We start from the raw sequence: 72089 nt of genomic DNA, 5'->3' as shown, positions 1-72089 counted from the left end.
TACAGGCCCAGAGGCAATTTCAGTTCCATCGACTGTGGTGATGACATCCGAAGTGGTCTTTTTGCAGAGAGATAGATTCATCCTAGAAGCCAACTCGTGGTCCACATAGTTTCCTATGGCCCTGCTATCAATGTATGCCCTCACTGCATGCATACGTGATGGCTGCCTTAGATCTATAAGGACCATTGGTATGATGAAGTGTGAGGTCTGAGTATCCTTCTTCAAGCTCGGCAAGCGGACCTCTACGCTTGTCGGGCGTGGTTGTTTCCCGAATCAGGCTCTATTTCATTTTTATCAGCAACTCTTTTTTAGATGTTTTTATAGGGCAATCCCGTAGAAAATGTCCTGAGGCCCCACAGTACAGACACAATTGCATCTGCCATCTTCTTTCTCTTTCCTTTTGAGTTAAGTGTCCCTTGAGCCCCCCGATCTGCATCGGTTCTGATACATCGGTTACTTTGAGGGTAATATTGGGTTTAACCAATACCTGATTCTCAAACTTAGCTCGATCAGCCTTTCTATTCTGAAGTCGGTGGTCTAACTGGACCACTAAGTCTATATATTCTGCACAATCCTGAGGTGGGTTCACAACTTGGGCCAAAACGTCTTTGAGTTCACCCCGAAGTCCACGATGAAATAATGTAATTCGTTTTACCTCTGGCCATCCGGTTTCCACCACTAACCTATTGAAAGTGGCGATATAGGTTACTAGATCCTGGTTACATTGTCGTAATGAACTTTTTTGGGTCCCCAGCATAACGTTCGGGTGGAGCTAAAGGAATGCTCCCTGGTAGAACCACTTGCACAGGATTGCTCGATGAAACAGGAGTTGGATTCCCCCCGAGTCCTGGTAATGGTGTTTGCCCAGCTTGGTTTTGCAGTAATTGTCTAGCAAGATCATCAGTGCGCTCCTTTGACACAATCAGTTCTCTCCTGAGGGCATTAGTCTCTTGGCGTGCGGAATGCACTTCTGCCCTAAGTTCCCCTAACAATAGGGCTAGTTGGTCAGTTTCTGAGGTTTCCATAATGCCCGGGTGGGGATTTGTAGATAGGCTTCGCGTTCTGTTATGCTCACCTGGCTCCCACAGGGGCGTCGGTCGGACCCGGACAGCTGCGGTCTCCACCCACGTGATGCATAGTGCAGCGATGACTGACTGGATCTGCCCTCCTAATCCTATCTGCTTAACCCATAGAAATATTCTCCTGCAAGTGGAGAGATGGATTTAGCCACTTGTGGATTCAAGTGATGGCACCCCAACAGTCTTCCCCAACTAATCACCTCCGAAATGCCCTCACAGCAATCTCACCTTATATTCTTGAAAGATAAGCTCTCCATCCTGCGTGGATTTGCAGGGGCGCGTCGATTCCAGTTACTTCACTGGTTTGAAGGCTCGGGAGAGTTCCGGAGAGTATTGACTCTGAGGTTCCTGGTAAGGACCAGTAAGTATTAAGTTCATAGAGTTCAATTTGTCCGATGTTCACTCTTGATCCCCCCTTCCTTTCTTGTCTTGCAACTGGATCATGAAAAGATGCTCTTGTGGCAGCTGGTGGCGCTCAGGTAAGAGTCTGTATTACCCGGCGCTGTCCGGTAAATGTTGCACGAGGAAAACGTGTTGTTTTGTCTCTCTTTACAGATGCGGCACGTGAAAATATGGAGAGTCACAAAAGGATGCCTCCGGTGGTAAATCAGGTAAGTCTATGGTGGTAAGAATTATATTTGTTGGTTCCCTCGGCTCACCTTGTGGTTTTCTTTTATCTCCTAGATGCCGAAGTTCGGCGAAGAAATGATGGAGGCAGCGCCGACCCGAAGGATGCTCTGAAGACTGGTGAGTATGGCGCGGTGCTGCAGCTGGAGGTGCGGCGCATGCAGAAATGATGTTCTTTACAGGTCCGGAGACAAGATGGATCCAGAATCAGGTGTGGAATGGAAATAAGTTTGTTTTCTAACCTTGTCCCCTTCTTTCCTCTTTGTTTTAGGAGCTCCGGATTCAAGGCGGGCGTGACAGAAGACTGGATGCAGGCTGCAGGCACAGTGAGTGTTACGCTGCTGGATGCAGAATAACGCGAAGCGTATGTTGCTGGTCGGGTGTGGTTTAAATAGCCTCAAAAGTAGTCCCAGGTAAGAAGTCCCTAGAACCACACCCGAGTAAAAAATTGTCCCTGTAGAAAAATAGTCCCTTTCAGGCTTCATGTTGGATTGGAGTCATTTGCAGCATGGTCTGCCTGAGGTAAGTAATGACTATGAGCCTGGCGCCTTAGGCGCCAGGACTGATTCCTACTATGAGCTTGGCGCCTAAGGCGCCAGGACTGAACCCAGATAGCTCCTAGCCGGGGCTGCTGAGGTTTTACTAAATGTCTAGATGCCTGCTCCCAGGGCTGATGGGCTTGGTCCGGATGCCTGGGGGTAGGCATCATGACAGTATGGTCCACAGCCGAGGCTGGAGCACCTAATAACCTCCTCTGGAGATGGTGCCTGGATAAGCCAGTCATCTGTGTAGAGGTAGATTTAGATTCCTTCTACCTGATAAAGCTCCTGCCATGTACATTACTGTGGTAACATTTCTGGGCATTCAGCCCAAAAGAAAGAACATTGTATTAATGCTGAAAATCCCCCAGCAAAAACCTTAGGTATTCATGTGTGGAGCACATAAAAGAATGTTATGATTGGTATCCTTGAGATCCATAACATAGAGACAGCCTCTAGGTGAGAGGGAAGATCAAATCTGAGGGATCATACTGAACTTCCCTTCAGAGAGGTTGAAGAGAGAAGGATTGAGGCTTCTCTGTAGACCCACTTGATCCTTCTTCGCCAAAATAAACTGGAGAAGTAGCCTTCAGATCTCTCCTGCGAGGCGTCCTCCTTGATGGCCTGTAACTGGAGAACGTTGGACACTTCTCCCAGGAGAGATGTAGCCATCCTCTGATAGATGGGAGGGAAAAGAGTGGAAGCAGATATCTTCTCGCCCCTACAGGATCCACAGATCTTTTGTAATGGATTTAAATGTTGCCAGATGGAGAACAATCCATCATACAGCAGGAGAAGAGCAAGCTACTACTGTGACAACCGCAAACCTTTAGTTTGGGATCTGAGGAAGAAAACGGACAAAAGCAAGAATTGCAAGTCATTTGCTGTTTCTTGCAAGGGCTGCTAGCAGAATGTATTCGTCTCTTGCATCTTATCTGGAAGCGTTGAAGCCTTGGAAGGAACATGAGCTGTCGTACCTCTGGGGCACTGAGAGTGATGAGGCTTGGTTGCTTGTTTTCTGATAGACATCAAATGATATTACCGTCTTGAGTGCTTCTTTTGATCTTGGCCAGCTTGCCATAAGTGGAGGGGTGGAAAGGTGACTTCTCTCAAAGAGAGGTCCAAGACCTTGCCCTTCAATGTGCAACAATAGCTTAGTAGGCCTGCCTTTTCAGATCTAACCACACTCATATACCCGAGAGGCGCTCAACATGCTGCATTCTGCTACCTTCTCCCACCCTCCCGGACATGTTGGAAAGGGTGGAGCTGTGAGGTACCTTATCAATAAGGCTGTCAACACTGCCTCTCTACCCCTGCCTAACATTACCTCTTCCACTTTTGAATATGTCACTATTCAACACCTCCATCCTACTCCTCCCACTGTTCTGGCTTTCTGTTGACCCCATGGTCCTCTCAACTCCTTCTCCAAAGGTCTAACTCTTCCCCTTGAATCACTTCCTACCGACATATGCATTATGATGCTGTGGAGCTTTAACCTCCCCAAGCACTCTGCAGCCACCTGCCTTGAATGTCACTCCCTTCTATCTGACTATTTCCTCTCCTCCCTCCACAAATAACCTACCAACTCTGCTGGCCACTCCCTTGACTTGACATTCTCTCTAATTCACTCTCTTGCTCTGACCACTCCATGCTCTTTTCTCACTTTAAAGGCTATAGTGAGAACCGTATAGTCTGTCCACAACCTTTCCCCACCTCTTCTACTCTCGACTAATTAATTCCTAAATTATTTGGTTCACGTCGGAAGCGGCTGTGTGTTTTGCTTTCAGTGTGGCTTGACGTGTCTTTGGAATTCTCTTCTGTAACCGAGAAGGAGGAAGTGGTGGAGCTCCGCTAAAGCTGTGGGCTGTGGAGAAGGCTGGTGCGGTGGATGAGCAGTGAGCGGAGAGCCATAACCACATGACAAACAAGGCCACGGGTGCCACTGAGTTGCCAGACACCGTCCGTTTTGGCTTTGGAGGCAGGTGGCGAGGAGGCTCCACACGGTGGTTAAGCGGTGCCATAAGCGCCACAAGCTCGTAAGAGCAGCTAGAGGCAGCGTTTCCATTGCGAGGGCCCTTTCCAGTGTTATTAGGATGGGGGCCTGGTGATTATTGCGGTCTTATCTTGCTCTTATACTGCAAAGCTATAACATAGCTTCAGCACAGCCTTAATCATGCCCCCATATTTGCAGAGTCTGCCAAACCCCTGCGGTGTTTCCTGTGTCTGCCCCGAGTGGTGAGTGCAAACGGGACGCCATTCGGAAAGAGGACTTGAGGGGGCACGGCAGTGTCAGAAAGTTGGCGGCAGTGACCTGAGCTACTCTCAGAGCTTTTTGAAGCAGTTGCCGACACACAAGCTATTAAATTTGTGCCATTCATTAACTTCCTAAATCCAGCATTACAGGGCATACAATCTTGGCAGAGTGAGCAAGGAGTGTGTGACCGTGTTTCTGTGGGCTGCAGGCAGTGACACAGACTTACAAAAGATCAGAGTTTAAGTCCTAGGTGAGTGACTTTGCCAAAGCACATACTCTGGAGTCGGGAGGACGGTAGTGCAGACGCTCTGCCCATACTACTTGAAAATCACTGGTCGGCAATCATGTCGGTAATGACAATTTAAAATCTAGGCTACAAAAACACTGCAAACGTAATTCGTCGGCCAAGAACCCACCCATGCGTGGGGCAAACAAGCAAGGGCACCCGGATGAACTCGGAACAGTTCGAGAACGATGATGATGAGGTCTGAAATTATGTTTTTGTGATTTTTGTGATATATTTTTTGTAAAGGTTCTTTATGAATCAAAATAAATAAAATATATGTAAATGTTCATTCCTACCTCTCATATTGAATTAGCACCCATTCTTCTCAGTGCCCCCCTTCTTGAACTCTTATTGAATCTTTTGCTCGCCAAATTGTCAAAAACGTACTCAGCCACTTGCCTTTATCTCTCTGAGCTCTTTAACTTCTCTCTCTATCTCTGTTGTACTCTTCCTAGCCTCCTTCAAATCTGCAACTGTCTTACCACTATTGATGAAATCTGCTGACCCAAATGTCCCTGCACACTATGACCCACTTTCCCTCCTTCCCCATTATTAAAAGGAACTCGAGTGTGTGATTTTCAACCGCATCACTAAGTACTTTGAGGATAATGGTCGTGGTGATCTACTTCAATCTGACTTCCGAAGTAAACAATCCATCTCTCTAATGTTCACCACTCCAAACTCTCTTCTATACTCATCCTTTTGGACATCTCTGACGCTGTCGACCACTCCTAACTCCTCCTCACTCTCCAGAAACTTGGGTTTCGCAAATCTGTTGTTGCCTGAATCAGCTTCTGCTTGAAAGGTCAATCCTTTAAAGTCTTCCTTAACTCACAAACCTCTGAGTCCACCCCTCTCAGCGTCCTACAAGAACCAGTTCTTTGACTGCTGCTCTTTGCCCTCTATACCTCTTCCCTAGGAAAATGTATCTTGTTGTTTGGCTTACTGTCTCACTGCAGTTCATCACTGGATGACTGCTTCAGGATAAATTCTTAAAAAATTGAACAGAAGTCATCTTTCTCCTGGCTTCAATGCCATCCCCTCCCTTCTCTTTCCTTTCCACTTGATCTTGATGCTACCTCCCCTCTGCTGAACTGTTGTCAGTCAAACTGGCTATCTCGCCTAACCATAGAGCCTCTATGCACCTTACTTACAGGCCTCCAGGACCTATCTCCTCCTTCACAGAGGATATATCCACGATCCTTGCTACCAACACAAAGCCAAACTCACAAATTATTTTACTCAGTGACTGTTACGCTCACCTTGTATCCACAGGGACGCCACCCAGAAAGGTTACTAGCTGGTATGCTTCTCAGCTTTGCCCTGATGTGGTCTGCGGGGAAGGTTCTGCCTTGTGGTAGAATTAGGCGTGCTCTCCGTCCTGCCTTCTTTGCAGGAGTGCGTTGTCTTTCTTGGGTGAGTGCGGTCCAGGTACTTCACTGACGCCGGCCCGTTTAATATTGTTCAGGTAGGTCTTATTGCTGTTCTTTAGTTTTGTTGCTATCCTGCATGCCTTTCTTTGTTTAAGATGTCACTTTTTCCTCCCTTAGGTATGCGGAGCTTCAGTGCGGCGAACTGGCTTGGTTGAGCCCCGCTGGTAAATGATGGCGCATTAAGAGCGCTATGATGCGGTAAGTAAGCGGTATGCGGAGCTCTGCAAAGTCTTGCCTTTGCTAACCTGTGTTTTCCTTCCTTGTAGGTCGCGGTGTTCTTCAGCGCGAGTGGAATGTCCAGAGTGGTGCCAGCCGAGTGGCGACCAGCCAGAAGTCTTTTGAGCAGTTTGTAATTTGTAAATGTCTCTACTGGTTTCTTTAATGTTGCCTCTATAGTCCTCTTTCAGGTCGTTCTGACCGGGAGACGTGCAGATTCGAGGAAGCTGTTCTCAGTAGCTGCGAGTGTTTAAAGATGAAGACTGAAGGTAAGATGCTGCTGCTAATGATGTTCTTTTTGTCTCCTTGCAGGTTCTGCTTCTCCGGGGTTCGAGGGAATAGCTGGACATGGAGAGCGTCACGTTGCAAGCTGAAAAGTAACGCGAAGCGTGTTGTCTTGCTCGGTAGTGGTTTCAATAGCCCCAACAATATTGTCCAGGTAAAGTAGTCCCTAGGCTACCACACCCAAAACACTAGACCGCATAGCTTGGTTCTTATGAACCAAGCTATGTGGATGCCTCCATGTTGGCTGACAATACAATAAAGTAGTTCCCAAGCACATTGTTTTTCATGGTGTATGAGCCTGGCGCCATAGGCGCCAGAACTGGCCCCATGAGGGCTTTTGAAGAGGATGCCAGGCTCTAGAGGCCCGAGTCCTGACTCCACCTGGCCAATAGGTTTGCCAGAGGGGGTTTTGGGCGAGGGTCGTGACAGCACTCCCCCCCCTAAAGCCCCTCCCATGATGTTCTTTCTGTCTGGCCCAGGTTTGGTTGGGAAGTTCCAATGGAATTTCCTGATTAGACGTGGTGCATGGATATTCTCACTGGGCTCACAGGATCTATCTTGTGGTCCAAATCCTTTCCAATCGACGAGATAATATAGCTTGGTCCTAGAGTATTTAGAGTCCAAGATATCTTTGACTTCAAATTCTGGTTCTCCGTCAACAAGTATGGGCTTAGGTGGTGTCCCAATCCATGTGCCGGGTTGCATTGGTTTCAGGAGGGACACATGGAATACCGGGTGGATGTGTAGATTAGGTGGTAAATCCAGTTTCACGGCTTCTGAGTTGATAATTGCCTTAATGGTATAGGATCCTAAGAATCTGGGATGAAAGATCCGGGTTGCCTTAATGGGTATGAATTTAGCGGCTAACTGAACTTTGTCTCCTACTTGATAATCAGGGGCCTTTTTCCGGTGTTGGTCGGCGAGTCTCTTTTGTTTTTCTTTGGCATGAATAAGATGTTGCTTTGCCCTTTTGAAAGCCTGAGTAATAGTTGTGTGTAGAGTCTTTTCCGCTGGCATTTCCAAGCTGGCTGGAAGGTCTAGTTCAGAGGTACGCAGATGTCTGCCATAAAGGGTATAGAAGGGCGTTTGTCCCGTGCTTGAATGCAAAGAATTGTTATATGCATATTCGGCTATCCATAGTAGGTCTTTCCAATTCCTTTGTTCGTGGTGCAGCATGCACCGTAAATATTGCTCGAGTGTCTGATTGGTTCGCTGGGTTTGGCCGTCCGTTTGGGATTGGTGACTGGTAGATAGCCGAACGTCGATCTGCGCCATTGCACAACATTTTTTCCAGAAGTTTGAAACAAACTGGCTGCCTCGATCAGAGACCAGAACCGAAGAAAAGCCATGTAGCTTAACCACGCCCTCCAGGAACACTTTTGCTAAAGTGGCTGCGTCTGGGAGGCCTTTGAGAGGAATAAAATAGGCCATCTTCGAGAATAAGTCCACAACTACAAGGATGATGTTGAACCCTTGGCTTGGAGGTAGATCAGTGATGAAGTCAAGGGAAAGAGTGTGCCATGGAACTGGAGGAATGTCCAATGGTTGTAGGAGACCAGATGGTTTTTGTTTCTGTGATTTATTTTGTGCGCAAACACCGCAGGACTGAATATACTGAATGATGTCCTTACACCAGGTAGGCCACCAAAAGTTCTCTTTCACCTTAGCTAGGGTTTTAGCGATCCCAGGATGACCTTCGATCAGTGAATCATGATAGTTTGAAATAATATGCTGTTTTAATACCTTCTTCGGTACAAATAGGCGATCCCTAAAAAAGTGTAGATGGTCCTTGTTGGTATATTGTTCTCCTTGAGTTTGCCATGCGAGGTAGGCATCAGGATTCATTGTCCGTTGGATTTCTTTTCGCAGTTCTGCTTGTGTTAAGGCTGTCGTGATACCCAAGAGTTTGTCTTCAGGTATAATAGGTACTGGGTCTGGAGTTGTATATACTATTTCATCTATGCCCATGCAAGATAAGGCATCCGCCTTTCCGTTTCTGACTCCTGGTCGAAATGTGATTACATAATCATATTTGGCGAAGAAAAGGGCCCAATGAGATTTGGCTGTTTTGAGATATTGCAGGTTTCGGTGGTCTGTGATGACTGTAATGGTGTGTCTGGCCCCCAGAAGGTATTGCCTCCAGGCTTTAAAGGCGGATTTGATAGCCAGGAGTTCCTTGTCCGTGATGGCATAATTAATCTCTGGAAGTGAGAACTTTTTCGACCAGAAGGCCACAGGATGTAGCTGGCCGGTTTCCGGGTCTCTCTGTGAAAGGACAACCCCCATTGCGAGACTGGACGCATGAGTTTCAACGACATAAGGGAGGTCTGGACGAGGATGTCGCAGGATTGGAGCGGAGGTAAACCTTTGTTTAAGTTCCTGAAAGGCTTCTTCTGCTTCTTTGGTCCAAGCAAACTTTTTATTGTTTTTTCGTAATAGTACTGTGATTGGGTGCACAACCTGAGAGACGTCTGAGATGAACCGGCGGTAGAAGTTCGCAAAGCCCAGCATGCTTTGTACCCCTTTCAGAGACGTCGGTGAAGGCCATTTCAGAATGGCATCTACCTTGTGCATGTCCCTTCTGATGCCTCCTGCAGTAAGGATAAAACCAAGAAATTCTACTTCGATGACGTGAAAAAAGCATTTTTCAAGCTTTTCAAACAAGCGATGTTGACGGAGCTTGGTGAGGACTGAACGAACGTGCCTGACATGATCTTGTTCCGAGGCTGAGTATACTAAGATGTCATCTATGTACACTAAGGCGCACACATCAATTAACTCCCTTAAGACGTCATTCATGAAATATTGGAATGCAGCAGGAGCGTTGCATAACCCGAAGGGCATGACTTGATATTCAAACAAGCCGTATTTAGTACGGAAGGCGGTTTTCCATTCATCTCCTTTTCTGACTCGGACCAGGTGGTACGCTCCTCGAAGATCCAATTTGGTATAAATCTGGGCATCTTTAATTTGGTCTAGCATCTCAGGGATAAGTGGCAAGGGGTAGCGGTTCTTCACGTGATCTGGTTTGATACGCGGAAGTCAATACAGGTTCTCAAGTCTCCTTCCTTTTTCGGTACGAAGAACAAAGGACTGGCTGCGGGGGACTTCGAAGGACGGATAAATCCGTTTGCAAGGTACTGGTCTAAATAGGATTTCAAATGAAGATTTTCTGGTTCTCTGAGAGCGTAGATCCTGCCGCAAGGGATTTGTGCACCAGGAACAAGGTCGATCTGACAGTAATAGGGCCTGTGCGGTGGAAATTTATTGGAAACATCCTGGAAACATCCTGAAAATCATGGTATTCACTTGGCAAGGTATTAGTTGCTCCCAAGGTTGATACTGTCGCTCTGGGAGTCATGGGGATACAGACGTCGGGTTTCTCCTCTTGGTAACAGCAGGCAGGGGAGCAGTCATCGGGGTAGGTTAATTTTCATGCCCGCCAGTCTATCAAAGGGTTGTGAGCAACCAACCATGGCATCCCTAGTATTAGCCTGAACTGAAGTGCCTTGATGAGATCGAATGAAATAGACTACCGATGCCCATCCTGGCACAGCAAGGTTACCCTGGCTGTGCACTGGGTTACTGGCCTGGAAGCGATTTCTGTCCCATCCATGGTGGTTACCTTGTCCATAGTTGGCTTAGAACACAAAGGTAGCCCCATCTCTGCTGCCAGTTCTTGATCAATATAATTTCCAACTGCTCCGCTATCGATGTATGCTTCAACGGCATGCATTCTTGACGACTGTTGGTGGTTAATTAAGATCACTGGTATTGCAAAGTGCGAGGTCAGCAACTCTTTCTTCTCACTCGACAAACTGACCTCTACGTTTGTCGAGATTTGTAGTTTTCCGATTTCTTAGCTTCATCCTTCTCTGTGGCCCCGACTGTTCTTCTTGGGGGTTTTACTGGACATTCGTTCAGGAAATGTCCTGGTTTCCCACAATACAAACAAAGCTGTTGTTGTCTTCTTTTGTCCTGCTCTTGTTTTGTTAATGGAGGCCGTATCCCTCCAATCTGCATGGGTTCTACAGCATTTTCAGGTACACGGGGTGTGTTTTCCCTTGGTCGAACTTACACGGTCCAAGGGTCCTTCTTAAACTGGTCTGCCTTTCGGTCCTGCAACCCGTGGTCTAGCTGCACGACCAGATATATGAATTCTGCACAGTCTCTGGGTGGATCAACGACCTGGGCTAAGACGTCCTTTAATTCGCCTCGTAAGCCTCGATGGAATAACGTGGTTCTTTTGTTTTCTGGCCACCTAGCTTCGGCAACCAGTCTGTTGAAGGTAGCAATGTATGTTTACAAGTCCTGATTCCTCTGTCGGAGGGACAAGAGTTCATTGTCTGCTGCTTGTTCCTGGGTATGGCGAGCAAAACATTTTTCCATTTCTCTCTGGAACCCCCCAAAGTCATGTAATAGAGGATCGTCATGGGTTACCAACGGCACCGACCAATCTGCTGCACTACCACTCAGGTATGATAAGACAAAAGCTACCCGAGCTTGGTCGTTTGGAAATGCTGCATACTTCCGTGGGTCGCCTGAGAACCTTTCTGGTGGCGCCAAGGGAACTGTTCCAGGTAACGTGATCTGTACCGGAGTGGAGGTAGTGGATGGTATGGCGGGGTTTTGCATCGTTGGATTGCTTCCACTGTCCTGCCTGTGATTGCAAGTATTGCCTGCTAATCTCTTTAGTGTGTTCTTTGGTCACTATTAGGTCTCTCCGGAGGGCATTAGTCTCTTGTCGGGCAGAATGAACCTCAGCACGAAGCTCTCCTAGTAATTGGGCCAATTCGTCCATTTCTGATGTCTCCATGGCGCCCAGGTGGATTTGTTATGGTAGGCTTCACGTTCTGTTACGCTCACCTGGTATCCACAGGGACGCCACCCAGCCGGGTTACTCGCTGGTATGCTTCTCAGCTTTGCCCTGATGTGGTCTGCGGGGAAAGTTCTGCCTTTTGGTAGAATTAGGCGTGCTCTTCGTCCTGCCTTCTTTGCAGGGGCGCGTTGTATTTCATGGGCGAGTGCGGTCCAGTTACGTCACTGACGCCGGCCCGTTTGATATTGTTCAGGTAGGTCTTATTGCTGTTCTTTAGTTTTGTTGCTATCTTGCATGCCTTTCTTTGTTTAAAATGTCTCTTTTTTTCTCCCTTAGGTATGCGGAGCTTCAGCGCGGCGAACTGGCTTGGTTGAGCCCCGCTGGTAAATGATGGCACATTAAGAGCGCTATGATGCGATAGGTAAGCGCTATGTGCAGCGCTGCAAAGTCTTGCCTTTGCTAACCTGTGTTTTCCTTCCTTATAGGTCGTGGTGTTCTTCAGCGCGAGTGGAATGTCCGGAGTGGTGCCAGCCGAGAGACAACCAACCAGGTAAGCCTTTTGAGCAGTTCGTAATTTGTAAATGTCACGACTGCTGTCTTTAATGTTGCCTCTATCTTCCTCTTTCAGGTCGTTCTGTCCGGGAGGCGTGCAGATTCGAGGAAGCTGTTCTCAGTAGCTGCGAGTGTTTAAAGATGAAGACTGCAGGTAAGATGCTGCTGCCAATGATGTTCTTTTTGTCTCCTTGCAGGTTCTGCTTCTCCGAGGTTCGAGGGAATAGCTGGACATGGTGAGCGTCACGTTGCAAGCTGCAAAGTAACGCGAAGCGTTTTGTCTTGCTCGGGTGTGGTTTAAATAGCCCCAATAAAATAGTCCAAGTAAAGTAGTCCCTAGGCTACAACACCCAAAACACTAGACCGCATATGATATGATATGATATGATATGATATGATATGATATGGCATTTGTAACGCACCTATACACAAGTGTTTCGAGGCGCAACGAGGCAGGGAGGGGGGAACAAGGGGAAGACAGACAGCGATCCTACTAGGCCAGGTAACATTCAGACCGTGCAAGTGCAGGGGTAGGGGGAAGGGAAAAGTGCAAGGGGAAGGGGAGGGAGACGTGCAGTACAAAGTAAGAATAAAATATAAATAACTAGGGCCAGCTGGTGGCAAGTGCAAGGTAAGTGCAGACAAGTGCTGGGAAGGGGGGGCTGTAGGGATACAGAGACAGTGCCGCAGTGCAGGGGTTGCCAGGGAGGCAGTGCAAGTGGAGAGTGGCTGGGCCCAGGACCGAGGTCGGTGAGAGTGGCCCAGTAGCAGATTCAGTGCAGTTTCAGTGAAGAATTTAGCAGGGGAGAGGGACAGAGAAAGCGGAAGCAAAGAGGAAGGTTTTGAGGTGCTTCCGGAACCGGAGATGGTTCTCCTCAAGTTTCAGGGAGGCGGGAAGGCTGTTCCAGAGGGAGGCCCCTGCCACGGAGAGAGATCTACCCCCAGCTTGTTGCTTCGAGAAGCGGCTGACCCTGAGGGAGTTGGAGACGGATGAGCGAAGGGCTCGGGAAGGAAGATATTTAGGAAGAAAGAGTTGAAGGTATTTAGGCCCCAGGCCCCAGAAGGCCTTGTGGACAATGCAGAGGGTTTTGAACTTAATCCTCGCAGCCACTTGGAGCCAGTGTAGAGATTTCAGTCCTGGAGAGATACGGTCCCTGGGCTTGAGGCCAAGTACAAGTCTTGCAGTTCTGTTCTGGATGAGTTGCAGAGGGCGGAGAGTGGAGGCAGGCAGATTGAGATAGAGGCTGTTACAGTAGTCCAGCTTCGAGAGAACCAGGGCTCGGGAGACAGTGAGCTTCTGGGGGAAGGAGAGGAAGGGAAGAATACCTCTGAGGAGGTGCAGCTGGTAGTGTGACTTCTTAGAGACGTCAGATATGTGAGGAGAGAAGGAGAGTGTGGAGTCGAAGATGACCCCGAGGTTTTTTGCCTTGCAGGTAGGAGCAGGAAGAGGGCCAAGAGAGGCCGGCCAGAGAGCTGCAGGGAAGGAAGGAGTGGGTGTGCCGATGAGTAGAATCTCAGTCTTACTGGCAAGCTTGGTTCTTAGGAACCCAGGTATGTGGTTGCCTCCATGTTGGCTGACAATACAATAAAGTAGTTCCCAAGCACATTGTTTTTCATGGTGTATGAGCTTGGTGCCATAGGCGCCAGGACTGGCCCTATAAGGGCTTTTGAAAAGAATGCCAGGCTCTAGAGGCCCGAGTCCTGACTCCACCTGGCCAATGGGTTTGTCAGAGGGGGTTTTGGGCGAGGGTCTTGACAGCGACTTCAACCTCGGTTTCCAAGACCCAAATGACAACTCCGCCCTTGACCTAGCCAACTCTCTAATGGATCTTGGCTACACCCTCCACATCCAGGAACCTACTCAAATCAAGGGTAGAACCCTTGACTGGTTAACAGGCATAAACTGTACAATTAACCTATTGTCTGTAACACCATGCTTATGGTCGGATCACCACAAAATAATCTTCACCATCAAAGCCTCCCCATTAAGCACCAAAACAAACACAGCACCTGCCATCCCCACTCGCAACAAGAAGGACATTTCTAAGGAGAAACTGCTCCCTTTAATCACCCCCCTTCTTAACAAGATGTCATCATCCAACTCCGATCCCACAGTCCTTGTCGAGACATATAACCGTACTATCCTAAATCTAAATACCTTAAACACTAATGTACCACTAAAACTGCACAAACCAAAACCACATCCTCACCTGAACACCTCAGCTCAGAGTTCTCCACAAAGCAAAAAGAAACGCAGAGGCACAGTGGAAAAGTATGATCCGACACTAATAAATACTACCTGATCACTGCTTCATCAATCTACAAAGAAGCTGTATTCATCACCAAAAAGGATGCTTGCAATAATCGTATCTTGCTGGCCGAATCTAATGCTGAACAACTCTTTAAGATCCTTAAAGAACTTGAGTCACTCATAGCTCCATTAGACCAGTGCAACACAGATTCCTCCTAATGCAACTAACATGCAGAAAGCGCTCCTTGATAAAGTTGCATTTCTACAAACGAAAATCAATTTTAAAAAATGCAGTATCACCCCAGATCCTGCGCTGAACTCAGCATTTAATACCACAACTTCAACACATCCTGCCAAACCATTCAGCTTCTCACCACTCTCCACATGGGAAGTAAAGCATATCATTAAAAAGCTCAAACCTTCCAATTGTCAAGGTGACTCCTGCCCAGCACCCTTTCATTAAAGGTGCAGCCCACTCATTTCCCCCTTTATCACTACTCTCATAAACACTTCCTTTAAATCTGGGATTGTTCCAGACAACCTCAAGGATGCCTGGGTTATCTCCTTAATTAAAAAACCTACCCTCGATCCTAGCAAACCGGCCAACTACAGACCTATTAACACGGTACCCTGCCTCCTAAAAATGTCGGACAGGGCAGCCTACTTACAGATTCAGGCTTACCTTGAATTGAACAAACTTCTTGGCCTCTGGCAATCGGGCTTCCATCCTAGACATGGAACAGAAACCGCCCTTTATTGACTTAAAAACACAAATAGAGGATCTAAAAGATTGGGCAAATTGGCGCCACTTCTACTGCTTGACGTGTCGGCAGCTTTTCATTTGGTCAACCACCAAATTCTATGCCAACATCTTAAAACTGCTGCCCACTTCTCAGATGAAGCCACATCATGGATCAGTTTGTTTTTAGAAATCTGAACTATGCGTGTCTTTTCACCGACCGCTTCTGCCAAACTATCTCCAGTCTTATGTGAAGTCCCACAAGGCTCTTGTGTCTCTCCAACACTTTACAGTGTATTTACAAAGCCCCTTTTTGATATTCTCGACTATCTGGGTGTCACCTATACCAACTATGTGGATGACACCCAGATACTCATCCCCATCACGGGCAACCATGCTATTGACTCTAGAGCACTTAATGATGTTTACTCGGTCATCCAGGCCTGAATGGCACATCATGGATTGTGCTTAAATGATGAGAAAACAGAGTTACTTATCCTAGGTTCTCACACCAGACTCAGTAAATTGGATCCCACCTTCAATTCCTTTACCACTGATGGGAATACTATCAACATCTCCAAGGACACAAAAACATTAGGTATTTACCTTGACTCCACTCTGTCACTCACAAGACAAACAAATGCCATTGTATCGGCATCAGCCAAAACCTGCAAGCTTATAACAGCATGTAGACCATTTTTAACTGCTCCTAAATGCATCATCCTCGCCAGAACCCGCGTTATGGCCAAAATGGATTACTGTAATGCCTTATATCTAGGTACCAGCCAAATAAACATCAATCAGCTCCAAGTCGCTCAGAACAATGCGGTAAGGTCGGCCCTCAACATCCCCAGGAAATCACGCATCTCTGACACACGACGTAGTCTACACTGGCTCCCTATTGCCTCCAGAATATCACTCAAAACTCTTGCACTCACAAATCCAAAGCTAACCTGGCACCCATCTATCTTGCCAACGGCTTCACTACCCACATTCCCAACAGACCACGAAGACCTGCACAAAACCACTCACTGGTAATACCTAGATTCAAGCGCCAGAAAGCAGGTGGATCCAGCTTCCCAGTCCTCGCCGCTAAACATTGGTGTGCAATACAAATATAATATATACTAATAAATACTAAATACTAATAAATACTAAATACCTTGCCCAAGGCTTTCCCAATCTTGAGATCCTCCATTATAGCGACCTCCGGCTGCAACAATTAATCAGTAGCACTCCCTCTGCTGCTCCTATTAAGCTCTTCGAAATGTGGAAAATGTGTCCTCTTCTTGCTAACCACTCTACGAGAATTCTAATCTCCACCATTGTGCTCAGCAGACTTTACTGCTGCTCATGCCTGCTCCTTGGGCTTCCTCTCTACTCCTTCCTCCCTCTAGACAAAGTCCTAAGCTTTGATCCCTGCACTCTCTAAAACCTATCCAGATCCTCACCCACCTCTACCTTCCGACAAACTGCTGGTTGGCTCTCCATGAATAACAACTCTGAAGTTCCTGCTCCGAATCTACAAAGCTATCAGTAGTCTTCCTCCTCTGTACTTGTGTGGTTGTATCCCCCTTTACTCACCCTCTGGTTCCCTCCAATACTCCTCTGCACTCAAACTCACTGTCCCATGTCCTTGCTGTGCCTTCTCTCACTTCTGCTCTTTCTGTCTATTTGCCCACTCCACTGGAACCTGCTGCTCATGACAATCAAAGTCAGCCCAACTGTGTATCTCTTCAAAGCTTGGCTTAAACTTCACTTACTTTCTAAAGAGGTAACTCCCTCTGCCCTCTCCCTCATCCTCCCTGTCTGATCCCACCACTCTCTCCAGTAACCATTAATAATGTAATTTTGTAATTTTTATAGTACTCCTCTTTAATTTGAAGCACTTGTACCCTTAGGTCAATGTTACCTTTGTAAGTGTCAGGCTAATGTTTTGTCTTGACGTCCTGAGGAGCTGCTGAACCGCACAGTCCCTCCAAGGTGTTTCGCACTCAACCTGATTTTAAACAGCTGAGCCCAGAACACCCCCAAGGGAAAGGGGAAGTGGAAAAAATAACAAAAGATGCTTGGCTTTCACTCTGGAGGATATCTGCATGAGGGCGAGAAAGAATTTCATGTTAGTTTGACATTCCCAAGTTAACTAATCCACTCTAGTAATTCCTAATATTTACTCTTTTTACCTGAATTCCCACTGCTACTGCCTAGAGGGATCTTGCATTAAAGTCTTCTTGGTAGAAAGAAGTTCCTTACTCTAGTCTTCAGAAAGTTCTTGGGCCTCATTACACGGATGGCGGTAAGGGATTACCGGCACCGGTAAGGGCACCGGTGCCGGTAATTCCTTACCGCCCTACTACGAGGTCCCTTTGCTGGTCCCTACCTTAACGGCTGGTTTTACCAGCCATTAAGGACGGGACCCGCGAAGGGACCTTGGAGACAATTACGATACCGCAATTTGCGGTAACATAATTGCCGTCTTCCCCATTCCCATTGAGCCCTGTGGGGGCTCAAATGGGAATGGGGAAGGGCCAATGGTGAATGGGGAATTACGGCCCCGCCAACCTTGGAATGGGGCGGTAATTCCGCCATTCACCATGGCGGGATCGGTAAATTACCGGCGGCAACCATGGCGCTAATAGCGCCATGGTTACCGCCTTCCGTCTAATGAGGCCCCTTATCTCAAACTGGGAAAAGACTCCCCGTACTGGCATGAAGGTCCAGCATCTGCCTTCAGACTCTCTTGAATGATGCCCATGACACGTCTGCATTAGCTCAGCTCAATGAAACAGCAGGTCCTGCTATGGGGCCTTTTCCTTATGTCATGTGCTTTCTGTCAATAGCCCCACAGTTGGTCTCTGTATCAAAGCTGAAGTATAGCGTCCAAAAGGCTCCAGAAAAGGGGCTTGTTGAAATTGCTATTAACTCAATCCTTATGACATAAACTGTTAAGAAAACCTTCCACGCAACCACGCATAAGAAAATGATAAATGTTGTCAACATTTTGAATTTAGCTGCTGCACGCGTGCAATATCGCGGATGCCCACCAGAGGGACCCCAAAACCCGAAAATGTCATTGAAAGCAATGGGTCTCTGGGGAGTGAAAGTAAACGAAACTGCCTTCAGCTTCTGTTTTTAGCTCTGCTTTGGTTCAGTCTTCACTCTCAAAAAAACAGATCGCAGCTGTGAGAACACTAAACCCGCGTGCTGTCTGAGTTCTGTGGTATTAATTAACTCATAAAACGTGTTAACGTTATTGCTCTAAATGTCTTACACTTATATTTTCAGTTTGTACCCCACAAGCCAAAAGTGAGGTTTGTTGAAACAACAGAACTTAGATGTCAGCAGTTGCTGAAACTGCCTTGGTCTTCCTTCTTCCCTGCTTCAGCTCCTCAGACTGATTCTTTCCGATTCTTCCTGATCTTCTTCAAGAATTCTTGGGCCTAACCTTGGGAAATAAACATACACATGACCTGCCTCGAGACTAATGAAAGGCAGTTTAAGTGTCTTTATTGTTTCAAGGGCCAATTAGGATGTAGTGTCTCTTCCTCCCTCTTGGCTTGGGGAAACTTCCCTACTCTGAACACATGAGTTAAGGCCAAAACAAAAGTTAGAATGGAAGTTCAGAAAAAGGTTTAAATTGACCCCAAGCTCCACAGGAAAGTCTTAAGCCCTTCTGCCACTGGACCTGACAGTAAGTCACCTGTTTAATGTTTGTTTTGTCCCTGGTGTATGTCTCACTACACCCTCACAACCTTGCTCACCCCTTGTTCTCCTTTATGCTATTGTACCCTATTGTGCCCTCCTGGACCAGGCGCACTTCCCTTTGCCCTTCCCTCGCACTTCCTGTATGGCACTTACACAATCTGTATGCACCTTACCCAGTAAGCCGTTGTCTGTCTGTTCCTTGGTCTCCCTTGCCCGCTCCCGAGCACGGTGTACCTGAATCACTTGGGGTAGTGGCACATTATACATGCGCAATAAACTGCTCATATCCCCTCCTAACCTCACTTCTTGTCACGCACTTGCATTATTGTCAGTTTGTCATGCCTGTACCCCCCTCTCCTTCCACCTTCCTCGCTCCCCTAACTACCTGTTATGCACTTGAATCAGCAGACATGTTGTCAGGCCTAGTATGCTTATTATTGCTGCATATCATTCTGACATTTCCAAGACCCTATGAATGATTGTATCCCATGTACCCCTCCCGTCTTGGAGCGCTTTGAAGCACTCGTTTTGGTCACAAGCGCTTTTCAAATAAACAATACAATGCAATTGTACACGCACCCTTTGTGGGAATCCCTCCACCACCTGTAAGAGGGTTATCACAAGTCATTTCTTATTGAAATTGGCATCCCTGTTCTTCAAATAAATACAAAATACAAATGATGTGTTCTCGTTCGTCAGGTGAGAGAGTCAAACTCTGCCATTGGCAATGGTTGCATTCTGCTACATTATCCAGTTTATAATGTAGCAAAGAACATTGATACATTCCCTTGCACATAGAATCCTAGAATGTCTTTTCCTTGCCCAGGGTCAGGTAGGAGGCTAGGGGAAGGTTGTTGTTCCTTACTTTACCCTAAGAATATATATATGACTGAGGATTGTGTGGAAGGATGCAAACCCACAGATACTTTATCTATTCTTAGTGAATGGTGCCTATTTCAGGGTTCTGTGTTGAAAGGGTGGCTACATTGGGGAGTAGCCCAGATGCATTCTGTCTCTTTCAGGATATCAGCCTGAATTGGGATTTGTGTGAGCTGACCTGACCTTCCTGAAAGAATGGGGGCCAGTATTTCAGTCTTGAAAGGATATGGGTCTGGAAAAGGGAGCCCCAAAAGCTCTATGACTGCACCTCCAGGTGATCATGAGAGGATGGAGTGTCGCCCTCGGCATCTGCACTCATGTCTGCATTATTAGTGGATGAGGAAGGGATGGATGGAGCCATATCGCCGTTGGCGGCTGGCTTGGAAATGTCTGCATTATTAGTGGATGAGGAAGGGATGGATGGAGCCATATCGCCGTTGGCGGCTGGCTTGGAAAAGCGGTCTGGTAGGAGGTTCTACTGGGAGACCAACAGGCTCCAGTAGAGCTGTCTGTGAAGTTGCGCCAGAACCACTGCAGGAGTGAGGAGCAGCTGTTGTCACCAGTGATGGGGGCTGCAAAGGAAGAATCGAGGGAGGAGGCAGCAGTGAAGAGTCCCTGGGAGTGCCTGCATGCCCCGGAAGGGATCTGTGCATGTCCTGCGGGACACTTCTGCAGATACGTGTTTTCCTGCGTTTGGTTTTGGAATGGCAGGTCATTTTTGTTTGCCCCTGTGCCTCCCCGACCCTAGTCTTGCGTGCGACCGGTAGACGGGTGGGTTGGAGTGTGGAAGGATTGGGGCCTAGAAGGAGAGCCTGAACTCTCCCCTTTGTTATGCGGGGCACGTCTCTGCATCTCCCAATCTCGCGCCAAGCACTGCTCCTTCCCCACCCCATCGCCCTCCTCCATGCCCTTGTTCCATCCCCCATACGAACGCTAACGCTACCTTCCATCCTTACCTGCCAGGCATACGCAAAAGGCATTTGCAGCAATTTCATAGCAGACTGTGGTACGAACAAAGCGGCCTGTCTGGAAATGTCCTATGGCGAAAGTGGGCAGCCCCCACCCAACTGGTCCTGTAAGGAATCCTACATTATTTCAGAGGTTATGAAGCACGGAAGGTTTCCAAAAAGGTGATTTCCTGATGGTGGCTAGTAGCCAGCTACTGGTGAAGGGATTTGATGTGACCGTAGTGGATGCACTTCCTATGCTGGCTGTGTTATTTGGTATCTGGGGGGATTGGAATAAGCGTCAATCCTAAGAGACGACTTGGGGTGCAGTGTAGGGCCCATCAAACAGCCTGATGCTTAGGGGCCAGAAACACATACAGGCCGATTCATGGAAATACAGTTAAAAGTATCGCACGCGGCTGGCGCAGAGTGTTCCCGTGCAAATGTCTGCGGCAGCCGCGTGCGATAAAATCCATTTCAGCGCACATCGTATTCATGGATTAATCCTCCAAAACAAGCCGTGGCGCAGAGTATCGCAGCGACCCTGCAGCAGCGCCAGTTACGCCCCCAAGAACGCCCTCGCGCAAGGAAAAGCCATCAAGATCGCAAAACCATCGCAAAGGGCTGCGCCAACCCTGTACCAGAGCGAGAAGCAACACACGCGACCTGGGGGAGCGTGTGCGTGTAATTCAGGGGTGCGCGAGAAGTTCCACACGCGATTGGCCTGGGCGCGTGTATTTCAGGGGCTCGCGGGTGCTTCCACACGCGATCGGGCCTGGGGGGAGCGTGTGCGTGTAATTCAGGGGTGCGCGAGAAGTTCCACATGCGATTGGCCTGGGCGCGAGTATTTCAGGGGCTCGCGGGTGCTTCCACATGCGATCGGGCCTGGGGGGAGCATGTGCGTGTATTCCAGGGGTGCGCGAGGATTTTTACACGCGTTAGGGATGGGTGCGTGTATTGCAGGGGTGCGCAAGAAGTGTTACACGCGTTAGGGCTGGGTGCGTGTATTACAGGGGATCGCGAGTAATACTACACACGAATGGGCTGGGTGCGTGTATTACAGGGGAGCGCGAGAAGTCCTACACGCGATTGGCCTGGGCGCGTGTATTCCAGGGGCTCGCGGGTGGATTCACACGCGATTGGGCTGCGTGCGTGTATTTCAGGGGTGCGCGGGAAGTTCCACACGCGATTGGCCTGGGCGCGTGTATTCCAGGGGCTCGCGGGTGGTTTCACACGCGATTGGCCTGGGCGCGTGTATTCCAGGGGCTCGCGGGTGGATTCACACGCGATTGGGCTGCGTGCGTGTATTTGAGGGGTGCGCGGGAGGTTCCACACGCGATTGGCCTGGGCGCGTGTATTCCAGGGGCTCGCGGGTGGATTCACACGCGATTGGGCTGCTTGCGTGTATTTCAGGGGTGCGCGGGTGGTTTCACACGCGATTGGCCTGGGCGCGTGTATTCCAGGGGCACGCGGGTGGATTCACACGCGATTGGGCTGCGTGCGTGTATTTCAGGGGTGCGCGGGTGGTTTCACACGCGATTGGCCTGGGCGCGTGTATTCCAGGGGCTCGCGGGTGGATTCACACGCGATTGGGCTGCGTGCGTGTATTTCAGGGGTGCGCGGGAAGTTCCACACACGATTGGCCTGGGCGCGTGTATTCCAGGGGCTCGCGGGTGGATTCACACGCGATTGGGCTGCGTGCGTGTAATTCAGGGGTGCGCGGGAAGTTCCACACGCGATTGGCCTGGGCGCGTGTATTCCAGGGGCTTGCGGGTGGATTCACACGCAATTGGGCTGCGTGCGTGTATTTCAGGGGTGCGCGGGAAGTTCCACACGCGATTGGCCTCGGCCGTGTATTCCAGGGGCTCGCGGGTGGATTCACACGCGATTGGGCTGCGTGCGTGTAATTCACGGGTGCGCGGGAAGTTCCACACGCGATTGGCCTGGGCGCGTGTATTCCAGGGGCTCGCGGGTGGTTTCACACGCGATTGGCCTGGGCGCGTGTATTCCAGGGGCTCGCGGGTGGATTCACACGCGATTGGGCTGCGTGCGTGTATTCCAGGGGCTCGCGGGTGGTTACACACGCGATTGGGCTGCGTGCGTGTAATTCAGGGGTGCACAGAAAATTCTACACGCGATTTCAGCAGGGTAAGTGTATTGCAGGGGTGCCGGGGAGTCCTACATGTGATTTGCCAGTGTGGGTCCTCCCAGGTGTTCCCTGTACACCCTCCACGGCCCCTGCAGGCAGCCCACACCACATGGGACTACCCTGCATCCCTGGTCATGTCCCGCAGGCAGCCCACCCAACATGGGCATGCCCCCCAGCAAAGGCACATGTCTCCTTGCACAAATAATCACCAACTCATGTTCCCCACCACCCCCACCCCCCAGCAATGCAGGGGCACCCACCACCAGGCCCCCACCCATGTTCCCCACCACCCCCACCCCCCAGCACTGTGGGGCACCTGCCAGCAGGCCCCCAACCATGTCCCCCTGCCCCCAGGTCCTGACGATACACAATCATGGCAGTAATGGGCAGCATACCCAGCACAAACACCCAGCCAAGGATTGCATCCACCCACATAGTGAATGCAATTACATGATACAACCCCAATGGCAAGTATGTAAATGAACACATGTCCGTCACACACACATACACAATGGGTGCAAGTGAATGTCAAAACCCATATCATGACATGCATTAAACCAATGAGAAAATACCACAAAAGAAAGTTATAAAACATGTATTCTCGAAGAAAATGAAGTAAACTAATCAAACATACAACAATGGGGATAACAAAATAAATTGTCCATGTCCGATAAGTAATGTAAAAATCCAAAAAACAAAGGAATCCAAAAACTAATGTTGTCCAAAGCAAAATCATGGTGAAAAAAAATAAGGAAAACCATTGCCTCATGGTGAACACAAATATAAATCAAAAAAATGTATTTTAAAAAATCCAACTATACACAAGAATATTCCAGGGTCCATGAGCCCAACACTATAAATGAAACCTACTACTACCTAATGAAAAAAATATCTACAAAAAAGTGGCCATTGTCCGAGCGGTCCAAAAAAATCTCTATAAGACAGGGCACAGGTTCAGGGACAGCGACATGCACAGGCCCCTCCACGGTGACCTGTGCTGCCTCCTGCCCCTGCCCCTGGACTGCACCACTTGCACCAGCAGGGATGCCCCCACCAGGCCCCATGTGCGCCTCAGTGGCGGCCTCCTCCTCCTCTGTGGAAACCACCAACCTGGATGGCTCCTCGCCGTCTACTGCCGTAGCAGACCCCTGTGGGGGCTCACCCACCCCTTCCACTGCAGCCGTGGGGGCATCCCCGCCGCCTTGCTCCACAGCGCCGTCTCCGCCCTCTCCTTCACTTGCCGCTGCGTAGAGGGAGACATAGAACACAAGCATCAGGGTACTGTACAATGGTCCCCTAGACAGGAAGCAATAGCAGATGAGTGCCACTGTCAAAGTACAATTCCATCATGTCACGCCACAACACATGTGTCAGTCCAGGCAAAACACACACAGTGACAGTCATGGTGCGTGCCATGGACATTTAAATACATGTCCAATGGACTCTCGGATCATACAATGTAATGGGACTCACATGCATCATGGGTCATGCCTATCACATGCACACACTTCACCTCAGTCACATCCATCTGGCCCCGTACACCCCAATCACAGTGCATACAAGGATGACTAGGCTGCATCAGTGAATCTGTACATTGTCACAGACATGTGTCATGCATCCATGGCACTCACAAGTCACAGACACGCAGGTCAGGCACACAGACATGGATACCACATATGTATCTGGCATCGGCACCCATCCCTCGCCCCCACCCATGTCCAGGAACAGAGACTGCCATGCTCTCATGTGTGCAATCTGCACAGGGCTCCCCATGTCGCATTCAAACACATGCAACAACCGTGCGGTTCACACATTACAGGTCGCACATGCATTCCCATGATGTCCCTGCACACATACATGCGTACATGGCCTATGTCACACATGCAGGCAAGTATCAGACTACCAGCACACTGCAACATGCCCTGTCTCACACAGCAATGCTTGGCCACTTACCGCTCAACTCCAGACGGGTCTCCCTCTCAAGAACCTGGGCGTGGAGCGCTGGGTGTACGCGTTCCAGGACCCTCAAATGGATGGAACTCATGCGGCCCCGGCTCCCCTCCACGAGGTGCCGGGCCTTCATGAGGGTCCTGGACCTCAAGTCCTCCCAGCGCTTCTTGACCTTCTGGATGGTGCGGGTTGCCACCCCCTCCGCGTTGATGGCAACCACACAGTCGGCCCAGATCCTCTCCCGTCCTTCCCTGTTGGCGCGGGACGATCCGAAGAGGGCATCATACTGCCCCAGGACTTGCTCCACCAGGACACCAACTTCGGTGGCAGTGAAGCTGGTGCCCCTCTGCCCCTCTGGCCGGGGGTTGCCACTGGTGTCAGATGTAGATGTGCCCGACATGGCAACCCCAGGGGCAGGAGTGGGTGGGCAACTGGGTCCTGGGGCTGGGCTGTGGAGCGATGTTATTCGAGTCGGGAGTCTTCTGTACCAGCAGGGGTGGACACAGCAACTGGACCCCTGCAGATGGCTGATGTGCAGGCACCAAATGGCAGGGCACGGTGGCAGCAGGCAGGCAGGCAGGCAGGCAGCAGCAGGTGGCACGTGGGAGGCTGCTCGGGGCACTGGGGGGCAGTGATTCGGCCTTCTGGGCAGGAGCGTGGCCTTCCGTGTGTTTTCGCGTGGCCAGCTTGATACGGAGTGATTTGGCACGTGAAAATCCTGCACGTCAGCGTGAAATTCGAGGAAAGGGCCCTAGCGCGTAAGCGCGTCAGCACGCGTACGCGATTTCATTGGACCAAAGGCCCTTACAGCGTAAGCGCGTCTGTGCAGTTTCGCGCACGGGCGTTGCCCTGGCAGGGCTTCTCTGTACGTGCTTTTTGTGCGGTGCGTGTGTTTTCCATCCGTTGGGGTTCACTCGCTATTACTTCGCAGCGGGTGTTGGCTACGCGTTCTTCTACATGCATGGCAGACAGTGAGTGGTACCCCGCTCCCCCCATGCCCCATCGCGTGTGAAACCACCCGCAGGCCACTGAAATACACGCACCCCGCTCCCCCAGGCCCCATCGCGTGTGAAACCACCCGCAGGCCCCTGAAATACACGCACCCCGCTCCCCCAGGCCCCATCGCGTGTGAAACCACCCGCAGGCCCCTGAAATACACGCACCCCGCTCCCCCAGGCCCCATCGCGTGTGTAACCACCCGCAGGCCCCTGAAATACACGCACACCGCTCCCCCAGGCCCCATCGCGTGTGAAACCACCAGCAGGCCCCTGAAATACACGCCCCCCGCTCCCCCAGGCCCCATCGCGTGTGATACTTCTCGCGCACCCCTGATATACACGCACCCAGCCAAAACGCGTGTGAATCTTCTCGCGCACCCCTGAAATGCACGCACACGCTCCCCCAGGCCCGATCGCGTGTGAATCTTCTCGCGCACCCCTGAAATACACGCGCCCAGGACAATCGCGTGTGGAAACACCCGCGAGCCCCTGAAATACATGCACCCAGGCCAATCGCGTGTGGAACTTCACGCGCACCCCTGAAATACATGCACACGCTCCCCCAGGCCCGATCGCGTGTGGGCCTTCTCGCGCGTGTAGGACTTTGGCGCACATTTTTTTCCTGCGCAGGGATGCTACCGCCTGCTTTCGTGTCGCGGACATGTATGGGCCTGTGCGCGTCTTTGGCCGTGCGCTGTTTTTCCCTATTCGATTCCATGAATACGTGTTGTAGGCGAGCGTGCGGGCGTTCTGCGCACTTGCCTCCTGTACTTCCCCCCGTGACGCCCACATTTTCACGAGTTGTTCCCCATTCTGCGTGTGACGCCCCGTGTTACGCCTACTTTTGTTCTGTGCGCCGCGCTATGTGCGAATTCGCTGTGGCCTTATCGCACAGCGTTCGATGACCTGTGCGCCAGCGTGCGCCAGCGTGCGCCGCGCACTTTCTCAGCGCACATCCCACATTTCGCCCGTGCCCGTGCTTCCATGAATGGATGTGCGCTGTTTTCTGTGCGATTTTCTGCGATTTTTTCTGTGCCACTGCGATTCGCACGTTTTCGCACGCGTGCGCCGGTTTTTCCGCGCACATTATTTCCATGAATCGGCCTGTTATTCTTCAGATTTGAGGCCATATGTTTGTAAAGGTCAGAGATTCCACTGGAATGCCTGATCCTGTTCTTGACTCCTCTGCTTACAACTAAGGAGGCTTTGAAGACTACTGGTGTGGACTGACTGTCCAAATGCTCCTCTGGTAAACAGTGGTTGAAGGCACAGAGGTGAAGGCCGAGATCTTGAGGAAGTGACATGAAGGGGAAGCTTAAGCAGATCCGATGGTGGTCCTAGACACGGCAGATAAGTCGGGTTCTTGATGTGAAGAGCGCTTTCAGGGCAAGCCAGTGGGGTATGTAAATATTGATCAAGAGGCTGTCCAGTTAAAGCATCGAATGAAAAAGGATCAAATGCAAAAGGATCGACACAATAGGGCCGAAAACAAAAGGATTGATTTTTTTTAAAGTGTATATTTTTTTGTGGTTTTCGTTTAGGTAAAAAAAATGTTTTTTACCAAAAAAACCGGGTTTGGGGGGGGAAACCCCAAAAAAACAAAAAAAAAAGTAAAAAAATGAATAAAATTCGATCCTTTTGTTTTCGGTACTTTTGAGTCGATCCTTTGACCATTCTACCCTTTTTTTTCGATCCTTTACCATATAACCATCTATCTCACATGGTTTACTTTCTCCCTGTGCAACCAAACTCACCATGCGAAAATGGGTGCCGCTTTTCAGTTGTTGCCAGAATCACCTGCGCTGTGCCATAAGAATCGTCCGTCTCATCTACAGAGGGTTATAGGTTAAAGAATCGAAAAAAAAGGGTTGAATGGTCAAAGGATCGACTCAAAAGTACCGAAAACAAAAGGATCGAATTTTCTTTTTTTTTTACTTTTTTTTTGTTTTTTTGGGGGGGGGTTCCCCCCAACTCCTGTTTTTTTGGTAAACACCATTTCTTTTACCTCTACGAAAACCAAAAAGAAATATATAATAATAAAAAAAATCGGTCCTTTTGTTTTCGGCCCTATTGTGTCGATCCTTTTGCATTCGATCCTTTTTCATTTGATGCTTTAACTGGACAGCGAGATAGATCTGTGCAGCCAATTCCGTTGGTATTTTCTAGCCACTATAATCGACGGTTTTAAAAGTTGCCAAGAGTTCTAGCAGGGAGTGGCTTTCTCTGGTAATTAATAGTCCGGTCATAGTGCAATGATGAGCTCCAAATCCATGATTGGTAGTCATTTCAGAGGCCATTCTATTAGGTGAAACATGGATCTTTTGAATTTGCTATTCAGTTCATTAGTTATGTAATGGTTGGTGTATGTGTGCGTGCGTGCGTGCGTGCGTGCGTGCGTGCGTGCGTGCGTGTGTGCGTGTGTGTGTGTGTGTGTGTGTGTGTGTGGTCGGACCAGTTCTGGGGCATCAGAGATGCTATGTTTTTGATAAGGGAAAATATAAGGTTGATGGTGTCGCCCGTTTTACTAACTGGGTTAAGCCTAAATTGTCCATAAACTCAGTGATTCTGAGAGCACGCGCAGTGCTCCACTGTCAGCCCTGATGCGTAGATCTCTGATGAAGATAGTCTGACTTGGAACCTCTGAGCTTTGTCCATGATCTGCACATGGAAGGTGCATGGGCACATCCTGGGGGATTGGTGAATTAAAGTGCCAAAGAAAGAGCAATCCATGTTAGCAATGCATGCAGGTATGGAAATGACTCATAAGCGAGTCCATATAATTTCTTTATATGATGTTAGGTTGCAGAAGTACGAGTCTGACACAGTGGTGCCATGCTTGTTGGAAAATACCTTTATTTATATATAAAAGTAAAGAAAAGGAAATCCTACCTTGCCCTATTTCTAAGAGGGGTTACCTTACCTCAACAAAAAGACTAACGACTTTGTCAGGATGCCCAATAAAGTAAAATGTCTGCCGTCTTGTGTCCAAACCTTTTACCATCACTTACACTCTAGATTAACTAAGGAAAAACTGGGTGTTTTCTTGTTCCAGAAGGAGGCTTCTAGCCTTCTGGATGCAACTCAATGTTCAGTTCTTGTTGAGAAAACATAGCAAGTTGTTCTTTAACTTAAACGTTCTTGAAGCTGGATGATCCTCCAAACGTATACAAAAACAACTTTTCTTTCTCCCCTCTATCGTTTACATAGTTCCCAAGTATCAGGAGGGAGTCTCTTCCCCTGTTCTTTCTCTGGTTCACAAATGTAACATCAAGTCTGGTTCACTATCCTACCAGACTTGGCTATAGATCCTAGTGTTCCAGAAAGTGTCCATTATTTTGGCATTGGGACCTTGACCCCTTATCTTCACTTCACCGACCTCTCCCTCTCTCTCTCTCTCTCTGTTGTGTGGGTCCCAGACCACTCTTTGTTGTCTCCGGATCTCCCCGACTTGTTGTGGACCTTCTCTCTCTTTTGTGTGGCTCCCAGACTCCTCTTTTTTGTATCAGGAACTCCCTGAGTTGCTGTGGGCCCCAGACCCTTAGTTCTGTGCTTCTTCATACTGATATGTGTCATTGACCCCTGTGTGCTGTTCTTGGGGGCTTTCCCGACTTTTTATGGGTCCCAGACCCCTCTTTCAGGTTTATCGCATGTCGTATCCAGGCCTGATTCACTAACCTGCCAGGCACTTTTTCTCATGTGTCTCTTTCTTGACTCTTTCCAATTACTGGTATGAGAGAGATGTGGTTCTTCAGCCTCCCCCAACCACCTTCTTCAATCTCTTTTGTCTCTACCACCTGACAAGTTACCCCAAGTGCCTTTTGTGGCATTACTGACTTGATCAGCTGGGTTTGTGGAGCTGCTTGTTCCTGCTGCGGACTTCTGCACGCCTTCTAGTGGTCTCCGCCTGTCCTTGCAGTGTTGCCAGGTCTGGTCCGTCTCAGCATGCCCTTCTCTTTTCGACCATGTGGTCCAACTCCCGGGCCTCCGATTCTCTAGCCTGGACAACAGGGAACACAACGTGTGTCCGGCAAGGCTACGTCAGCCTTTCCTGTTCTCCGCGGCAAGCCTCAAGACGGCTCTCGGTTCCTTCAGGGATGATCTGATGAAGTATACAGTCCTTCTTCCCTTTTTATCTTTGGCTCTGGTTCTAGTTGACTGCACCGCGTATGTTGATTCTGCGTTAGGCTTTTGCCTCCTTGTCTGTTCTTCTTCGTGTCATTGTTTTTATGAACTCCATCTGGGTAGCCCTCACACTTCCTCATCCCGGAATGGTCTGTATGAATGGGGTCTTCTACCCTACATAAATACATAGGCATGTGGGGACCCCACAGAGGACTGAGTGTGGTAAGGGGAAAGAAGGGACAGAAATGGAGTGCATACCGCGTTCTACAAAGATGGTCGTCACTGGTCCCCTAGAGGTTGTCTGAAATGATTGACCCCACATTTAGTAGCCATTAACCAGATGCAGGCATTTATTCAAAGAGGTAAGTGGTATCATAGGGATACAGCCACCTCCATCAAGCCATCTCACCTGACTGTCAAAATGTACATTTTCCAACCCAGAAACTGATGCATAACAAATCTAGAACATTGTCAGATTCTAAACCCCTGACTGCATAAAGGGATGAGGCAAGGAAAAGGATCAAGGAGAAAGGAGTTGTTGAGACACAGCAAAGGAAGTAAAAGAAGTACATCATAGCAGTGTCCTTCCATGTGAGATCCACCCGCTGAGTATCACACCCAGGTGGACTATTGGGTAGCAGCCTCACCTGCCTATGGGAGCAGTGACAATACCCTTGGATTTGTCACAAGTGTCATAGAAGCCATAGGGCTTAGTAAGATCGCTGTTTTGTTCTCCCCTGTTCCCCTCCCTTGCCTTGTCGCGCTCTGAAACACTTGTGTACGAGCGCGATAGAAATAAAATATCAATCAATCAATCAATAGAAGTTGCTGACAATGCTTCCTTCTACTGGTTACTGTTTATGTAGAATTTAAAGTTACATAGTTAGCGGTCATTATTATGTAGTAAAGACTATTTGGTAATCCAGGCATTAGTGAGGGCGAGGAGATGACAAAGTTGTTAGAGATTAAGTAGTTGGTATTTTCAGCATTGTTGATGGCCAACTGCATGTATTAGAGAGCACCCACAAGAGGTTAAAGGCAGATAGAGAGACACATGGATAGTCTTGAAACATCAAAGCCATTCAATAGCCTACTGCATATAAACTAGCCCAAGAGTGGAATTCGATAGGCACGTTATGTATTTTTGCTCTCCTGATAAAATAAGTAGTTCAAATGATCGAACAGTTCCTCATATCCAAAAGGGTTCGGCTTTCTTGTACTGTCACAGGCACAAACTATAATAAGAGAGCAATAAAGTGTTCAACGTTGTGTAAACTACCAGATGGCCCTCGATATCCCGTCCCTTCTAGGATCGAGGGTGGTTGTTTGCCGACGTCTTGTTGAGCAACTCAGTGCAGGTACGTACAGAATGTTTATCGGACCCACAATAGGCGCATAGTCCTTGTTCTCTTCTTCTCTTCCTTTCCTCAGGAGTCAAGGAACGGCGAGTGGCTCTGATCTGCATGGGTTGCTCAAACTGCTTGACCGTTGGTGAGGGAGGAGAAAGGGTCAGTGAAAAAGGGGAACGTGTCTTACGTTTCTCGTGGCGTCTCTCCTGCATTCTAAACGGCATTTGGAGTGCAGCAGTCATCAGTTCTGGTAAGGAAGCAGGTCGTGGAAAGTGTGCCAACTCATCTTTTAGTTCTTCTCGGAGTCCCCGGCGGAACAAGATGTATTGAGATTGTTCGGACCATCCGGTCTCCGTAGCTAATCTCTTGAACGATGAGATGTACGTCAGCATGTCAGACTGCCCTTGTCTGACATCCAGCACATCCTCTCCTGCTGCCATAGTTAGTTCGGGTCTCTCAAAAGTGTGCTTCAAAAGATCTACAAATGCGCCGTAGTTTTGGAGTACAGGACCTGGCTGTGTAACCAAAGGGGTGGCCCAAGCGAGGGCATTGCCAGATATGTTTGAGATAAGAAACCCCACTTTTGCGTGATCCGAGACATATGTGCAGGCTCTGAACGTAAAGTATACCCTGCAGGCATCTAAGAATTCTTTAAACCTGAGGACAGTGTCATTGGGGGTAGATCAGTAGAAGGTGGCTCACAAGCTGATACCATTTGTTTCAGTAGGTTGTTCTCAGCTTTCATTTTTTGCATTTCCAGTGAGAGGTTCTGAACTGCAGCTACTAACTCCTGTATTTGTTCCGGAGTAGCCATTGTTTTGGGGGGGGGGGTTGCAAACTGTCAACTTCCTTGACCTGAATATTCGGAACGTCCCTTTTCCCCTCCTCCTCTTGTGTCTCCTCCTCACCTGAGGTATCGATGTCTTCCTCCTCCAGCGGGCTGAGGAAACGGCGGGCTCTGTAGTCCTTCTCTTTTTTTGTTTGCAGCTTGGGTCTCGCACGGGAAGAAGCCACAGTGAAGGCTGTTGTAAAGCACTACCTTGTGACCCCTTTCCCGGGAGGGACCAAAAGCGGGGAAAAAGCCAGTTGCGGCAGAAAAAACCCAGTGGATAGAAGGACCCGGCAGTATCTCCTGTGGAAATTGGGCTCGAGGTGGATCCGAACCAATGTGTAGGTAACAACACACTCCGGGTAGGCAAGTGGTGAGAAATTGGAGCAAGTAAAGGAGTAACTGGAATAGGTAAGAGACGAAGGGGAAGCAACAGGAAACTAGCGTGGAGGTAAGAGAAAAGGGGAGGAGACTGGAGAGAGGTAGGGAGGAAGAAGCGAAGGGCACCGAACGGACCAAAGTACGTACGATGAAGGCAGAAAGGAGGAAGGATGAGACAGAGCGCGGGAAGCAGCCAAGCACACGGGCTAAGCGAAAAGTTAGAGCGAAGCGCAACAGCTGCAGCACGGGAAACAGCTGACCGTAGTGGTTGCAACGCAAAGAGTGTTAAGGGGCGTGGTTTAAATTGCGCTACGTGCATCCACGCAGTGAAAAACTAGACCGATGGATGCACGTAAATCCTGGACGTGATGGGAATTAGGAAGAATGTAAACAAGCACGGGGCCACAGGCACCAACTCTGAAGACGGCGCATGACACACGGGGCTGAAACATGTTGCCTCATTTCCATAGACTGCTCTTTGACAGATTATAATGAGTAGTTCGGTAACGTCTCAAGAATCCAAAATGTTTTTGAATGTTGTATGTGTCAAAATAGATGTCATTTTATGCACCTTCATGTATGTATGTGATCCTAATTTAGGTGATACAAAACAAATTCCAAAAGATAAACAGTTTGTTTATTTAGAGTTAGCAATCGGGTGGGTCTTGATTGACAATGATCGACCTTAGAATGCTATTTAAATATTTATAAAGGATTCAAAGCAATATATTATGTATGAAACACAAACACAAAAGTGCTATCTAATTACGTGAGGTAAAGCAAGCTGTAAGGTGCTATGTATGCATTTTCTGCATATGTTGTAGGCTCTCAATGTTCAGCTTATCCATCAAACAGTTTACATGCACGCAAATACTGACCGCGTTGGTCTGGTTTGACCTTTTTCTTTTCATTTTCAATTTTTTTTCTCATCCTTGACTTATTTTTCCTCCGTATCTTAGGCTGCAGCTTTGACGCACTTTTATTGGTGTTTTTCACCCGTACACGTGTTGCCCAGTTACATTTCACAAGTTCCAGTTTTCTGATTCGCGCTGTCCCTCCATGGCAATCCTGCTACTGAGGAGAAGAAGGTGAGGGTCATTGCTGTGAGGGTCCCTGATAGTACTGACCCTCACGTTCTCCTCAGCAGCAGCAGGATGTGGACGTGAAGTGTGCCACATTATAGTCTTGGCCATTCCATTTATTCTTCCACTTCAAGTGGCTTCCAGAGTATACTTTAGGATTATTTTACTATAATATGTACTCTACATATGATTATGGTTTCTAGTCATTGCATCGAATTCCTACCATCGACATACCATTCCATCTAAAAAAGTGCATTGAAAAAAATTGCATTGAATGCATTTAAAAAAAAGAAAAATTCAATGGGGGTTCCCCAACCCCCTTTTTGAACCTTTAAAACCCATTATAATTAAACTAAACAATTTACCTTTAAAAACTACGCATTCAATGCTTTTTTTCGATGGCAAGGCATTTGATGGTATTGCATTCGATGCAATGACCACATACCATGATTAGATTGGATATTTATAACGAGCTTAATACCCAGAGGTTTCTAAGTGTGGACCCAGGGATCGAACCTGTGGGGCTCTGCAGTGTACTGCTCACAAGGCAAGCGTGTTGCCCCTGAGCTATCCTCCCAAGACTATATTGATTGTGTCACTCCATTCACCAGGCCAAAAGCTCAGGAGGTATAGTCTTCTGTCATCATCGGGTGAATGTCTTGCATGCATGGGATCACCCAAAGAAAGGTTGATGAAAAGGCTGTCATTAGCATCTAATTATTTGAAAACAATAACTGTGCCGTTTAGGCATTCCCTGATCTTTTTAGCCATCAGGGTGAAGTTTTGTTCATGGTATGGAGACCCTTTCGTTCTGTGGTTCTTTATATCAATGTACCCTGATTTCTCAACACTTAAAGGAGCTGACCTTACTTGTGAAGAGTTGCAAGTCCGTGTGTGATTTTTTCAAGTCGCATGGGATGGAGGCCCATTGCATCAGGTGGTGTGGCTCTATATTTCTTTTATGGTATTAATAACTAGTCAATAACTAGTGGTGTGCAAGTGGCCTACCGTGGACTACACTGCCTTTTTCTTCCTTGTTGGAGTCTCTTTATGCTTGCTACTGGGGGAGGAGGAGCAGCCGGACCAGATCCTACGTTCCCCTTGCTTTAAGCATGCTCGCTGCCTGTAGCAGAAAGTGGTATGCAGGTGGTCTACCTCTAATGCTCACCTGATTCCAACGGAGGCGCAGGTCTGGCTTCGAGTGCTGATGCTTCTTCAATGGTGAAGCGCAGGACTCTGAAGATGGACAGGAAGGGCCCTCTACTCTGGCTTCTCCGGTTCGCAGGAATATTCCCCTGTGCGTGAAAAGGGAGTATTACCTACTGACTGAGTTATGCTCAAGCCTCCCACTCTCTTCCAACCCTCCACGATACCCTTCCACGATTCCCTGTGAAGTCTCACCTTAGGGTCTGAAAGGACGAGCTCTCCATCCTGCTTCTGACGCAGGGGCGCGTTGAACCCAGGTACTTCACTGGATTGAGGTTGGATGGGAGTTCAGGTAAGCTTGATTATACTGGTAAGGCGCTGTAAAAGTTCTGTTACAAGTTCAAAAGTTCAAGCTTTAAATAATAATGTTCATTGTCTTTTTTCAGGTGATGAATGAAGATTCCTTTGGAGACTTCTTGCAACAAAGCGCTGATGTTGATGTCTTTTCCCCATAGGAGCCGGGGTTCGGAATGCCGGAGATATGGCGCCGACCCGAAGTGAAACGTGCAGTTCCAGTGAAGATCTGGTAAGTCCTAGATGAGCGCTCAGGTAATGTTTTTGCATTCGCTCATCTAATGTCTTTGTCTTTTTTCCCCATAGGGGCCGGGGACCTGCTTGGAAGCAGCAAGACCCGAAATGAAATGGGAATGACCCAACAGGTAAGTCTTAGAAGGAAACTGAGCTTTTCCTATTCCCTTCCTTCTCTCACCTCTTATTCTTGTCTTTTTCTCTAGGCTCTGGGAAGTGGCTGTGTATCCGGATGATCGCTGCTGAAGATGGAGGAACCCAGGAAAGGTGAGTGAAATGCAGCGCTGCAGCGATCGTAACGAAATGCTTTTAAAAATGATGTCTTCCCTTACAGGATCGTCTGTGATGTCTCCGTGGTGCAGATTAGCTGGTAGGTCTCTTGTCTTCCTTTGCAGGTGACCCAGGATGCTGAAAGGCGTGGCTGAAGTCCAGATGCAGGAGCTGACACGGTGAGCGTCCAGCTGCGAGGAGCAGAACAACGCGAAGCGTGAGTTGCTGATCGGTGTGGTTTAAATAGCTTTGGAAGAAATTCCAAGTGTGTATCCTTCCCCCGATCAGGTATGTATCCTTCCCCGACCACACCCGGGTGGAAAGTAGTCCCACAGGTAAAGTAGTTCCTATTCAGGCCTCAAGAGGGCCTGGATGTGGCAGCATGGTCTGCATTAGGTAAGTGCACATTAAAACACTTGAACACATGTCTAGCAGAGGTCCAACATGAGCCTGGCGCCTAAGGCACCAGGACTGAGTCCAAAGGGCCCCAGCTTGGGCCCGCTGGCACTCCCCTGGGGGAAATGATGCCTGCCTCTGGGGTTGCTGGGTCGGACCTGGCTCCTTGGAGGTAGGCATCATGACACTACCATAGTCCACACAGGAGTGTGCGGGTCTCATAGAAGGGCTGGCGTTTCTGTGGCACGTGGCTCGAAGAAAGCCCAGTTTTCAAAGGAGTCGCAGCAGCAGTCTGCGGGAGAAACTACAGCGGTAAGGTGCAAGAGAAAACCGCGATATCTCGTCTGTACTATGAACTACTTTTCTCCTTGAGAAGGAGAGCGGGGAAATCCTGTGTCGCAGAGTGTTGAATTCTGCATTTCCTTATTATTGCCCGTTAGGCATATAACAAGAAATACAAGAAGCAGTTGGGATAGTTCGAGGATTATGTATGGATTGCGGAGTCTCTTAAAACACCCGGATTTTACAACCCAGTACCAAATGTTGGAGACGGTTATGGACATGCTCCTTCCAGATTCACCTGGTGAAGGGGGTAGTGATAGGCCCTGCCATATTATACAGCAGGACACTACAGGGCGGGAAAAAAGGGCTAAAATCACGGCTTACTTTAGTTTGGAGAATACTGATAATAATGTACATGAGGTGGGGTTTTGCCCCTGCTGCTGATGCATAGATGTTGATATCAGTGGTGGCACTCAAGGGGGGTGGGTGAGACCCACAAAGGACATTGTTCTCCTTCCTTTTATTGAGGAGGGGGACATTAGTCGGGCAACTATAACTTCCTATGTCTCAACTCCTGATCCCGACCCGAGGAAAGTTTTAATATCCCGACCCGAGGTAACTTTTAATATCCCCCCTCAGCGCAACGAATGAAGACAGTAATACTAACGCTCATGCCGCTTAGGTTGCTGTTAATGATCTAATATCTACATTCGCCTTGTTGTACGAAGATATTAAATCGGAAGTAAAGATGCACTCGTTTGTCTTGGGAGTGATACAGTATAAGCTGGATAATTTGCATAAGAAGACTGATCTCATGGATTTCATACAACCTAACATAAGGAAAGATGTAATGATACTAAGTGCTGTACCTCTAACTCAGTCTGTTAAAGTACCATCTCAACATCTCAAGGAGGGCCTGATTTACCAACATTAAGTTGAGGGACAAACTTAATATAAATGTGGCTGCTGAGTATGAGAAAGGTGGGGTCACTATAATACCCCCAGCAGATGTGTGCGAGGATAAGCAGTCCTACTTGAGTAAAAAAGCCTCTGAGGAGCGAACATTTTTTATTGGTCCGCAAAGTAAAAAGACAAAGGATATGAAAAGGAAAAATAGCTCCAAACGATCGTCTTGTAAGTTCCTAAGGAATTTGATATCTGAGTCACTGGTAAATAATAATAGCAAGTACATTGAGTCGGAGGGAATAGGATCCTGATCGTGGTGGTAGACAATCTTTCGGAGCACGATGATTCACATAGTGGAGGATCTTCAGTCTTGCCCAGAAAGGGTAGTCGGTCTTCGGACTGTGACTTTATTCGGCCTAAATCTAATACCGACTCTACTCAATATGAGCCACTGCTACAGGAAAGGACCCCAATCTTCACTCTGCAATTGGGTTACCCGTGGGTAAGCAGATTGGCAGAGACGTGACCCCTCGGCTTCTCCCTCCAATAGTACATTCCATACACACTCAATATGAGTTGGCAGGAGAGGTAAGGGTTCCACGACCTGCCCCATTGGGTGTGACTTTTTAAGGATCACAGACTGATATATACACTTTCATGGCTGAGAATGGGAGGTCAACAGCGACACAGAGAGTACTAATTTTGATCAACTCACTAACTTATTGGAGTCTCTGTCCACCTCCAGCGATGCTAGACTGGACACTTCGACTTGAACTTGGAATTGGGTGATTCTACACAAAATATGCATTCTATGGACATAATTATGTCACCTATAGATATAAATGGGGCTATGTACATGCATGAGGAACTGTGTCTCTCCAGAGTCCAAAATCAAGGGAAAAGAGTGGAATATATGGAAGAAAAGGCCTATACTTTCCTTTTTCCGTATTAAATAACGGCCAGGAGTTTTGGAAAATCTTACTCATCGAGGTGGGAATTTAATGGGAGGGCGATTCAGCGGCCTAATAAGCGATTAAACACAAATGTTCTCAGCCCTCATATAACATTTTAATTCAGAGTATTTTTAAAGATGACCGGCTACCTTTCTAAATAGATACAGTATTCTTTTGCTGTTTTCTGAAATGCTTAATTTGCAAGCAACATCCTCAAAAGACATAGGGCCTCATTACGAGGCTGGTGGTAGCAGGCACGGTTGCCGCCGGTATTCATTTTTTCCAGCACCCGGAAAAGAGCAATTACTGGGTCATTATGACCGTGCCGGACCCGGTAATTGCCCTTTTCTGGGCGCCAGAAAAAATTCTTCCCCATTCCCATTTGAGCCCCACAGCGCTCAATGGGAATGGGGAAGGTGGTGGTACCGTTAATGACGGTACCGGTGCTACTTTCATGTTCTGCTCGCGGGTGCCGGTACAGCCATCAGGTCAGACCTGGTGGCTGCAAAAGCACCCGCGAGCAGAACTCAAAGTTTGCCGGTACGGTAACAACGGCACCGGCAAGCTTACCGGTACTGTTGTTACTGTACTCGCAAACTCGTAATGAGGCCCATAGAAAGGGTAGAATGTATGGCTCCCGAGCTAACAAATGTGGTGTTACTTAGTTTTCACTCCAGAGTTGTTTTTGAGCTTGTTTTCAAAGAGGTGGCAACATGGAGACAAATTGGTTTTCTATTTGACACCATTTTATGGTCAAAACTGTAATAAGGAATGGCAGAGCAACGACACCATCGAAGTAGAAAGGAGCACCACCTTACACCTCTCTAACAAAGTGATGTATACTTTGGAAGAGGTGACATGAGTAAAGGAAATAAAGATCAAGATTGGTCTTGAATAGCAAGCTGCTTAATTAACCAAAGGGCCTTCGAGCTTGGTACCCATACACTAGCGTTCACAGTCTCGATTTTAATTTCATGGACCACAAGAGGTCATAAACAGTTATTTACTAATCCCAAGCTAGGGCTTATTCTACACAATTTCAAAATAGTTTGCTTACAGGAGATCTGGTTGATAGACCGTCCTGCCTGGGATGGGTACATTGATTGTTTTCAAGCCTCTCTTAAAAGGCCTCTTGGTAAGACCGTGAGCTCATCAACATCGAGCAGCATATTTGACAAGGACTGTTGGCAGTGGAATACGGCACTAGAGTGCGAGGGGTTTCCACCCGGTTTCTGCTTTGTAACATTATTTGGCACATGGGTAGATTTCCCGTGGAAAGATGTATGGCCGGCCTAACAGATTTTATTACTAGTTGGTTAGCTTATAATACGAATGGCAATCGGTTGGTTTTAGGGGATTTTATTTCTAATTGCCCTAAAAACAGTAGCAAGGACCAGTGTTCGTTTGGTGATGTCGCCGCCCTATCCAACTTGTGAAAAAAGTGGTAACGGTGGCAAATGACTGGAAATACTTAGTAATGTACGTCTGGTCAAATTTAACGGTGCTATTGAGGGTGATCTTATTGGCCGCCCTAACTAGCGTAGAGTACTTGTCGTCTCAATGCCGGTGTAATACAATTGCAAGTTCTGCGCAGTGAAAAAGTATGCACTTATCAATTGCGAGAGTAGCACTGTAAAGAGGGAGGGGGCTCCTTTTAATCGTTATACAAGTCAAGCCCAAAATAAAAGTAGCTTACATGCAAAAGAAATGCAGGGGCATAGGTAAGTGGAATCAAACTTAGGGGTAGGCTGAAATGCAGTAAATGGGCCTTACAGCTTTTTTTTGCAGAAAACTTGTGTCAGCTTTTTTATTAATCTGCAATGAATCCGCAGTATCTGGTAACACATTGCAAGTCTCACTATCCCAGGCTGGTATGGTAAGAAGCAAACAACAGTTGTTATTTTTTCGAAGTCACAGATTAGATTCCCTGGGGCCGCCGACAGGCAAGGAGGCCATAACCATTTTAAATTTCAAAATGATTTGCAAAACGCGATTTTTAGACAGAGTCAAAAGGACCACAGCGGTTTCAAATTGCCACTTAGTATATTTTGCCTGGGAAGAAGGTCGAAGAGTTCTTAATATGCAACATTTGCATAGCACTATATCCGTGGTTCAAGGCTCTGACAGTGCCATTGTAGAGAGCGTTTCTTATGAGAACATAGATGAGATGACCGGGACAGATGAATAAAGTTCCACTGGTCATCTCAAATGCTTCAATGAATTGTCATTATAATGTGGGAAGTGGGGGTTGGATTGTGTCGTCACAAATTATATTTAAGTACGGTGTCGGAAGGTTTGTGGACCCAATTAAAGAACATAATATATTTTTCTATAAAGATATAATGTGCGAGCACCAATCAGCTTGGTGTGCGTAGATCTTTTCATGTTGCAAAGTTACTAATGTTAATTAGATCAATTGTTATTAAAGGTTTGCATTCAGGGGCATTTTTTTGACAGCGCCTTTTCACACAGTTCTGTTCTCCAATCTGTCTGAATATAGCTGTCCCAGGGGTGTCTGGGCCCTGAATAAACCTGCTTTACTTCTTGCCTGCGTACACTCCTTTTTTGACTACTTTTGTAATTTTTTATTGGTGAGTCCGGAGGCAACCCCTGACACACTGGATTATATTTTTACTGACAAATTACTTTTTCGGGAAATGTAAGATGTTGAATATTGTTCCGAATAACTGTAGTGATCAATGTATGATGCAGTGCACTTTTGATTTTAAATTAAATTGAGTTGTGGAATAACAATAAGGTTGAGTAAACGAGGAAGTGGCAATGATGATGGGAACTTCCAGTTACGAATGGATGTTGGTTACATTAACTAATGACAGTTTTAATTACTTCTTCTCCGATGTGTTGAATAAAACAGTGGGAAAAAATAAAAGTAAGAAAGGTTGTGTTAGAAATGTAAATAGAAAGTCCCACATGTATAATCCCAGTTTAACCCTACGAACAAGGGAAATGAGGGCTGAGATTAAGCACATTAAAGTGGGGTAAATACAAGAGACTGAGAAAAATAAGTGTATAAAAAAGGTCAAGTAGAGCTTTAAAAACTGGGTTAGAAATTATACGGCCATTGTACTACAAGCCGATGCAGAAGTTATGTTGTCTTGTCCTCGATCCAAAGATACTTCAAACGTCTGGAGAGGAATTAATGCAGTAAAGGCCATGCAGGGAGAACAGACTATTAATGCTGTTGCAGGAGCCAATTGGGTGTTGCATATTGAGACTCTCTATTCTGAGTCAGGACCCCCTCATACTCAGGAAATGTGACTCGCTGACACCTGCAGTTATGACAACATCCTCAAATTTGATGTGGAGAATTTGCATCATATCATCTTGAATGCCAGTAATTCTCGAGCTCCGGGACGTCTAATAGACTTTTTAAGTGTGATCCGACTACCTGGGCTGTGATGTTAAAATAACTTTTCAATTATATTTTTGAAAAAGGGCAACTTCCAATTTCTTGGCAGACATTGGCCCTCATTACGACCCTGGCGGAGTGGGTTTACGCCAGCGTTATTCGCGGCGGACCCGTCCGCCCTACTACGAGTTCCCGTAGCGCCATGGAACGTTTTCCGCCTGGTTTTTCCGGGCGGAGAAATCCATGGCGCTACGGGACCTTGATGTTAATTACGCCACCGTATTTTGCGGTGGCGCAATTAACGCCTTCCCCACTCCCATTATACCCTATGGGGCAAAAATGGGAATGGGGAAGGGTAAAATGGGGAATGGGGATTTACCGCCCCGCCAAAGTCGGCATGGGGGGGAAAATCCGCCAACCTCCATGGCGCTATCGGCAGCTTTCCGCCGTGCTCCGCGGTGCATTTAGCACCGCGATTTCCGCCAGGGTCGTAATGAGGGCCATTGTATATTATTACCATTTTCAAACATGGTATAAAATCGGACCCCAAGAATTATCACCCAATCACAATACTAGACGCCGACGGTAACACCTTTGCGAATCTAGTATTTACAACATCTGGAAGATTGGGCGATAGGGACGGACCGAATAAAGAAAAACCAAACTGGGTTTAGGAAGTCTCATGGGACCACTTTGAATGAGTTTGTTAAAAAGTGCTGACAGGATCTAATTTTGAGAAAATGTACAAAGTGATTCACATGGCAGCAGTCGACCTGTCATCGGCGTTCGACTTGGTGAGTCATGATTGCCTATGACTGAAATTGGAGGGTTGGGGAATCGCAAAGGCCTTATTAAAATGAATAGTCAAGCTGCGCGATGCTCAGAATGTGCAGGTGCGGCGGAATCAAGAGTGGGTCCCGTCTCAGAAAATATTCACATGTAGCGGCTTAAGGCAGGGGTGCATTTTGGCCCCCTGCCTCTTTAATTTGAATGTTTCAGATGTAGGAGAATCGTTGGACCCTACCGCTTTTGCCACTCCTGACTTGGATCGTTGACTACAGGGGTGTTGCTAGGGGGGGGGCTAAGGGGGCTAAAGCCCCTGATCTTTTGGTTGTAGCCCCGGATAGAATCTCAGGAGCTAGAGCCAAAAGACTAGCTAGCCCCCACTCCCAACAGTTCCAACATCAACGTAGCCCCGGGTCTTTTCCAGACCTAGCAACTCCCCTGGTTGACTATCAGCTGGCTGGCCTATGCCGATGATTTTAGTTTACTAGATTGTATCGGCATTGAATGCAGAGACATTTAACAGCTTTTGAGATTTATGCGAGTGCACATTTTCGAAAGATCAACGTAGGAAAAACTAAAATCCTGTCAATAAAGAAAGAAATGTGTAAACACGAGATGGACATTGAATGAGGTTACTTTGGAAAAAGTGAAACATCTGGTATATCTGGGATTTCCGATTACGGGCAGAACTGGCAAAGCTTTTATAACAAGTTATTTGAGGCAAATGACTGACTCTCTTCTTTCTCAGATGAAATGTATAAAGAACCACTATTGTAAATGTACGTGCCTCCCATTACTTAAGTATTATATGGGTAAAGTGATACCGAAGCTCCTGCATGGGGGTCGAACTTCATCATGATTGGATTTCTGAATTCCTGGGTACCCTAGAAAGCTTAATATTGCATGGCGTTTTCGGTATTCCAAATGCAGTACCGACATATGCTGTCAGGTTTGAGCTCGGATTAAATTACCTTAAGGTAAGAGGCCAGTGGAGAATGTTGGCCCTATACTGAAAATTCCGATGTCCCTGTCCGAATATGCTATACAAGCACTTTGGAAACTTATTTAAAGAAGGCACAGTACCAGTCTTGAGAGGTTTTGCCGAAAGATGTGAGATACTTTTGGGTATTGGCAATTTGAGAAAGACGGATTTGATAGCGGAACCCAGGCAAAGTGGTTCGAAAAGTGGAGAGCAGTTGGCAGTTGTCCACTTGAATTACTGATTGTTTTTCCATTCCAAAACTTTTTGAGAAATACTTCATCACCTGTGCCCATGCGTGGAAGAGAAGCTGAGGGCCTATATTGCTTTAAATCTCCTTGGGACACTGTGAAAGCGTACAAGCTCCACCCCCCGCTGCCTTTTATAACCACCTCCGCTCCGCGAAGCTGACGCGAAGTGGTTCGAAAAGTGGAGAGCAGTTGGCAGTTTGCAGTGAGTGGTAACAGTAACCGCCTGTAACAAAAAGACCTAATTTTTTTTCTTTCTTCCCTGCCACCCAATCGAATGTCCTGTAGGTGGAAACAGCATTAAGACTATTCCAAACAACAAACTTGTAAGTGCCTTGCGCTGAAGGCGCTTCGACGGTAATCTTCCCTCTAAAGCTTTCCTAATATTGAACGGAACCTCTATACACACTAAAGACGGGGGCCACTAACACGATAGAGAACAATTTTGTGCTGTGCTCCCATTGTTGGACAAAACCGTACGCTGCTTGGAGACTGTGGGGATCTACCCTTTGATCTCAGCGGCGGGGTCCCGCATCGGCAGAATATGCCATCTTAACCATTGAGGAAGAGTGCAGGGGCCAGCAGGCTCGAGTGTCCTGAGGGATTACCTCTTCCTACTTCCCTGAAAATATACCTGCAGCCACTGTGTGCAGCTGGGAGACTGTGGGGTTTTACCCTTTGATCCCAGCAGCTACTATTGGGGCAGATCAATTCTGATCAGCTCTACAGACCCGAGGGGCTGGTGCGAGCTACAACTATTGTAAGCGTTTACTCGCACAAGGTGAACACGGTATATTGATTACAAGCACATAAAGCTAATCCCATCTGGCCACTAAGGGTCTTTCTGTGTCTTTCTTACATGCCCCCTTTCAACGGCTTTTGAGTGAAGAAGGATAAGCCTCTGCTCCCTGACTGAAGACAATGTCACGCTCCTGCAATCTGTGCAGTGCAGCCCTGGGGGATGACCTGAATGCTCCCGAATTTGAAATCCCTGTTGCTTGGGGGAAAAATTGAAAAAGGGTTGGATATATCAATCTTTAAGCCCCACCCTGCAGGCGGGGGCCGTTTCTTCCCTCCTAAGAGCCTTTTTGTGCAGAATAACCAAGTACCAACAGGTTCTGGGTGTATTGACCCCAACATCTTGGATGCGAGAATACTAGTTGCCTCCACACCTTCGCATGGGGTGTTGGCCTCTAATCTGGAATATACATTGACGGCTACCACGCTAAAGAATACCATCGCAGAATTTTTCCCCTCAAAAGAAAGTGCCGTTCAGAAGACTCCCGTAGTGATGGACGGGGCAGCTCCTTAAATCAGCCAAATGAGGGTGATCCCCCCCAATGGAACTTTTGGAATTTATGAACATGGCCGTGATGGGGATATTGAGGGGGCTAGTGCCACAGATATCCCTTGATTCCTCTTTTGAATTAAATACCATATAAGCCCTGATGAAAGTCTCAGAATCGGCGGCTGAACAATATGATGGCACCAAAGGTGGGGACGAAGGGCCCGCCCTTGTGCATAAAATTGTGCAGACTAACCCGGAGTCAGTATCTACAGGGCCCACACTTACAGCCTTAAACATTGTTTTGAGCTCGTTAGTCAAAGTGTTTGAAGCCCTAAAATCAGAAGTGTACCAAAATGTGGGCATTCTCCTTGAAATTAGCAAAGACTTGGAAATGAACGAGTCATCATTAGTAGCTCTCAAACCGGTGCTTAAGGGTATGTGGGGAAGGCCCACAGAGATCCAAATGGAAACAAAAAAACAATCCAGAAAATTAGAACTCATACAAACGTAATGGGAGGGGATCAAGATTGAACTGGCTCTTTTAAATTCAAATTTGGCAGAAGATAGGAGAGGGCCCCTTTGTGACCATAGGGAGACGCTCCCTTGTGGTTCAGAAGGCTGACCCAAGAACTTGCAAAGACCCCGTTAGACGATACACCTGTCAGCCTCAGCCATGGAAGAATGTGTGCACTTGGCTCAATTGGTTGACGAACCAGCCATAATCGAACCGAATGATAACTCTTCTAGTCCAAAGGTGTCCATGAAGCTGAATGAACCCAGTGAAAAATCTACCAAACCCAATGGCTAAACGAAAAAGAAAAAGAAGAAGCGTCTCATGGAATCTGCCCTGGAGATACAAATTGATATGGGGGAAAATAAGAAAACATAGCACCAGAAAAATAAGTAGAATACTTACTTTTCCCAGTGAAAAAGGGCGCCAGCCTCACTCATCGGCTAAGGGGAAAAGAAAGGAAAAGGCTCATATAGCCCAGCAAACATCTAAAGAAATCAGCCCAAAACCTATGAAAACGACAGCAGGGAGTTAAATCAAGGCTCCACAGGAACCCCTAAAGATTGCTCCTATCTTTCTTAGAGGTAAACAATGTGCTGATCTTCTTCAAGGGAATGGGACTGGGCCCTCATATGGTCAAAGTAATAACCAAAGTCCAATAACTTCAAATAAACTCAATAATTCCCCATTGTCCGCTCTGGCTAACGCCAATCCTAAACCCCCTCGGGGGATCCCTGCTGGTCGTAGGGAGTCTACTCAGACTGGGGACATGAGAACTGGGGAAACATGCAGAATGGTGAAGGACGTGGGTGTGCTCGCTGTGTCTGTTCACGGGGTCTCTCAGAAAAACCCACTCGACCACAGGAAAAACAAAAGCTACAGGGGCCATATTGTATGAAGAGTCCAGTCGTCTTTATCATGAGATTGGACGTAACGAACCGAGAAGGAGTCCTCTGAACAGGAGCTCAATTCTAACTATGATGAAAGAAAACCCTGATTTATACTTCTTCACCTCACCAGATATTGACTATATCCGCTTTCCCAACTTTCCCTCGACAGACATGGTGGAACGTGGCCTTGAATCCAGACTGGGCGTGGACACCACATGAAAAGCAGGTGCAGACCTGAAAAGGAGGGGTTATGAAGTATCTTTGGATCCACCGGCAACCCCAAAGCCAAGCCATGACTTTGGTCCGAAAACTACGGTGGGGCAATCAAAATCCTCCTCTCCACAGAAAGCTGAATCTGTCTCAAACGCCTTGTCGTTGGTGCCAGAGACTGTCTCACAAATACTCCTTAAACTGGGCCTGCCTGAGAGGCAACTCTAGTAAGAGTCCATTGACCTGTTATTCTGGAAATGCAGGGTTCCAGGTCCTTTGAAACTGAAGGTAAAAAGGGCTAAATCTTTGATAATTTTGACATGATATCGCTCCAGGAAATGTGGCTCCAATCTTCCTTCGGCTTGGACGGTTTATCGATCTTTCACCAACTGGAAGTGGGGGTGGGGGTGGGTCGGCCTTCAGGGGGACTTTGTGTTGCCTGTAGAAATGATGTTTTTGTCTCACTGAACTTCTATCCAATATAGAGATGGGCATTTTGTCAGTTAAGACAGAATCGGGGATGGATAGGGGAGATCTGAAATGGATTGTAGTGAATATCTAGTGGAATCCGAAGAGGGTTGGCTTCTTGGCTTTCCACCATCACCTGGCAGACCTTTTTCTTCTCTGGTTTGGTCTGTTCCTTTATCATGAACTCTTGGGGGCGGGGGGTTCAACTCTCGGTGCATAGAAAGCTGTGCTCCAGGGTTTTCCGTCCCATAAACCTTCCTCAGATAATGGTGAGAGCTGGATGAATATTCTAGTGGGGTGGGACCTTGTGAAGGCAAATGGTAATATTGAAGGGGACATCCTCCCGGCTCCCACTTGGAGGAGGGAGAAAAGCTTTTCAACAATCGATTATCTATTCTTGTCCAAAACTTTGTTCGAAAGTTGCAACCGTTTTGTGGTCACTAACGGTCACCCTAGTGACCACGATATTTTGGAGACAGAGTTTGCTAAAAAGAAAAAAAAACAGGTGGTGCCCCAATGCTTCCCACGAGAGTTGACAGTTAGTGAGAGTGGGAATAGAGTGACAAGATTTAAAAAGAGTGGACGGGTCCTGGTTGATCGTCTGGGGAAGGTGGCCCAGTCCATGTCTGAATTAGAACTACGGAAGATCTGCTAGCCAAATATCTTTGTGGATTTCTTATGGGACATCCCCCCCCCCCGGCTGTATCGTCCCTCCCTGTGCACATAAAACATCCCCATCATTTTGATATTCAGACTTAGGAAAGGAAGAGGGAAATGAGAAGGCATAGAAAGCTTAAAACTAGGAGTTTAAATGGAACAGAACACACAAGGGAAGTGAACATTCTAAAAAAAATACCTTTAGAAATTGTTCTAAATCACACAGCCCTATGCCTCCTCAATTGAAGGGAGAAATTATGTTGAGAGCCATTTACCAAAATAATTCTCGAAACTTCTGATCAATTACTGGCTCACTGGATAACCCGGCTATTTTGGGCCAAGATGGGGTAATCCAGGAGCACGTATGGGCTGACCACTTTTCCAAGTTGTATGAAGCTCCCCGCCATGATAAGGTGAAGATCGCAAATGATACATCGTGGTCTTTGAAATTCTCCCAAGATGAAATAAAAACTCTCAAAATGATATCCTCTAGATCTAGATCCCCCGGACCCAATGGTCTCGGTAATGAGATGTACAAATCAGATGCCGACCTTTGGGCTCGGGTTTTGGTGGCCCTGTTCAAAGGCATAATCAACTCCAAGCAAATACCCAATACATGGAGAATCACTTCTGGATGCCAATGGGAACATTTTTGCTGGCCTAGTCTTGAGGGTCTTAGAAACCTGGGCTAAATCCCATGGTATTTTCTCAAAACATCAAATTGGGTTTTGCAGAGGTCTCTTGACATCGTTGAACAGTCTGGTGCTGCATGCTGTGAGCTCGGAGTCTTTCGCCAAAGGCGGGCTACCTTTGTTTGGGGAATGGATTGACCTGTCCCAGGCATTCGATACCATCAACAGGTACCGCCTCTGGGGAAAATTGAGAGACTGGGGTTTGCCAGAATATGTGTTTGCTATTTTGATTGAGCTTAATAAGAACTTGGTCCTACAAGTTCGACTGAACAGAGTGGGGAATCTCTCAAAAGGTATTGTAACCAAAAGGGGCGTGTGACAGGGGTGCCTGGTAGCCCGGTTCTTATTTATAATAATAATTTTATAATAATTTGGCATTTATATAGCGCTACGAACCCTCAGGTATCTGAGCGCTGCTTATTATTACCCACGGTGTGTGGTGCTCATTTATCGACCTCGGAAGGATGAAACGCTGAGTTTGGCGCTGCCGGGATTCGAACCTGCGTTCGCAGGCTCTGCACCGATGTCAAAGCGAGCGCTCTACTCGCTGTGCCACTTGACCGGCTAATTTAACCTTTATCTAGCCGACCTAGTAAAACGGATTCTGGATTCGACCTTGACGAGCCCTAAATTGGGTAGTCTAAAGATCAACTGGCTCGCCTATGCCGACGATATTGTGCCATTAGATCGCACCCAGATCGGCTTGCAGAGGTTGCTTTCCGCATTTCAGAAATACGCAGACTTAACCGACTTAAAGATAAACCCAGACAAATCTAAAATCTTGATTTTTAAGCACCCACTGTGACCACGTGGTACTGATAGCTAAGGAAACAACATATTTGGGATCCGTGGTTAGATCCTTCCCTACCAAGGAGCTTGCCACAGTCAGTATGGATGTTAAGATACTTCAGTTGGGATCCCAAATGAAAATATACAAGAAATGTTGCACATTTTCCATTCTCCTGATTGTTAAATGTTATATTAGCAAAATCATACCGGCTTTACTTTTTGGCAAAGACACTAATCCCCAATTACACTCCATTGATTGGGAGAGTCTTGAGGGTAATTTGTTGGGAAGAGTTTTGAATCTCCCCAATTGCGTACCTATTGCAAGCCTTTGATATGAGCTTGGCTTGCAATCGTTAAGAGCACACCTGGAATGGAAGTGTATTTCTCTGTAGCGGATGTTTTTGGTTCCCCCTTCCCTCTCTTTATAAGAAGAGGTCCTGTCCGCCCTCCTAGGCCAAAAGTACTCATACTTCAATAATCTGAAAAGGGTCTGTGTTAACATCTTATGAAAATCAGAAAGTATTGATGAAATTCTGATTCAAAATTAAGAGCTAATGAAAAGGATGGACTGGATTAGAACCATTGCAATGATGAGAAAATCCAAGATATGCTGATCATTGACACTCACAGATAAACCCAGAAACTCATTACCAACTTACTTGAAGTAATTCCCAGACACCGCCATTAGAGAGGAATTTCTCAGTTTCCGTCAAAATCTATTGCCCACCTTGGAAATCCTGCACATCAGGGACGCTGTAGAAACACCTACCCCCATTTGCCAAAAATGTAATAGTCTATAGATTCAAACTCTTATACACCTGATGAGTAAGTGTTCCGGAACCTTAGACCAAAGAATACAAAGGTTAGCACGATTTGCACCTCACAACTGGTGTTTGGAAACTGACTGCTTTTGCAAGAGGATGGCATCAGGCCAGGAAGTTTTCCTCACCAGTGAAGTGGTGAAGTTACTGAAAAAGTGGAATTACATGAATAATTGAGAACAACCCTATGATTAACCTCTGAAAAGGCAATGAATAATAAGTTTACGGTTGCTAAATTCTTTTTTCTTTTCTCTTTTCTGCTTCTGATTTGAAGTTGAATTAATTCTTTCTTTTCTTTTTTTTTCTTTTTAACCGTGCACCATTTATATCTTGTGCATGATTTGAGATATTGGTTTTATGATGTTTTTGTATAAATAATGATTTCTGACAAGTCAAATTATAACATGTTTTGACTCTATCACTGAAAATAAATTATAATAGGGTCAAATAAATGTTTTTATCCATTGATTGGTGTTGCACGACGCAGGCTTTTCATGAATATCCTAGTTTAAAACACTAAGACCCTCATTATAAGTTTCCTGGTACCGAAGAAAATGCTGGAAGAAATGTTGGTAATTCCGACACCGGCATGGTTTCCAGACTAGCAAAACTCAAGTATGCCGGTGGGTGCGAAGGATCTCCCGACAGACCTGACCTGCCAGTGGATCAGGCCCCTACTGGCAAAGAAATGCCAAATTACTGACACTGGTAATAACAGTGATTCAGGCAATACCATGGAGTCCTATGGGACACCACGGAATGGGAACTTGCCGTTGTCTCAGCCGCATGTAATATCACGGTAATACTGGGAAATCGGGCAGCAGAGATCGGAGGGCCAGTTTGCCGACGGTGGGGTATGGGCAAACTAGTAATGAGGGCCTTAGCCTTCGAACATAAGAGTCTGGGAAATGCTGCTTCCTACCTTAAGGTCTTTCTTTGTCCGAACATTTGGTGCGATTTTGTACGGTTTAGAAGGAATATGTACCTTACAGGAGATATCTAGTTAAGATGTAAAATTATTAAAGAGACGGAGGCTAGATGTAGATCAAGAATCCTTTGAAACTCTCAAGCATCTCTTGGTGTTTTGTCCTTCTTTGAGGTCCTTGAGATCAATGCACTTTAGAAAATTATTTTTACAAAGCAAATCTATTGAATGCTAATCATTTTGGGCAAAGTGTTTGAGTGGTCACCCTGTGTCAACTGCTATTGCAGTAGTAGACTTTTGAAATAGCTTGCATTTGGGGGCAAACAAGACTGTACATGGGTAATTCTGTGCAGTCGACAGCATATTAAATTACCTTTTGTTTTAGCTATTAGTGCAAAAGTATTACATCGTTAGAACTATTTTTAGATTATAGAGAGGATGTATGTGTAGGAAGGACCAATCATGACTCAGCTAAGTGGCATAGTAATTTATATGGCTTCACTGGCTCCCAGTGGCTGCAGGGATTAAGTTCAAAACCCTCTGCTTTGTCCACAAGGCCTTCTGGGGGCTGGGGCCTCAATACCTTCAACTCCCTCTTCATATATATCTCCCTTCTCGAGCCCTTCGCTCCTCCACCTCCATCTCCCTCAGGGTCAGTCGCTTCTCCAAGCAACGAGTTGGGGGTAGATCTCTTTCCACGGCTGGGGCTTCCCTCTGGAACATCCTCCCTGCAACCCTGAAACTTGAGAAGAACCGTCTCCAGTTCTGTAAGCACCTCACGACCTTCCTCTTTGCTTCTTCTTTCTCTCCTCCTCTCCCCTGCTGAACTCCTGGTTGAAATTGAAACTGCACTGGTCACCTGGGTACCCTCTGATCTAGGGCCCAGGTCCCCTCCCCACCAGTTGCACTCCTGCACTGGCTGCCCCCCCCCCCCCCGGCAAATCTGTTTCTGTACCCCTAAAGTCCCCTACCAGCACTTGACTTATTTGTATTTATTTGTTTTATTTGTTCGATTGTGTGATCCCATGTACTGCACGGCCCCCTCCCATTTCCCCTCGCCTGCAATTGCGCGACCTCAATGTCACCTGGCCCAGTAAGATTGTTGTCTGTCTTCCCTTTGTTCCCCCTCCCTTGCCTCATCGTTATAAATGCCACATCATATCATATGAATATTTGACATTTCGGGGGACTGATGATTGGTTTTGTAAATTTTATTTAAATGTGATATATTGTATTTATTTGAAAGACAATGTTTACATTGAGTGCTTTGTTAAGGTTGAATATCATTGATTTAACCAATCAACAATTATACCAAATAAAATAAAAAATAAATAAATAGTCACCATCAGACATTGGGCAGCAGCACTTAATGAGATTTTTGAGAGACCTGACCATCACTTCTATCTATTGGACAGTCCATGTATTACCTAAAAAGAAACCTGGACTGCGTATTTGCCAGGGCCCGCGCATTGTTTCTATTATTGTATGCTTTGTTGCCCTTTTCTCATCAGCTGTGTTTTTCGTCACTGTCTTCCAGGTCCTGCCATTACCCATCAGCTGTGCCTGCCAAAGTCCATTCCATCTCATTATAGTGCCCTGGTGGACTGCACTCCTCAGGCACTGCAGAGCCGCCTGCAAGTGCTGTATCGCTTCTCACACATGATGGCCAAGTCCTGGACGCTGATGGATCTGAGCCCAAGAAAGAAGGTGCTGTGGCAAAAGCGCTCTTTACCGCCCCTCCCTCTGGTGCTCTCACACTTTCCACCAATCTGCTTTCATGTCCAGGTCTATTGTGGTTGTGTATTTAAGAATCTGCCCTTTCATTCACTCTTACTCTCCAACCCTGTTCTATAATCTCTTCTCCTTACGAAGACTCCGTACTTAACTTTACAAATGCCTTTCCCCATATCACTCTCCACAAACTACATTTATGCTATTGGAACGTCAAAGTATAATTTGGCATCTTCATGGACCAGGTTCAACTTGTATCTTTCTTTCACTGCAGTACTCGTCAAGATACACCATGGGAACGTCGGCCATAGCCTATGGGCGCTTGAGGGGCCTGCTCTCACCCAAAGTGAGCAGCCTGCCATTAGTCAGAGCCATTGGCCGGACCATGATACAGGGTCGGGCCTATGGGCCACAGGTCACAGTCAAGCGGATCAGCAACAGGTACAGCATTCAGTAGCATTGGAAAAGGGGTCGGGGGATACACCTGGATCGGAAGATCCACGCCGCTGAGCCATGCAACATATGGTCACATGAAAAAGGGTTCAGCGCAAGACTTCACCATTGTATAGTTGTGCATTACAGCAGCGAAGGCTATCCAAACTCTCCTATTTGTGTCTCATATGGTTTATAGTGATAATTTCGAAAAAAAAATGTCGACTTACAAAAATGGTCGACATTTTTTTTTCGAAAACAATAATGTCGAAAACCTATACTTATAATGACAAGAGTCAATTTTTAGAACAAAAAATGTCGAAAAAAAAATGTCATTTAGCACTATCAATAAATACATAAACAAGAAGAGTCCCCCCCAACCCCCTCACCCAACACCCCCCTGACAACCCCACCCCCCCAACACCCTCCCAACCCTCATACTCAACACATTTTAATTATATATATTTATTTATTTATTTATTCAATAAATAAATAAACAAGAAGAGTATCATTTACTAGGGGTGGGGGGTTCCCCCCCAACCCCCCTCACCTAACACCCCCCTGCCACCCCCCCACCACCCTCTCACCCCTCATACTCAACACATTTTAATTATATATTTATTTATTTATTTATTTATTCAATAAATAAATAAACAAGGAAAATATCATTTACTTGGGGGGGTTCCCCCCCAAACCCCTCACCCAACACCCCCTGCCGCCCCCCACCACCCTCTCACCCCTCATACTCAACACATTTTAATTATATATATTTATTTATCTAAAAATTCGAAAAAATGTAGAAAAAAATTCAACATTATTGCTTTTCTACATTATTTTTTTCGACATTTTTTTTTCGACATTTTGACTGTCGACATTATTGCATTCGACATTATCACTGACCACCGTCTGATATACATGGCAAAAGATCAAAAATAATAGCTTGACAAATTAACGTTTTTCTTATATAAGGTTGTCGCTCTGATGTTGTTCAAACAAAGGAGCCCTCTTGGAATTGTACACTAATTCTGTTTATAGACTACAAGCAGAAAGTAACCAAACTCTGCGCGGGTTCTGTAGACAGACATGATAACACTCATCCATTGTTGAAAATCAATTATCCTGTAGGTCGTTGTCCCAAGTCGCTTATTGCTTGATGTGCTTTGCACCCTGAAGTAAACTGCACTGAGAATTTGCACATGTGGCTGGCGGACAAACTCCAGAGCAGACGTGGAGGGGACGCGAGAGTCGGCATGCCGCAGCATATTCGGACCATCTGTGCACTCTTCCCATCTGCAGCCTCACCCTGGTGCGGTGCAGTGCGTTGTGGTGAAAATGTCTCCAAAGATGTGCCACCTAGGGCTTTGGAATGTGGTTTTTGAGGTCCAGTAAGGACCTTGAGTTTTGTTTCTCGCATCCAGATGCTTGCAATGAGCTCTGACGCCTTGATTTTCCACCACCACCAGGCAACCGTCTCATGTGCACAGGGGCTGAAATCCAGGGAAGGGGGTGGGGTGTCCACATGTAATATAGCCAGTGATGTCCGTGGGGTCCTCACAGGTGACTGTGCAAAATGTGGCACAGAGCCTGTGGAATGGTGTGGAATTGTATGAGGAACATACAAACCACCCATTTTTTTAAACTTTTATAAATATAGATTTGAAGAATGTGTTTCTTGCTTATAATCATCCTGTAATGAAAATTGCAGATTCTACATGTTGTGTCATTTTTCTGCAGACAGAAAATTTAGCTGCTTCATTTTTTTGCACAAGTAAAATATACAGTTTAAATTCCCTGAAAAAAGCTGCACATATTTGTAATCTCAAAATTGTGCAGAATTCTTTCAAAATGAGTATGTGCTCTTTTTTCAAAAAAGCCTTGCAGAATTCTGAGGGGGATAAAACCTGACAACTTGATAAATATGGTATATAGTGGAGCCATATAAGTAAATTATTATATAGTACTCCGAGAGCCGGCCTTCAGAGTAGAATTAACAAAAGTTGAATTGCTAAATCCTTAATTAAACACACACATGGGGGAACATTACAAGAGACACCAAATTGGAACTGTTGAGACACACAGTTCTAATTTATAATATAAAGATAGTAATACTTTTGAATTACACTGGCAGAGACAGTGGTGCTTTTGAGAGAAACATAGCCAGCTGCTTAGCAGTATGTAGACATCCAACCTTCTGGAAGGAAACACTATCTGTGGAGGCTGCTTTCATGTATGCTCTGCCACTTAAAATGTTCTGAAAGTCAAATTTAAGAATGAACATAATGCATATTTCTTGACAAAGCCACTACCTTTGGACTAGGTTTTGACATATTAATTCCTTTTGTGGCACACAGAGGGATAGATGCCACCGTGCCACCCAGTAAATATTCCTTGAAGTTCCTTGAAGTTCACCTCCAGTTCGGGGCCCCTGAGTGATGAATTGTGGGCATGCAAATTAGCTCAAAAGAAGTTTTTTTCTTGAGAAAATTGTCTTTGTTTTATGGGGCATCACAATATTACACATAGCAGTATCAACCCAAGACTGACAGATCTCAAGAAAGCAGACACCCGCAAATGTGTGTCACCCTCATTGGGTATCATCCATAAGCCACTGATGGTTCTTATTCGGGTGAAACTAGGTACGTGGTTTTCAATATCCTTAAAGCTGTCTATCTCGGGCTAGTAAAGCTGTGTATATAATAATGCTGTCCTATACGAGAAAGACACTATTCTGGAACAAAACGCATGCTTTTGAACTAACCTGCAACCTTCCACCAAAGTTGCCTAAAAATCGTTTGACATGGCGGGGTATGCGGACGATATCTTTATAATAGACATAACTAAGCTTGGCTTGCCACATTGTATAGGTGCAATGACCTTGCCGGTCACCCATAAAGTGTTTCCCTGCAGCACCAAAGGCGGACCTGGTAATCCAGGATTCAGTGAATTACTGAAGGGATTATTCATAGCACTATGGAAATCACAAGAGCAAGAGAAGTAGGACATGCATCCATTAGGAATTCCCGAGGGTTGATCGATGGTGATGTGTCTGGAAATACAAGAAGGTGGTAACGTCGTGTTAGAGGCAGGTCTATTTTGGCAGATTAATAGAGTGCATTAACATGGGACTGATCATTGACAAAATATATACATTGATGGTGATTGTACAAAAATAGAAGGAAACGAGAATGTGGTTGGAACATCATAACCAATTGATGTAAAGATACAAAGCTCAATCAATACAATTATTCAGAGGCTAAATTAACAAGCCGAAACCAGAAACATCATTATATTATACAACAACAAAAAGAAGTGGACATTTCAAAGATGGAAGGTTTTCACTTTGAGAACCGATTGACGTCTTAAATTGTAAAATAATTGTGATAGAGGAGGGAAGAGAACAAAATGGCCGAAGAAGATTAATAACATTGCTACTGAAATCTCTGCAGGAATATAACCTAAATATCATCTTGAATGGTGAATGGTGTATTGAATACTCTTTAAGAACCATCCTAAGCCCAAATAAACTACAAGTGGAAGAAATGGTACAAAGATTCAATTTGAGGTCATTAAAAATAGAAATTAATTAAAAAAATGCAGATGCCAAGAAACACATGGGGAGAGAGGAAAAGGCAGGGGTAGAAGTATGTTGAAAGAGCTGCAAGAAAAGCAGAAAATGTGAGGGGGTGCCTTAAGATAGGGGTTGGAGATATCACGGGAGCCCAAGGGTTTATAGGTGGAGGGCTTTTAAATAGTGGGGAGATAAATAGAAGAACAGTACATGGATGGTAAATGTTCCAATGTCCCACAAGTCCTGCAAGAAGGAGGGGAAGCAAAGAGAAACTGGAACATTTACCTTTGAGCCAGGGCCGGCAGATTAAACATAGAACTTGGAATATTATTGGTGTACCTAATTCCCAAAATCTTGATACTATATTCACTAAGCAACATTAGCCGAGATTGCATATAATCCTACCCCACCCACCCCTGCACGTCGAAAATAGTAGAATTGTTAAAAAATACAACAAAGTTAACTGATGCCTCATTTTTCACTCATGGATGAAGAAAAGAAGCGAAACAACTGTTGTCAGGGAAGGTTTGATAAAATTACTACCTAGCAGGGCATTCATTGAGGGTGTGAAATTGTACTTAGCAATATACCCACTTCGAAAAGTTACTTGGGATATGAAGTGCCACATTAGGTTAGATTTCATGGTAGTAATGGTGAGGATGTATTGAGGCGATAACATCTATGCTGCAATATTGTATATTTGCCTTCATCACCTCCTCTGTGTAGAGTGGAGTTAGTCACCCTCTAGGGAATTCCTCTCCTTGAAAAGTCGTAATTCTCTTCTCTCTCACCAGAGGTATGAACAACCCGCCCGTGTTCACCCAGCTTGCAAAGCAGGTGGTCCATCTGAACCCGATGGATCTGCGCCTCCCCTCGCGCGCCTGGAAGGTGAAGCTGATTGGAGAAGGTGCAGACGATGCCGGTGGGGTCTTTGATGACACCATTACTGAGATGTGCCAGGTAAATGCTAACGGGGAGTGCATGCAGGAGGGTGCTCATGCTATTAGATGATTCAGTGTTTGTTGTGAGAACACAGCCACTAATTATTTCACTGGGCAATAATCTAACAGCCCCCCTGCAATAAGAATGAGGCAGTGAGGGATACTGATAGTGTCCTCACTGAGAAACACATCAAAGAAAGCTGACACGTGGTGCATTGTAAAGTTTATCTTTGTTCCTGTACATGTAAAAACGGGTAAGGCATTGACAGGCTGACTATCTTCAATACCCATGTCAACGAAGAGGGTGCGCCCAGCATGGGCCTTTCCAGTCGGACTCAGTAGAGTAAATCTACGTCATGGGGCCGTAGTACAAAAAAGTAAGGGGAACATTTTTGGGTTTGAGACTTCTTTGAAAGAACATCTTGTTTTGGAAATTATGTATGAGTGGCTGCTTAAGGTCAAGCGTGGTTGAGCTGGTTGGCCTCTTCATTCGAATGCCATACTGGAGTCGCCCCTTGACAGTGGGCCATGAATTCCAAGTTCTTCGTGTCTCCCATCTGAGACAGTCCATCTGGTGCACTTCTTTCCTGTGGAAGTTCATAGTGTATTACAAATGTGAACATGTTTTTGTCTGGGTGGGTTTTGGCTGCTCTGTGTGTCTGCTTATATCATGAGACTTATTCCGGAGAGACCTCCAGTTTCAAGGATATTTACTCTGATAACTCTTAAATGTGAAGGCTGTGTCTGAATGGCCTTAGGTTTCCTAATCTCCAAATATCAACAGATTTTCACTTGCTTGTTGCCTTGAGGGTTTAACGATTAGAAGAGTAGGCATGATAAGTCTGGATTTGCAATGCTCCCAGATTTCAAGGCTTTCTTTCTCGTTGAACAGGGGAAAATACATTGTAAACGCTGCCTGCCATGCGTACTTGGCAGGCAGCATTTCTTCATTTACATGGCAAAGTGCTAAAAAAGATCGTATAAGGGTGCATGCTGCCATTTTACCCACCCCTCTTGCACACCGCTGTGCAAATAAAGAAAAGAAAGCGACAGGGACCTGCAAACTCCAAAATGACCCCCCTTGTGTACTCTGTCGCAGTGTTACACTGTGAGGGGTGCGTGTGTCTCAATTGTCTTCTCATTCTGTTCTCTAGGAATTAATGTCTGGGAAGGTCGACCTGCTGGTCCTCACCCCCAATGGTAGCAATGAAGCTGGCAGCAACAGAGACAGGTAAGCATGGCACACACATCACAATACACAGCCGGCCATGTGTAGCCCTACAAAGAGTCACATACAGCAGGCACACAACCACCAGTTCCCTTCATGATCCTTAACAAACAAACCAGTTATACGGGGGAACATCCAGTCATTGGGAGCATGGTGTCCTTTGCTGCTTTGCAGAAAACCCACAAAGATCAATGTAGAAATGTGTTGTGGTGAATAGGCTAACCACTTAAACCTTTCACATTGAAAGTCTTAGAATCTGGGTTGTTCTATTAAATAGGTGTAAGGCACAGGAAACAGTGGGGGCAATTCTACCAGTACCGCAGAGCATTTAAGTGTGGCAGGATAAGCGTTACTCTGTGGTTACTACCACCTTTAACTCTCTGCAAGATTTCCTTTGATTTGGAGAACCAAGCAAACTTAACATGTGTGCCTGCATTTGCACTCAGTTTTCCAGCATGCATTTTAATAGTGGTAGAAACCCAAACAATTCCTATGGAGTCTGCTTACTTTATCACCTGGTAAAAACAGGCAGATTCAATAGGAATCCATTGCAAATGCCTCCCTCAGTCGTTAATTGTGGGAGGCATTTACACTTTTCCACAAATGTAGTCCACAAGAGTGGAAGCGATTTAGCCTCTGTTTTACTTTTTAGTTTTCTGTGGTACACAAAGACTCAAATTGATTGGAGAGGCTCATTCTTGCGGAACACTTTCTGCGATTATTTTCATTGTGCGCAACCCTGCGCCCGCCACCTTTCCTGTTTGAAGGGGTGGAGACCTGTTTCCGCATAAGCTTTGATAATAATAATTCTGATCCATTGGTTGAGAGTCAAAGCCTAGGGCTGCATTGAAGGTCACTATTTCGCTGGACACTTATCCGCGACTTCCTTTTCACGCGCTCATACCCCCATTACTGTTTGCGGGAGTTGCCTGTCCATGTTCTCTGCCATTGAACGATTGCATGGAGAACGTCTCCCTTTTTTGTAAAAACCGGATGTAAAATCCTTTGCCGCAGAATCTTTTGCAGGGTAACATTGCCTGCTCCCCAGAGAATTTTTGTAAAGCGACAGGAGGGCGGTGTCCAATTGGTGTACTTTTTTTTTATAATATATTTTCACAACAATCACAAATAAGAGAAAGAAAAACAAAATCAAAACCTATGCATTCAAAGGGTGAATCAATAATAAAGTATGATTAAAGTCCGATAGATCCCCTCCCTGGTCACTTCCATGTATTTGCTAGGCATTTCCTTGTGAGATGTCAGAGGCTCCGGAGAATCACGCTCCTCCCATGTGCCCCAGATCCTGGAGGCTTTATTGGGGCAGCCTCGTGCCCTGTAGATTCTGTGCTCCAGCATTGCACATGTGCCCATATCATCTGCCCACTGTTCCACTGTCGGAGATTCCGGAGCCCCCCATTTCTGTGCAATGTTCTGTTTCATCAGTCCTGCGGCTGTTGCCAGGAGCAGCCCCTCCCATTTGTTCGCAGTGTTTTCATAGGGTTTACCCAGCAACAGTATTTTGGGGTCTAGTGCTATATTACGACCCAGTACCCTAGACAGTTCCCCACAACACTCACCCCAGAAGGTCTGAATTCGGGGGCATTCCCAAAGGATATGTATAAATGTTCGTATTTCACTCCCGCACCGGAGGCAATTCGGGTTGGGAGCCCGCCCCCATTTGTGTATCATGGTTCTAGGGTAGTATATTCTCTGTACAATTTTCAGTTGCACCAGACGAAGCCTGGAGGAAATAGCAATTTCTCTGGGGTGCATTAGCATTTGGTGTACTTATATGAACCGTGAGAACACAATATTTGGCGACGAGGATGGCAGAATCTCAGGACCAGGCCTTCAAATGAGGGCGTCGGGAAAAACAACTAAATACAGAAGCCTGCCCCCAATCTGCTCCTAAATCCCCAAATCGCATTAGATGGACTTTTATTTCTTTGCTGCGCAAGTCCAATTCGCTACATACTGAGGTAATTCAGGAATGTTTCTTGCTCACTAACCACTGGGCAGGAATCTGTCAACCTGTACTCACTTTATGGCTACAGAGTGAATCCGCTCAATTGAAACCTCACTCAGTCGAAATGGGAGTGAGATCAGTATGCTGTTCTTACAGATAAGGACTGGCCACCCATTTGCTCTTATTAAAAAAGGTCTTATTGAATTCCATATATGGATTCAAGAGAAGGTCCTGAATAGGGGATAGCTTTCCTTTGCTAGTCTTTCCATCTTTGGCTGAAGCTTCAGTGCCCCGGATGCGGACACGCCGCCGCCACTCTGCACATGTTTTGGGATTGGCCTTTTGTACTTGTCTCTTGGTCTGAGGTCTTTCCAAATTAAACAGCATCACAGGCCTCCCTCCTGCAAGCTCCAGTTGACTGCTTACTGGGCGGCTCCTCAAGGATTCTCCTGAAATGGATTTTTACTTGCGTCACCCTTAAGGTTGTATCTTAAGACCTGGAAAGGTCAATGCACTTACAGGCGTCTTTCGCTTCCCTGGTGCAGTGAATGTGGCGACAATCTTTGCAGTCATACTCCTTTCAAGCACACCCTCGTGACACCTAGATTGCCTTTCGCCTATACCGAAATAATATATTCGTTGGACCTGATCTTGAGCTTCGTGTTACTTGGGTGTAATGCATAGGGCCTCATTATAACCTTTGCGGAACGGGTTAACGGGCTCCGCTAATGGAGGCGGGCCCGTTAAACCCGTTCCTCGAAATTACGAGGTTCCCTCGCGGGACCCGGTAAGGACGCCTGGTAAAACTAGGCGTCGTTACCGGGTCCCGCGAGGGAAAGAGGGAACTAACAACGGGCCGGTCGCAATCGGCCCGTTGTTAGCTCCCTCTCCCATTCCCATTGAGCCCTATGGGGGCTCAGATGGGAATGGGGAAGGTCCGGGCCCGGGTTGCCAGAGGGAGGAATTACCGGGCCCTCCGTACTCGGAATGGCCTGGTAATTCCCCATTCTGGGAACCCGGTAAAGGAGCCCGGTTTGGCGGCAGCCATGGAGCTAATAGCTCCATGGCTGCCGCCAAACTCGTAATGAGGCCCATTGTCTCCATTTTCTTTGTACATACTGTAAGGCAAATTCCAAGTACACATGTATGCCTATTGTTGTAAGAACTCACTCATTAAATATATGCTGTACAATTCCTCTCATGTTTAGACTACCTTCTGTGTTCTCCCCCCTTACTATTTTTCAGTTGATTCTGCATGATATTGGCACTGGGTGTAATAAAAGATTTAAAAAAATTCAAATAGTGCAGCCTTCTGAGAGCAAAGAGATGATTTGGTTTATCAGCCATGCTGCAGCATTCTGCATGTGCATGTTTGGCAAGCCACCGTAAAGATCATTCTAGAGTTCATTAATCTGGTCACTCTTCACAATTGGGGCCTCATTACACGGATGGCGGAGAACCATGGCGCTATTAGTGCCATGGTTCATGCCGGTAAAATACCGGCACCGCCTTGGCGGAAAGGGGAATTACCGCCCCATTCCAAGGTAGGCGGGGCGGTAATTCCCCCTTCCACCATTGCCCTTCCCCATTCCCATTTTTGCCCCATAGGGCTCAATGGGAATGGGGAAGGCGCTAATTACGGTATCGCAAATTGCGGTACCGTAATTAGCTCCCTGGGTCCCTTTGCGGGTTGGTTTTTAGCGCCTGCAAAAAGCAGGCGTTAAATCCTCCAACCCGCAAAGGGACCTCGTAGTAAGGCGGTAAGGATTTACCGGTACCGGTATTTTACCGGTACCGGTAAATCCTTACCGCCATCCGTGTAATGAGGCCCTTGGTCTGGGAAGGTGAAAAAGCATAATATTTGCAGGGACGTCATTTTGGGGTTGCCAGAGGACACAGCTGCGACCCCTGAGGTCTCCCTTGCTACTCCTGTGTTCTCCCTTGCTATCCCTTTCTGTATTGTATGCTCCCGGGCTGTGGCCAGCGCCATGTGGCTCTTTGTTTCTGGAGCGGCTGGCTTTCTTGTTCAGGCCTCTTAAAAAAAACAGGGGGTACCACAAGTGTAAAACGTTGAGCAGTGAAACTAAATAAGAAAGAATAGGAATAACAAATAATTTATCTTTCTGGAATTCCATACAATAATAGCGAGGCTCATTAAAGGTTTATTTCAGGCACAATTAAGGGGGTGAGTCACTGATTTAGTCTGTTCTTAAACACCTCAACTCAGCCTTTCATCCTTCTGAGGTCGATAAATGAGTACCAACACAGACTGGGTGATATTGTATGTATATTTGTACTATATAAAGCGCTTAAGCGTAAGTGCTATATAATAACACATCATTATCATTTGGCCTTGGACGTCTGCTTGCATTCACAGTAGTTTGGTAATATGGGCCTATACACACTGACATTAACGATACATATTATGATCCATTCTTGTATGAAATGTACATCACATTATAGTGATATCGTAACCATATTTTTGGTAGTGTACAATGCTATGTGATGCCACTTCCTGTTTTGTCAAGCGGTGAGAGGGCGTGCTCCATCGGTTCCCCTGATGTCACTTCGGGGTGGGGTCAAATGACATCACTTCCTTTGATGTCATCAGAGGTCAAGGGTCGTGTGATGTCACTTCCGCTACCCCAGGCATTTTGGTGCAATGACGTCCCTGAATATTACCCTCACAGACGAAGTTGATTGAAACAGGAACCACTTACAGCCGATATCGTTAGTGAGAAAGTAAGATCAGAATACGCCATGGCTGCCAAATACGTGACTGCACATACTGGCGTGGGGCAAGCTTGCATACAAGTAAGCCCCTGCATCTCTGATTCCCATTAAGCTTCACCCCTTTTAGATGCATCCACTGATCCCCATCGCCATGCACTTTCATGTTCACCATCTCGAAAGACAGCAACCTGGGTATCTTCAGTAGGCATGTAACATGTCTCAACCATGGTGTCTGGAGCGACGAGGCTGAGATTGAAATAGACAGGCCAGCGTGCAGATGCCCCCCCCCCCCCTCACTCCACATAACAAGGTCCTAAGTGATGATTCATATGGTGGGGATGGCTCGTGGGCCCAGGCTACTACTGTTCTGGCCATACCCAAATAACCAAGGTAGTGGAATAACAAGGAATGGTCAACCATGCAAAATGCTGCTGAGAAAGGCATCGACAGCCCAACACCGTCCCATCGCAGAGGTCAACCACAACACTCCTTACGACCCATGGCCGACCGGGGAAAACCTGACTCATTGGCCTTCAGCAAACTGGAGTCTTCCACATGGTGCTGAAGCTGGTTTGCCAGAGTGCTTTCCAACAATTTGGCCGGCTATGGCAAGTGAGAACTAGGGCAAAGGTTGGACGGAAGGGAATGGTCCAGCAAGGGCGTCGTGAACAATGGAGTAACAACCGCTTTGGCAATTCCTGATGGAGGCATATAAATGCAGGGCGTATTATTGAGGTTTCTGAGAATGTACACGGGGCAGCTGGGGGGTCTGCTACCGAGACAGTGTGTGATATAGTCTTTGTATATTTCCACATTCTCCAGTGATTTTCAGTAAAAGCTTAATAAGAGGGCATGTTCACTTGTCAACACATATCCCACTTGCTTATTCCCCTCAGGGCATCGTCCCTTAGCTTGCAAACACAGCAGCACTTTAATAGTCTCAAACTAACCCTATGTAGGGTCTGGATTTCAGTAATTCTCTGTTGATCACCCCTGCCCTGGAATGCCCTGCCCTGTACCATCGCCATAAGTTACACCTATTTCTGCAGAGGGATCTTCATTAAGTCACATTCTATAGTACAAGCACTGCTTAGATCATGATTTCCTCAAGGGATTTATAGGTGCAAGGCTTAGTAATGGTTTGATTTTTTTTTATAAAACTAGGCGTTTCTTCTCTATCATATGCCAATCTAGTTCTCACACTAACTACCTGCTCTCTCAGTGCAGTCTAGTTCACGCGTGCTCTCTCTGCTAGTACGGTTTTGTTTTCTTTCTCCCGACTCCTATCATTACGACCCAGGCGGTAAATTACCGCCTGGGCCGTGACTTTACCACCATGGCGTAAACTACGTTTACGCCATGGTGGTTGGCGGACTTACCGCCCCATTCCGAGGTCGGCGGGGCGGTAAGTCCCCAATCCCCATTTACCCTTCCCCATTCCCATTTTTGCCCCATAGGGCATAATGGGAGTGGGAAGGCGTTAATTACGCCACCGTAAATTACGGTGGCGTAATTAACTCCATGGTCCCTTAGCGCCATGGATTTTAACACTTGCTAAAAGCAGGTGTTAAAAGCGCCATGGCGCTAAGGGACCTCGTAATTGGCGGTAAGGGGTCGGCGCAGCTAACGCTGGCGTTAACCCCTTACCGCCAGGGTCGATGTGTGTCTCTCTCTCTTCCCCTGTCTCTCTCTCCTCGTCCCGCTCTGTGTGTGTTGCTCTCTCTCTCTCTCTCTCTCTCTCTCACACTCCCTCTCTCTCTATCTCTCTCTCTCTCTCTCTCTTTGCCTGTATAATCTTTATAATTATCCCTACGGGTAGGGCAAAGGGACCAATGAGGGCTCATGGCTGCTTTGCATACAATTAAAAAGCTTCTTGTGAAAACTTAAGAATGGCCCCAGAGTTTGTATTGGACAAATATGTCTGAAATAACAGGTTTTGTATGCTTGAATCACTAGTAACGGAAGGCACACTAGGATTGGTGCTTATTTCATTTTTCACAACATTCACCCTACCTGATGAATGTGTGCCACAACACAGCATACATACACATTTGGATGTATTCAGGTTTTGGATGTGAGGGTAAAATGAGAGACATCTGTCCAGCCACTGGCATTCGAGGTACGCCTGTCTTCTTGTTTCTAATGATAATGGCTCCTAACCTTAAGACCACACTACTGAATTTTAGATGGGAAGGGGCTGAAAGGGGAAGCAGGGCTGCAGGGTAAAGATGTCCATGAACAGGAGGCGACGCATGTGCCCTGTTGCAAAATGCACAGACATATTTTGAGAATTACACATAGGATTATGCAGCTGACTCACATTGGCTCATACTTTACCGGTTCGTAATTAAATAAGGATCCACCCAATTCGTTCTGCAGGAATACATTGGTCTCAGTCATCTTGCTTTATGCTCCACCCATACCATTTAGGTTCTTGCATCCCATCATCTGGTTCAGATTCCTATTGTGAACCTGTTGAAAGCATGTAATCTGGTGGGGCTTTCAGCACCAAATAATTACAAGAAAAAATACACCCAGTCACAGAGTGAATCCCTGACTAAAATATGCTACTGGCAAAATATGCTTGGGTTTGTGGTATTTTTTATGAATGGTACATATTATCAGATTTGAAGACTACGATTCCTCACCTTTCGCGTCCTGTGGGAAAGTGACCCCACCCCTCCCTATTGTTTGGGAAAGTGACGCCACCCCTCTCTATTGTTTGGAAAAGTATCCCACCCCTCCCTATTGTTTGGGAAAGTGACCCCACCCCTCTATTGTTTGGGAAAGAGACCCAGCCCTTCTCTATTGTTTGGGAAAGTGACCCCACCCCTCTCTATTGTTTGGGAAAGTGACCCCACCCCTCTCTATTGTTTGGGAAAGTGCCCCACCCCTCTCTATTATTTGGGAAAGTGACCCCACCCCTCTATTGTTTGGGAAAGAGACCCAACCCTTCTCTATTGTTTGGGAAAGTGACCCCACCCCTCTCTATTGTTTGGGAAAGTGACCCCACCCCTCTCTATTGTTTGGGAAAGTGCCCCACCCCTCTCTATTATTTGGGAAAGAGACCCCACCCCTCTCCATTGTCTGAGTCTGAGATCTGGTTTATATGGGCCTCTTGAAGTTGGAAGGAATTACTTGGAATAATGCCCCGGGGTTACACCTGGAGCTTCCACAAAAACGCATTTCTCTCAAACTGGAAGAGTGTTTACAAAACCAAAGGCAGTGCCAGTTTTTGTGGGGTCTTGTCTGGTCTTCTATTTGTGAACCTGTGCCATCAATATGCCTATTAGAGCCCCCACATGTTAAGGGGTGTCTGGATAGTGGAAATGATCCCCACCGACCACTGGCGCGCAGTTGTGATTCGCGTCAAGACAAATGAAAAAAAAGAGACTGTATGGCTGTATACAGAGGACTTGCTATATGTGATGAATAGTGTGCAGGTGGGGGGGGGCTCTTCAAAGGGTACATAGTTGTCCAGTGTGTCCAAAGGTATCTGCACAGTGTCCGCAAGGGAATCTGGTCAAATATGTCTCCAATTCTGATGCATCCATTTGGAGACTAGGGATTCACGTGATGAGACAATCGCTGTCCGGCCACGCGATGCATGAGACAATCTCTGGACAGCCACGCGATGCATGAGACAATCTCTGGACAGCCACGCGATGCATGAGACAATCTCTGGACGGCCACGTGATGCATGAGAAAATCACTGGCTGGCCATGCGATGCATGAGACAATCTCTGGACGGCCACGTGATGCATGAGACAATCACTGGCCGGCCAAGCGATGCACGAGACAATCTCTGGCCAGCCGCGCGATGCATGAGACAATCTCTGGACGGCCACGCGATGCACAAGACAATCTCTGGACGGCCAAGCGTTGCATGAGACAATCTCTGGGCGGTGCATTCGTTAAATTGAGACACTTGGTTTAGCATGTCCACTTGTAAATGGTCTTCAAAGCATGCCTTTAACACCCCATTTGGAGGAACACTGAGATTATGCCACAGATGGCGCACTGTGATTTTTGATGGCAGGGTCTACAGCAGGTCATCAACTGTGGAATGTAATCTCATGTAAATATGTATTGTGGCAAGGGATGTTCACATGCTGATGGGATAGGTGTGTTGTTTTGCTTCAATGTTCCTTCTCATGTGTATGGTTCTGTTTCTTAGTCAAGTGATTGTTGTATTCACGAAAACAGGTAACCTTGTTCCATCATGTTATGTTTTTTCAGGTTTCTGCTGAACCCTTCAGCGCGTTCTGAGAACCATCTGCTCCAGTTTCGCTTCCTGGGCATCCTAATGGCCGTGGCAATGCGCACAAAGAAGCCCTTGGAGCTCTACTTGGCCCCCTGGGTGTGGAAGCAATTCTGCAACATCCCGTTGACCTTTCAGGACCTGGAGGAGGTTGACCTTTTATACTATCGATGCCTGCAGGGGATCCTCCATCTGGACGATAGCGAGATCACTGAGGAGAACTTCACAGTGGTAAGAGTGAGACATGTGCGTGCCACTGCCACCTTTAACGCCGTGTCATAACTCAAACTCATGATCACCCTATGCCCACATGCATTCATGCCAACCACACCATCTCATCTTTATATGTATGACAGTAAACCATAGCTGTCACCCAGTCCCAAACTTCCAACATGTCACAAGAAACCAAAGTATATGCAACTGTCCTGTCATCCACTAATAACATTCTAGCCACATTTCTGACCCAGCCCCCATGGACACTCCATATCCATTGTTGAGTTATTCCAGAACCTCTCATCTCAATTTACCTCACATATGCCCCTCTCACAGACGGTATTCCAGCACTCATCCAACATTAGGCTGATAATCAATGTATATATGGATCTGCACCCGTATACCTAAAAAAACAAATACCCACATATAAACCTTGCCACACCTTAAGATACAAGGCACAAGGGTTTGTGAAAGTAACTCACTCCAAAAAAAGCCAATGGACTTGGACGAGCATTCCCTACCAAAGCGGCATCTAAGTGGAACGAGCTCCCAAACAGCCGAAGACTAGACTCTAAATACCTATCCTTTAGGAAGAAACTGAAGACACTGTTATTCAAATAAAGGACCTGCATAAACACTAATGTCCATGTAATGTAACCTACTCAGAACCAGTAATCTTACACTACTGTCCCGTCACTTTTCTGTTGTCCTTGTCTTCATGTAATGCGCCCTGATGCCTGCGGGCTTCGGCGCTATAGAAATAAATAAAAAAATAAATGGAAACCTGACCTTCCTGCATGTAATAACACAACCAGTCATATGCACCTGCTTGTAACTCTCATACTTTCTAAAGATGAAGAACCACTAGCCATTGCACTGGAAACAAGATGCCCCTAGTTACAGCAGTTGTAATCATCATTTATGTGAGTTTATTGATATACTTTTAGCCACAAGGTTGTGTATATATACATACAACATAAAATGCATCCACAGCCAAGAGTTTCAAGGATTACAAGATTACAAAATTACACAGTTAAAATCACGTTGATGCCGGCCCCAATAGGCCCTTAAAAATGTCTACAATTTTGAGATAAAAAGACACAATAAAATATATGCGATTAATATCATCACCTAGCATGAAATTGCACCATATGTCATCAATACTATTAAAATCAACCATATTATTATAGGATTTTAAAAACTTATATTGCAGTTTGGCCAAGCTTTCACAGACAATTATCAAATGTTTTAGTGACTCAGGCTCAACGCCTCCACATAGACGACACTGATGCTTTTCCTTTGGGATACCTAACCTTGCACCCATAGTTTCAAGTGCCATTGAGGAGTTAAATTTCATTAACAAGTAGGCCTGGAAGGTGGTGACACAGGGATATGCTAAAATGTATTTGGAAGCTTTGTTTAGATGAGCCTGGATTGGAAATAGGGCCCGCTATGCACCTTGGATGCGAGTTCAGTCATATTATACTCATAACAATATTCACACATTTTCCCTTTTAACCAACATTTAAGTCCACCGTTTATATAGTGGTCATTGATATGATAGGCTATTTATAACGCACTTAATACCCAGAGGTTTCTAAGTGCGGACCCGGGGATCAAACCTGTGCTGCTCCGTGTCGTCTTGCTTCCAAGGCGAGCACGCTACCCCTGAGCTATCCTCCCAAGAGCATCAAATCTGTACCGCTAGATAGCAGGCAGTAAAACACATCTTTTACCCATAAAAGGTGATTCCCAAGATCAGACTCCATGCTTCTGCCTTAAAGAAGGTCCCCATTGTCCTCAACCCTGAACACAAGTTGCAGGTTCCATCGTAACACGCATTGGCTAAGACAATAGCTTTGGCTTTTGTATTTCCTCATCATATTTTATATATAGAGATATGAATTTGTTTTGGCCCCATAACGAACTGACAACTCAAAGACTGAAGAGTCTGCCAGCAGATTACATGTATTACTTGAGCTGTTAGCCTCTGCTGGCTCATTTAATACCGCCAAACACACTTAGAGTATTTTATTCTACAGCCGCTCTGAAAAGAACAGTAGCAACCCGTCTTGTGCCCAACCCAAAAGGGGTGGTTATGGCTGGCAATTAGTCAATTAAGCCAGAGCCCTTTGTCCTTGAGGAGGTAAGGCAGACTGGGAACTCAGGGACAGTGATAGTCACATCACCGGGCATCAACCACTCAGCAACTTCCGCATAGTCAAGGAACACTGAGAACAAGTGGGAGGATACCCTCAAGTAATATGTCGCCACTGGACTTGATAGGGGTCTCTGAACCCACAAATCCTCTACTGCGGTTTGGCAATAAATAGGGCATAAAATACCTGCATTGTTGGTTTGGATTCCTGAGAACTCCTACCAAGGAGGGAAGAACAAATCAGGAAGAGAGAAAGGCCTATTCCTTAATGTCCTTGAGGAACAGGAGAGACACTTGCTGGGAGAGCCAAAGAGAGCCAGAGATCCAGGGCACTGTAAGGGTGCAGAAGTAGACACGGGAAACAGATGTGACATTATTCTGGTCATAAACCTTTATTGAAAGGAAAGAAAGTGGAAGTCCTATCTGTCCTTATACCAAAGATGGGTTTCCATGCTGTGATGAATTTTTCTGTTTAAATGTCCTGCTCAGCTGTTTTCCTTCACAACAACTAGACCGCACATTCTGATCCACAGCACTTTGGAACCTCACTACTCTGAGCCTCTCTTCCTCGTCCCAGTACCACAGGCATTATGGATCTTGAAGTCCATAGTGGTTTTTGTATTTTTATATTTAGTTAGTTTAGATTGTTTTGTAAACTGAGAGTTGTCAGAGTTAAGAAGTGTTGTAAAAAAAAAGTGTGTGTTCTAACAATGGAGTTATGACCTCTACTTAAGACAGTATCATGAAAATTAGAGAATGCTATAGTTAAGTCCTGAACTCCTAAGGTGAACATCTTATTCAGGTTGGATGAATTTTCATAGCATTTTCTTTGGGTAGTTTCATGGGAGGGAATTGAACAATGACAGCATGCCATTAGGTTTTTGGGAATTAGAAGATTCTCATCCTCAGCAAAGGATGAATACTGCGTCCTTCCTAAAGGAGTCACGACTTCCTCCTGACGGCCATCTCCTCCCATGTGATCCTCCATGCTGATACCACCCTCAGGGTTAGGGTCAGGTAGCAGCTGTCTTCCCCTGGCCATATGGGAGGAGACTTTCGGCTGAGGTGTAGTGAGGACTCCTCAAGATTCATCACGCCCCTTCATCCTTAGTTCAGCCTTGCTGCATGGACAATGCTTCTTAAATGAGTGGCTTTGCTCAACAGTGGTTGTAAGCGACCTTTCTAACCCTAGGTTGGCTTTTCCAAACCCTATACCAGATAGAGACTTTGAAAAAGCCTCCTAACAGTGAGGTTAACTGATATTTCGGTTTGATCCAGGTAATGCTGGGATGAGGACAAAAACATGTGTAGTTGTGAGCCAAGTGGGTGCATCTAGCTGTTAAACAGCCACGTGAGTAGTGCAGACCATGGGGAACCCCCATGTCGAGGACCAAAGGGGTGAACGGGAAATCACCTGATCAGATTGAAGTGCTACAATCCTTAAGGAAGGGTGCTAGCTAGGATAAGGCAGTTTCCTCAATAACCATATTGTCTTTGAGTCTGTTTAGAAACAAAAGCCTCTATCATAAACTCTGGGTAACACTAAACATATCAGAATAGTGGAGGCTATCTTATTGAGGATTTCTTGACATATGAATAACTATGCTCCTGAATGTTTTAAAACATGATACATTGTCATTGAAAAGTGAGCATATTTGACTATAGTCTGAGAGTTATTTGCTTACCCATTTCTTTAGCGTTTTACATGTCTAGGTCTGTTCCACAATTTTCCATGGTCCATAGCATTGTCTGCTGCCTTCCTACCTTTAAAATACTTTTTAAATACAGTTTCCACTTTTTGCGGGGCTGCGAATGTTGATCACCCTACATTCGACTCTTCTATAGGGCCATAGACACTACTTTGTCCTGATAGGCATTTACCGCCAGGGGGGTTAACACTGATCTAGACACATCACATTATCTAACATGCATCTGTTCTCAAACCCTTAATCCATCTAGACACAGGCCCATAATCCAGCAACCATCAAGTAACAATCACAGCATCCAGAATCCATCGAGTTACAGACCCGAAATGCAGGACCCATCTAGACAATGGCACATAATCCAGCCCCCACCTACACATGCATGCCATAATCCAGCACCTACCAAAGCACAAACCCTGATCCAACACCCATCCAGACACAACCCAAAATCCAGTATGTATCTAGACACAGGACTAAAATCCACCACCCATCTAGATGGTGGCCCATAT

The sequence above is a fragment of the Ambystoma mexicanum genome, chromosome 6p, assembly GCF_040938575.1.
Source record: "Ambystoma mexicanum isolate Mex_15411 chromosome 6p, UKY_AmexF1_1, whole genome shotgun sequence".
NCBI classification, from domain to species: Eukaryota; Metazoa; Chordata; class Amphibia; order Caudata; family Ambystomatidae; genus Ambystoma; species Ambystoma mexicanum.
The sequence above is the reverse complement of the archived record's forward strand: the minus strand, read 5'-3'. Positions refer to the sequence as shown.